The 69,562-nt window shown below is 49.4% G+C and overlaps 2 protein-coding genes across 6 annotated transcripts; both read left to right on the top strand.

Annotated features, from left to right (window-relative positions):
• The first annotated feature begins 567 nt into the window (after positions 1–567).
• On the top strand, positions 568–16,085 carry ABHD6 (abhydrolase domain containing 6, acylglycerol lipase). Of its 3 annotated transcripts, XM_074836143.1 has the most exons (10): positions 568–659; positions 4,339–4,408; positions 6,104–6,247; positions 9,603–9,759; positions 10,155–10,268; positions 10,494–10,626; positions 11,877–12,034; positions 12,855–12,909; positions 13,319–13,419; positions 14,158–16,085. In XM_074836143.1, exons 3-10 carry the CDS (start codon positions 6,129–6,131, stop codon positions 14,332–14,334), a joined length of 1,014 nt encoding a protein of 337 aa, XP_074692244.1. In that variant the 5' UTR covers positions 568–659; positions 4,339–4,408; positions 6,104–6,128; the 3' UTR covers positions 14,335–16,085. The 3 variants fall into 3 exon arrangements, with proteins under 3 accessions (XP_074692244.1, XP_074692245.1, XP_074692243.1); XM_074836144.1 differs by lacking the exon at positions 568–659 and having other exon boundaries at positions 4,211–4,408; XM_074836142.1 differs by lacking the exons at positions 568–659; positions 4,339–4,408 and adding an exon at positions 5,777–5,862.
• Positions 16,086–45,633: 29,548 nt separating this feature from the next.
• On the top strand, positions 45,634–68,854 carry IP6K2 (inositol hexakisphosphate kinase 2). Of its 3 annotated transcripts, XM_074836139.1 has the most exons (6): positions 45,634–45,707; positions 61,451–61,748; positions 63,902–64,124; positions 64,998–65,173; positions 66,482–66,657; positions 68,070–68,854. In XM_074836139.1, the coding sequence occupies exons 2-6, from the start codon at positions 61,547–61,549 to the stop codon at positions 68,565–68,567; spliced, it is 1,275 nt and encodes a 424-aa protein (XP_074692240.1). In that variant the 5' UTR covers positions 45,634–45,707; positions 61,451–61,546; the 3' UTR covers positions 68,568–68,854. The 3 variants fall into 3 exon arrangements, with proteins under 3 accessions (XP_074692240.1, XP_074692242.1, XP_074692241.1); XM_074836141.1 differs by lacking the exon at positions 61,451–61,748 and having other exon boundaries at positions 45,669–45,707; XM_074836140.1 differs by lacking the exon at positions 45,634–45,707 and having other exon boundaries at positions 61,244–61,748.
• The last annotated feature ends 708 nt before the right edge of the window (positions 68,855–69,562 follow it).

Genomic DNA, 69,562 nt, shown 5'->3' with positions numbered 1-69,562 from the left:
AGCCTTCCTCCCCTCTTGTATCCCCCTTGTACCCCCATGGAAGCCCCATTGTGGCCTCCATTGAAGTCCCATTACATCTTCCCATTGTAGCTGCCTTGCAGCCCCTTTGCACTGTATCCCCCCCCTTGCACCACCCCCCCCTTTCCACCCCTCTTGTACTCTCATGGAAGCCCCATTATGTCCCCCCCAGCACCCCTGTTATATCACATTTGACCCCCCCCTTGCACCCCCACTGAATTCCTGTCACATCTCCGGTTACAGCTCCACACGTTCCCCCATTGCAGCCCCCACTTCCACCCCTGTTGTACCCTCCTTGTACCCTCAGGGAAGCCCATTGTGTTCCCCCTTGCACCCCCACTGCAGCCCTCCATGCACCCCATCTCACCCCCCCTTGTCCCCCCACCCCACCCCTATTGCATCCCCCTTTCACCCCCCTTTTAACCCAGCTGTACCCTTCTGCACCCTCCCTTTCACCCCCCGCCCTGCACCGCGCACAGCCGCCCCCATCCCCGCCGCGCCGCCGCGCTCCGCTGCGCCCCCGCGGAGCCGCACCGGCACCGGCACCGCCACGGAGGGAGGGCGCAGCGGAGCCGCCGCGTTCCGCCGCTCAGCGCTGCCATTGCGGCCCGGCGCGGCTCGGCTCGGCTCGGCTCGGCACGGTGAGAGGCGGGGATGGGGGATGCGGGGCTGACGGTAGCAACGCTGGGACCGGGGGGGACCGGGGAGGCTGGGGGGGGGGGGGGGGGGCAGTTCCCTCCGGTCCCAACCCTGGCATCGCTGGGGGTGGAGAGGGAGGGTGGGCGGGAGAGCTGGAGAAAAGCCAAAATGCAAGAAATAATTTTTAAAAAATATATTTTATTAAATTTTAATTAATTTTCCTTAAAGTCCCGCCCCCCATAATCAGAAGATGGGGCACAAAGGGGAGGAGAGCAGCGTTGCATCTCAGCTGCTGCTGTTTGGACGATGCCATCGTTTTGCTGGAGGAGGATGCTTTGGGGAGGGGGAGGCCGTGTGCTGGGACAGGGGACCTAGAGGTGGCCCCCGGTACCCCTACCCCATCCCTCTCCACCTCCTTCCTACCCCCCCCCCCCCTCCGTCAAGAGAGGGCTGAGTCCGCGCGCACTCGTGACATCAGATGTGCTGTGCGCCCCCCCGCTGGGTGCGTGTGCGGCAGGACGGGGATGGCGACGGGGTCCGGAAGGAGGACGGGCACGTTATGAATTTCTAAACCAGCGGCTGGCTGGCAGCACAGCCGGCTCCGGTCGTGATTTTCAGCCTCCTTGTCCCCAGGCCGGCTGGCGGTGACACTGACGGCTCACCCCTGCGTGTTCCCAGCCCGGGGTGCAGCAGTGGGGCTGGGGCCAGCCCAGACTCTCTGGCTCATGTTTACGAGCCGTGTTGCACAGATACAAATGGGTCAGAGATGCACATTTTGTGAGACGACGCTGCAGAAATAATGATCTCATTTCTGCCTTCTATAAATAAATGAAGGTGAAAGGGCACATTTCCTACTCCCAGCCCTCTGGAGGCTGGATTAAGACCAAGAGCTGGCTGGCTAATGGACAGAGATCTTTCAAATATTAATAGATCCTAAATTATGACTTCACTGTGACTGGCATCTAAAAGATCATGTTGCAAAATATACCACTGAGGAATCATAATATTAGTTATGTTGTCATCTATGGTCAGTATTATTTTTCTGGCTGTTGAGGATGCCAAGGGGGAGGCGGTTGCCAAGGGAAATGGCTTACTTGCATGTTTTTGGTTTTTCTTCTTACACGGTTACCGGTGTGAGTCAGGGTTTCTGGGGGCCCCCTCTCAGCCGCTGAGGCCCATCAAAGCCCCCTGTTTATGCAGTGGGATCCTAAAATTGGTTAATGTTTCTTCTTCTTCAGTTCTTCAAAAAAAATTAAAGTATGCCTCAATGTTCTGCTTAGCTTTCAGCTATTCAGAGTTTCAAAATCTATTGTTGGTCAGCCATGGGCAGCTCTGGGTGCAGGGAGCAGTAAGTGACACGCTGAGTGCAGGCAGCAGCCCTGGTTTTGCAGCCCAGTCCCGATGGGCACAGCCCGATACAACCTTTGAGCTTGAATTTTGGCACATCTGGTCAGTGAGCGCACACGTGTGATTCCTGCATTGTGAAAACCCTCCCTGCCTTTGCACAGGGCTGCTCAGGGTTGGCTGTCGCTCACCCCTTCCCAACCAAGCCCCTCCACCTTGTGAAGGCTTTTGTGCCACAGCCCCCCACCGTGCTCCCCCCTCCAGCTCTCGCCCGGTCAGAGAGCTTGGCTCTGCGGGAGATGCTGATCCTGGTGAAGAGCCTTCTGTCTCCCTGGGTAACAATCCCAGCTGCTTTCACATTTCTGGGATTGCTTTCTTTTTTTTTGAGCTAAATGCAGTTTTTTTGATCCCACATATTGGAGTGTGCTGCTGCTGCTGTATCTTATGTGGGGCTTAGAAAAAATCGCTATAGACACCTGAGTTGCACCGTTGGGTCTTCTCGAGCCTCCCTAGTGTGACTCACTGAGCTTGAAAGGGAAAAAATAACAATGCAGATTCAAACCTCGCTCACAGTAATTTGTTGTCCCTTTGGCCAGTGGCCTTAGGGACTGTCATCAACATGCTGTCCTCTGTAGCAACCTGCAGTCCCCTCTCACCCCTTGGCCCCTGTTTGCAGGTGATGAGGGCCCTGCTTGAATTTGGCACAGGGGAGGAAGTAGGAGACAAGTGGAGACATGGAGCCTCCCCTTAGTGTCTGTCCGGGGTTCATCCCGTTACCTGGGGTGCCTTGTTTTGGGGGGGTCCTCCTAGGTAGGATGCAGGGGCCGTGGTGGTTAGTGCCTGCAGCTCGGCTGCCGACATGGGAACCGGTGCTCCCGGTTTGGCATCCCGTGCCCTGCCAGGTGTGCAGCCCACTTGGCCTTATTGCTGCCGTGATCACATGGTATTTATCAGACTTGCCTAATTGATGTTTGTGAGTTAATTTATGAGGTACTTGGAGATCCTTCCAAGAAGCAGTAGCAATGCTTGGGGCCATTTGCTGTGACTCTTGGTCACAGGGCACCTCAAAATGATGGATGAGCTGTGGTCTGAAGACTTACAGCTGTTACAAAGGGGCTCACTTTTATTTTAAAACCCACAATATCTCTCTAGCTGGTAGCAAAGGACTGTGCTGGAGCCCAGGGTGATGCTGCCGGCTCCTGTCCCTGGTACTGGTGGAGCCGGGAGGATGATCATCCCCTGGACATCCCCACCATCGCAGGAGGTTGGCACCACAGGTGCTCCTGCGTGGCTTTGGGGAGCTGGTGTCCCCGCAGCACAGCTGGCTGGAGGGGTGGCTTTATGGGGCTGGGGGTGCTGGGGCAGGGTGATCGTGGCTGCCCCTGACCGTGGAGCTGGATCTGCTGGCATTTTCCTTCCTGCCACCTCCCTCAGTGGAAGCCATGGAAATCGGTGGTGATGCTCTGCCCACGCAGAAAAAGGCTTGGCTGCACTGCAGGGCTCCTCAAGCATCCTCCCCCGGCGGCACCCATGGCCAGCGGGGGCCCCGAGCGGGGCTTGCTGGGTGCACATGGCCAGCATTGGGCACTTGGCTTCACATGGTGAGCGGTGGCTGCCATGGTCCTGCTAAAACACTCCTGCACGATGGGCACGGGAGCCCGCCGGGTCACCCCCAGCCCTGCAGGCATGGCAGGGGGGATCTCTTGGGGATTTTCTGGCTCGAGGCAGCCCCCAGTGCTCATGTCGGGGGGCTCCAGTGCTCCCGCAGCACCTCAAGTATGAATTTCCACGGCCAAAAGCTGCCGGCGAGTTCAGGCTGGTGTTTTCCTGCCTCTCAGTAATTTCCTGCAGCTGTGCTACACTTCAACCGACTCGCACAGGGAAGACTTGTGGGGGGCACTCAGAGCACTTGGAAAATTACATTTAAGATGAAGAGGAAGCAGCTCCTCTGGCAGGTAGCAGCTTAGCTGGCTTTGTTCTAATAGCTGCAATCACCCGAAGCGCAGCCATAGCCCTGTTTCATGGGTGCCGTGCAGCCCTGCCACGGCAGGGGCTGCTGGCATCGGCTCTCCCCACTGCGCCAGCTTTTGCTTCATCTCCGATGGCAGCTTGCACTTTGTTCCTGCTTGGAAGAAGTGCCCTCATTTGACTTTATTGTACAAAAGACCATATTTACATAAACAGGGGAAAGGTTGGTCAGAAGGTGAAGATGAGGCGTCTTGAAGGGAAGCTGGTGACTTAAATAGTCCAAACTCGCAGTCTCGCCCAGCTACTGAGCCTGAAGGGAGGAGAAAAAGCAGGACTGTGATTTTAACTTTTTTTTTCCTCTTCCGACAGTGTTTTCAGACACTGCTGCTACCCACAGCTAGCGGGACCTGTGCCGAGAGGAGGAGGGGATCTCTGCAAAGTAAGCTGGGTTTTTTAAGGGCTTTCTCCTTCTTGTTTTGCTTTCCAAGAGCGGTGGAGGCAGTGGAGGCAGTGACCCCACGCCGGGGAGCACAAGGGCTCCCACCACCCCACACTTTTCCTGTGCTTTCTCCTAGCTGCAACCTTCTCTTGTTATGGGTCATTGATGGGAATGATGGCAATTTTCTGTGCTTAATTTTTTCCCTGTTCTAGTGACATAGCAAAAGGCAGCAAGTGCTCTCGGGTGGGCTCTGTGCAGCCCTGCTCTCACGTACAAGGTTTATCTGTTGCACAAAGTGTTTATCTATGAACGAGCCGTGCAGAGATCAAAGATCTTTCTGCGAAATGTTAATTAAACGAATAACGGTGTGTTGTTGAGGCTTGAAGAAGGAAATGAGGTTTAGCTTTGTTAAGGAGGTGCCTGGTGGAAATATTTACAGTATTCCTCAAATTTCAGTTATTCCTATTTTCCCTGGGGGAAGCGGGCAAACCTGGCTGTTGCATCAGAGCTTCTGTAAACTGTTTTTCTTGGTTGTGTGAAATGTGGGGGTTTGATGTGATCCAGTGTGATGGCGTCGGAGGGGAAGAGGATGTGACTGCAGCAATTCTGTTCCTGTTTCATGGCATAACATACAACATACCACATACTGCTGTCGGTCTTGCAGGAAGCAGAAATAAATCTGCCTGTCCTGGCACGGAAAAATCTGGTGGTGGTGATGGGGGGGATGGCTGGTGGGAGAGGGAGAGCAGGCATTGAGGATGTTTCATTTTATAAATGTGTGACAAAAGAGCTAGTGCTGAGGAAAGGGTGAGACATAAATTGGTTAGCAGGGGGAATTAGAGCAGATGTGTATGTGACAGGGTTTAATCTCTTAATGAGAAAAATATATCCCAGCTGCCTGTGGTGGGGTGAGTTCAGGGATGAGCGCAGCATTGCGTGAGAGCTTGCCCTTCTGCCCTGTGTCCTCTGCCTGCTGCCCCTGAGATTTGTCCAAAGGATGCTTGGGAGCCAGGATGGGGACCTGTGATCGACAGCAAGTGCAAAATGCCCTGTAGGGCAAGAGCGAGGATGTGGGGGAGGGTATAAATTTGTCTGAGATAAGGGCTGGTTGCCAAAGAGTGCCCTGCCAGGTTGTTTCCTTCGGTTCCTGAGCCCATTAATAGCCTCTGCTCCCTCGATTAGTTGATGCCTGTGAGGAGCAGTAATGAGAGCCAGGCTCAAGCCATCATCAATTCTAGGTCAGTGGTTGTGTGCTGGGGATTTGGGATCGGGCAGGGGGAGGGGAGCTGGAGCTGGACGCCTGCCTCCAAAAAGCAATGTGGAGCCTGCGTTAAAGCAGCCCTGCCTGCACCCATGGTGGGGAAAGTCTGCCTGCACGCAGCGGAGAAGGGCTGTGCTTCCCCCGTCAGCAAAGTGCCCCAAGGGCCACGTCGCACCCTGTTGTCACAGACGTGGTATGTGCTTGTTTATGATGTGCTCTCATGAGAGGATAACATTGCAATAATTAGATCCATTAAGAAGTCAGAAGAAATAATCGAGTTTTAAAACTGAAAGAGGCTTTGCTGTGCTCCTGAGTGGTATCCTTTTCTCTCACAGAGCTTCTTTCCTCTCTCCCTAGCAGCAGAAATCTCGTTTAGCGTTGACTTGTCATTGTTTCTGGTGTTTAACTTGTGATTCTTCCCTAAATGTGGTCAGGCGAGACGGGGTGGTGAAGAGCAGCATGGACCTGGATGTGCTGAACATGTTTGTCATCGCTGGCGGCACCCTGGCCATCCCCATCCTGGCCTTTGTGGCCTCCTTCCTTCTCTGGCCCTCAGCGCTCATACGCATCTACTACTGGTGAGTTCATTCTCATTTTAGCACAGGGGTGGAATTACTGCTGGTCTCCATCAGGTCCCTGTGCCCTGGCACACACAGAGGTGCACAAAGAGCCCACAGGCAGCAAGGTGGTGGACAGAGGTGAATGTCCCTGCCAGTGATGGTGATAGGAGCAGGTGAGGTGGGGTTTTCCACAGGCATACTGGCTGTGTGTAGCTTTAAGCATCTCTGGGAGAAGAAAATGGCATTTTCTTATTGCTTTTTTGCTGCTGAGGCTTATGTCTGTCAGGGCAGAGTCAGCTGGGCTGTGGGATGTCTCTGAATGTTTCTGGGTTGTTTCCCCCAAGAACAGGACTGCAGCTGCGAAAAGCATTGCCATTGCTTCCCGTCCCCCAGCCTGGCAGCCCTGGCAGGCTGGTGACTTCCCGACTCGTCAATTCATCCATCAGCGTGGGTGTCCTCAGCTCTGCCACAGCTGCCTGGGCTCACACTCTCCCTCCTGGTTAACAGCCTGCTCGGCTGGCAGGGACTTTTCTCTTCCTAGTAGTTACAGAAAAGGCTTTTCTCATTCTCCCTCTCTCTTCTGGGCTGGAACATCAGAGAAGATGGAATGATACTTTCCCTTATGCCTTGCATCTCATCCTTTCTGATGCTGGGAGGCAGGGACTACATCCTTCAGTCCTCATCCGTCTCTGGAAATCAGCAATAAGCACGTTGGCAGCTTTCCTGTCTGAGTTTGTTGCAGGGGAAAGCTGGAATAACCAACGCTCCCTTCAGAAGCCGGTGCAGTGTCTCATTGGCCGGCGCAGGCAGCAGCAGGCAGCGTGGCAGGCTGCCCTCACGTGCTCCTGGCAGATGGTGGCTCCCGCAGTTTTGCTCACATCAAAGTGACCTCCTGTAAGAGGAGGACATCGGCCCACCCCAGCACTCAGATGCAGCAGCGTGATGAAGCCTGTTTCTAATGGCGCATTTATTAGCAATCTTTTCATCACAGCATCTGGGGGCTGAAAGAGGAGGGAGGATGGGATGAAAACCCCAGCAACTGGATCAGCTTGGGGAGAATTTCTTCCCACTGTGCATTGCGTGGGGACCTGTGAGGCCAGACATCGCTCTGCAAAGGAGAGCGGACAGTGTGACAGCCTCCTGCCCCGGGGGCGTCCAGGCTGCTGCCCGGGGCAGGTCCAGACAGTAATGGGTTTGTTAATCAAAGGGGTTTTTTTGCCTTTGGACATATGAGCGGCCAGTGGAAGCCAGGGAGGACCCTAACAGGCTCAGGTTCAGAGGAGGATCGCCAGAGAAACGCTGCTGCACCAGAGCAGAGCGAGTGTGGTCAGAGCGAAGCCTTCAGAGAGCCACAGGCAAGGGTGGCAGGACAGGGCAAGGGAGGCACAGAGGGCTGGTGCCGGGAGCTTTGGGGAGCTGGGTTGAGAAAGACGTAGAGCAGACCCTGCTGCCTTGTCCTTCAGGGTTGCAAATTAGAGACTGAGTGAATATGCACCGTCGGTAGGTCAGTCTGCAATCGGCTGAGGGAGGGAGTGTGTGAACAGAGATCAGCAGGGCTGTTCTCTTTTGAAGGGTAAGTGCCCCCATCTCTCTCTCTCTTCCCGTGTTTCTGGCAGCATTGGAATCTTGCGATGCTCTGTGTTTCATGGGCACCTCATTTCATAGGGACAGTGAGTGAGAAGAGTGGGTTTGACCTTTACTCTTCCTTTCCCATTTGCTTCTTTCTGAGACAGCTTTTTTGGGATGAAATTATTGTGTTTCCCCATCGGCAGAGGCAGGAGAGGGGGCAGGCAGCATGTCCCCCCCTTTCAGCCCTGTGCGGCTCCAGCTTTGCAGCACTGCTCCTGGGAGGTCCCCAGGAGATCCCTGGGGATGATTCTGACTTCCCCACTACTTGCTGCCCTCTTCCTCTTCTTCACTGCTGGTCTGCTGGTGCGGCCAAGGGTCACGCCAGGCCCCCATTGCCGATGGCCTCTGCCTGCTCTGCCACCAAGGGTTAATCAGTTTAGCCACTGCTGCTAAGCGTGTTAACACCTTGCAAGCGATCAGTTCAGCTTTGCACAGATTATTTTGCCTTCTGCTGAATTGATCCATCAGGATCAGTTGCTAAAAATGTTATCATCTTGCCCATCAGTAGTTTACACTGGTGCCTTTGAGGCGAGGACTCTTAAGACACTTATTCAAGGAGAAATTCACCTCTCCTTGTAGGACCAGCACAGAGCCGAGATGCTGCTTAAATCCCACTAACTCCCTCTAAAAAGGGATTATTCTAAAAGAGGATTGCACTGTGCATAAGCTTTGAGTGGGCAGAGAGCTAGGACAGCCCAGCAGTGTTGGTGACCTTGCTCTTGTGTCTGAAATAAATTCTGATACAGCATATAAAAGTATTTGCTGGTATCTTGGCCATCAGGAGTAGCCTGGTAGTTGTACTGGCAAGGGTTACGTCTGAGCATAGGGGAAATGCAGAGAAAGCGTGCCTGCTCCTCTGTCCTGGACTGCACATACACATCGTGTCCACAGTGTCACTGATAATCTCTGCCCAGGTCCCCTCTGGCCTGCAGTTTCTCTGTATCTCCTTGAGCAGGCTCCAAGCGTGGGCTGGCAGGAGCTGTCTGCCTCTGTTTTCAGAGGAATAACCCAGGTTTCCCTGGGGTTAGCCTGGTATCTTCTGGGGTGTTTGACCCTGTATAAGGATGGCCCCCTCTGGTCCTTTGAGTGTGTATAAATAAATTTTTAAAGATCATCTAGTTTGTATGTGGTTAATGGGTTCCTGTGGTGCTCGTGGGTGACACAGTTGTTTTGTCTGGTATCCAATGTGCTTGTCCATGGTGTGATGTTGTCTGATGACTGCAGGGATGTGCCCAAATAAACCTGTGACAGATCCACCTTACCTTCCTGGAACAAGTGCCTCCCTTGGCCTGCCTGCCCTGCATGCTGCCTTGCCATGTGTGCTGCCTTCCTCCCTTGAGCCTCTCTCCTCATACCAACCTTCAAGTGTTTCCAGTTTCAGAATTGTTATTTTGGCCCATTTCCATTGTCTTGAGGGAATTGTGCAAATTAGTTATTTCGGGTATTTTTTTAAGTTTTTAACAAACAGGGCATCTCCACCAGCCATCTGCAGTGCAGTCATGAATAGCCAGCAGCCTGTACTACACCTGTAAGGGATCACACGTAAGCACAGGGTCTGGTCCAGGGACCAGATGTTCAGAATTAGTCCCAGTTAGAGCCACGATAGCATTGATGTGAGCCCAACCTGACTGGCCTTAGCAAACTAGCAAATCTGCAGCTGAGTTTGGACTTGTTACCTGGCTTATATTGTTGCTGGGCCCTGGTCTTGCCTCACTCACTGGTGGTGTTTTCTCCTTGTTTCCAGGTACTGGCGCCGAGCCTTGGGTATGCAGGTTAGATATGCAAACTACGATGACTATCAGTTTTGTTATTCCTATAGAGGGAGACCTGGATACCGACCGTCCATCCTGATGTTACATGGGTTCTCAGCCCACAAAGACATGTGGCTGTCTATAGTCAAGGTGGGACTCCATTTCTATCATGTTGCTACTTAGTGGGAGTCAATGGTCCTGGGCTTGAGGGCAGTGTGGGGACCCAACAGTTGCATGCATGGGATGTGATGATCACTGTAACATGCTAGAAACACCCTCCTTAGCTCTGTGCTTGTTGGATCCCTTTCATCCCGTGAAATGCAGAGCTGCAGGGGAAGAGCATCCCCTCCATGGGAAGCAAGTCTTGCCCGTGGTTTCTCATCATGTCATCCTTGGTACGTGAGCTGACTTATTCTGGTGCATGAGTAACCAGGGGCTACTAGGAGGAGAGCAACCCCCCTGCTCCCACCAAAGGTCACTAGTTTCCATCTCTGGGCTCTGCAGTGGTTCCCCTGTGCTGTAACCACCCCGGTTTGTTTCTGCAGTTCCTGCCCAAGAACCTGCACTTGGTGTGCGTTGACATGCCCGGGCATGAGGGCACGACCCGCTCAGCCTTGGACGATTACTCCATTAGTGGACAAGCTAAGCGAATACACCAGGTAATGCCCCAGCGTCGCATCATCTTTGCAGAGGTATGCAAGGATGTGAGGGATGTGGGTACATGAGGGATGCTAAGCCCCATGAGCCCTGCCTCATACAGCCCCGCTCCCTCCCCTCCCAGGCAGCCACAGCCACTGACCTCAAGCTTTTGAGTTGAATTTTTCTAATGACCCCATGTCATTGCTTCCTCTCCCCTAACAACGCTCTTTCTGCTCCCCTGCCAGTTCGTGGAATGCATCAAGCTGAACAGAAGGCCCTTTCATCTGGTTGGCACTTCCATGGGAGGAAACGTTGCCGGCGTCTATGCTGCTCAGTACCCAGAAGACATTTGCAGCCTGACCCTCATCTGTCCTGCAGGTGGGCAAGGCAGGGGAAGTGAGACGGGGAGAGGGCAAGCAGGAGACAGTGCAAAAGCCCAGAGCAGCACTGGAGGCAAAATAGGCTTTTAGTGCAAAGCTTTTTGAAATAATTTGTATGTACAGTCTGAAAATCTCTGGCAGGGCACACTTCCAGGGCACGGGAGGAAATCACAGCCTTGTCCTGACAGGGGTTTGGAGTCTGCCCTGCTGTGCCGTGGTTAGAGCTGAGACTAGGGCAAATGGGACAAGTCCTGCTCTGGAGGAAAGTGTGTTTCTCCTTGGGGTGGCAGCTGTTTTACATGGCATGCCCATAGCCTCTCGGTCTGGAGAGAGAACCCAGGCAGCAATGGGGAAAGTCTGCCCAGTCTGGCTGCTTGAGACCCCCGGAGAGCTGGGGCTCTGGCAGCGGTGAGCTCGCTCCTCCCACGTTTGGGTGTTCCAAGCAGGAAGAGTGCTTTGGGGCCCGGCACAGGTCAGTGGGGTGTCCCTGTGCCATGCAGCACCCCTCCATCCCCACCGTCCCCTTGGCCAGGGGGCTCGGGGGAGCCTGGGCATGACATGCTGCAGGAGCCAGGGAGGGTTTGGCAGGGAGCTTCTCTGCCGGGGAGGGCTTTGCTGCATCCCGGTTGTTACAGCAGCTCCTTCCCCCTCCCACGTGAGCAAAGTGCCTCCCAGATAAGTGATGAAGTAAAGCACAAGGTTACCTAGCTACCAGGCTCTGGGGGCGGCAAGGTTCCCCCTCCTCCCTGGGAGAGGTGTCAGCCAACTCTCTGGGTGTTTCTGAATATGACATCTCTGTGTGGGGCTGCAGAGGGGTTGGGGTTAAGCTGCTGGGGGCTTCTTCCCCACAGTGGTGCATGCGGATGGGGCTTCTGAAATATTCAGTGTGACCCTTTCCTGTAGCAGGCTGGGCACAGCCATTAGTATTTGCATCCACTGTCCACATAAAAATAAGCACTACACTTTTTACCAAAGTATTCATGCCTGTGATGTGTTGTGTCAGCTTGTGGGGCTCAGTGGTGTCAAGCCCTGGAGCAGGAGGGAGGCTGGGGTACCTCTGGGTACATATTAAGGTTGCTGTATGTACAGATTTTATTCTTCCCGTCTATTTTAATTTTCTTTTTAATGGCTGAGAAAGTGGAAGGGTGGAGTCAGGGATGATGGAGGTCAGTACAGAGATGCCCTGTTTCTGCGGCTCTTGGGGTCTCATCCAGGTTTTAGCTGTGCCCCCCTTCTCATTCGACCCAGGCCTGCCGAGTACCACTGACAGCAAGTTCATTAAGCAGCTCCGGGAGCTGCAAGAGTCCGAACGCATCGACAGGATCCCTTTAATTCCCTCAACTCCTGAGGAGATGGCGGATATGCTGAAGCTTTGCTCCTATGTTCGCTTCAAGGTGCCGCAGCAGGTGAGGAGCCTGGACTGGCTGTGGTGGCTGGCAAAGGGGGGCTCAAGGTGGGGGGCAGGTTTACTTCTCCCCGAGCCTGCATGGCAGCAGCCAAGGTGATGCTGGGAGCAAAGCCGGTGCTGCCATCCCCCCATCACCCAGGCGGGACACCCCCAGCCCTGCTCCCAGTACCTTTCCAGCACTTTCCCTTTAAATTCACTTTTCCCACCACCCTCCATCAGCGCCTGCTGAAATTCCTCCTCCAGCGAGGTCTTTGGCAATGGGCTGGGATGTCAAAGGGCTTTTTAGTAAATATGACTGGCAGGAAGCATTAAATAACTAAGGCGGCTGTTGTCCGGCCTGGAGGGGGCTTGTTTGCTGCTTTTTAAGCAAAAGCCATGGAAATGTTAATCACCTCATTGTCAGGCAAGAGGAACTTGGCAAGGGGCTGGCCATTAAGCTGGTTTTCCTTAGGAAGTCTGGGATGACTAGATAGGAGAGTAAGAAAAAAATGTAAGGTAATGCCAAGACCTTTTTTTTTTTTGGCAAAAGAATAAAAGAAGGAAGAAAAGCACAGTCATGGCTGAGGCAGCCTGCTGGCTGTGGATAGCTGGCCTGTGGGAGAAATTTGGGTTTGCATCATAAAAGACAAAAATAGTTGTTGCTGAAATACATGTTACTTAAGCGTGGTTGTGACAGCCAGATGTGCTTAGGAAGAAGCTGGCGCCGGGGCCAGGCTGCAGTCCCAGCCTCCTGCCGCACTCCTGGGCACTCCTGGGCATCCTCAGCCCTGTGTGGGGCGCGGGTTCCCCCCAGCAACTCTCCTCTGCTCTCCCCGCAGATTCTCCAGGGCCTCGTCGATGTTCGCATCCCACACAATGATTTTTACCGAAAACGTAAGTGTGCGGCGGCAGCCCCTCTCACCAGGCTTTCCAGCCAGACCCCTGGGAGTGTGGGGACAGGCTGTCCCCAGTCACCATCTCATCTTCCCATTTGGGGATGCACCTTGGTCTCTGGTAGCAACACACTGCCACTCCCACGGGCGATGGGATGGCTGCTTCACCCTCACCCTCCTAGCTGGGTTAATTAGTACCAGTAGCTACGAGGAGATGGGCTTGGAGGAGGGTCTCTGCAGCAGCAGGGCTTGGTGGCAGTGCCAGGACAGCCCTCTGGGGCTCTGCCCATCAGCCCTGCCTGGGTTTCCCAGCGAGCAGACACTGGCAAGGCTGGCCTGCAGGGACCCCTGTGAAAAGGGAAGGCAAAGCACCCCCCTTGTAGGACTGACTCTCCTCTTGCCCCCACTAGTGTTTTTAGAAATCGTGGATGAAAAGTCCAGGCACTCTCTCCATGAGAACATGAGCAAGATCAAAGCACCAACACAGGTCATCTGGGGAAAGCAGGACCAGGTATGTGGCCCCTTCCACCTCCCCCACAGGACCACGTCTCCATCTCCAGCCACTGGGGCACGGCAGGGGCTGTGCTCCCAAGCTGTGTGCTGCTCTGCAGCAAGCTGGCACATGTGTGTCCCCAGCCCCAGTGCATTTGGACATGGGGCCTCGGCAGGGTGATGGGCAGAAAGCTGACAGCCAGTGTGGGGCTGGAGGGAGGAGAGGGCAGAGCTGGGGCTGGGGAGGGCGAGGGGGCAGGCGGGGGGCAGGTGCCAGCACCGCAGCAGGTGTGGGCTGGGAAGAGGAATAAAGTGCCAGCAAAGAGAGTTGTCCTGGCAACTGGGGAGAAATGTGCCGTTCGTGGGCAGGCAGCAAGGCAAAGGCATTGGGCTTCGCAGGGCTGGTTACGGAGGGAGAAAGTGGGAGGGAGAAGGAGGTAAGCTGCAGGCATGCAAAGGGCTCTTTAAATGCAAAGGTGCAAGCGTTTGCTTGCAATGAACCCTTTGCACTGAGTCAGCAGCCAAAAAGCATCCAAGAGAGCTCCCTGCCGCGTGCCAAGACCTGCACTGTGCAGCCTCCCTGTCCCGTCCCCAGGCGTGGGCACTGTGGGATGGGGCTGGCATCTCAAGGTCTGTGTCCACATCCCTGCTCAGCATCTCACTTGGACTTGCAAAGGCAGCTCCAATGGGGTTTCTACAGTGTCCATCAAAACCTATCTCTGCCAACGGGAATGACTATTTTCCCCCTGCCATCCAGGTCCTAGATGTCTCTGGTGCCAGTGTTTTAGCGAGCGCTATCCCGGACTGCCACGTGTACATCCTGGAGAACTGCGGGCACTCAGTGGTGGTGGAGCGGCCCCGCAAGACGGCCAACCTCATCCTGGAGTTCCTGGCACTGCTGCACAGCATGGACAACAACAAGAAGCAGGCGTGAGCTTGGCAGGGAGCCGAGTGCCCATGCTGGATGTTTTAAATCGTAAAGTACTGCAGCTTTGATAAGTTCTCAGGGATCTTGTACGAATCGGGGTGAATGTGCCAAAGTCCCTGAGGAAGGCAGAATCACTGATACCTAAACCTATAGCACTGTCGGCACAGCGACCTAGGGGTCATTGAGCAACCTCCATAGATACAGGAACGGAAGCAGAATCTCTCCCTTTTCTACTTAGAGATAAAGTAGAAACGAGCTGAAATCACCAAGCGCTAGCCATGCCGTGTGCTGAAGCTCCTTACACAGCCACCCATCTTACCCGAGTTACCAGCACGTAGTTGTTAATGGCATTTACCTAAACTATATAAGAAGCGTAGGAAGGAGGAAGCTTCCTGGACTGAGACTTACAATATTTCTACTACTTAGAGTCCGTTGCGTTGCATGCTGCTGTGCTGTAAGAGAACCCCAGTGCTCCAGGCGTCTGCTCGAGTGCTCTTTGTGTAGCTCCTTAACTCGTGATTTATGCAGAAAACAACAGAAAACTCCACGTGTGGAAGTCCGATGACTGTATGTGCAAAAATGTTTACACTTTGAGTGGGTTTTTTCAAATCCCCAAACAGCTCCTGCATATATGTAATGCCTTAACATTGCCCAGGGTAGGGCGTCGGCGCACAGCCCGCCTTGCCCAGGGGATGGTTCCCCCTGAGGGTGAACATAGCGAGTGAGAACTTGGGGTGCTGACAGCAGCTTCACCACCGTTGTGTGAACCGGAGGGATGGAAACCACCTGAGGCAATTTGGTCCCCGAGCCTGAGTCAGCAATAAGCCCGGGGACAGGAACAGGGACAGTCAGCAAACTTAGGCAAACTCTTGTCTCACCTCTTCTACTATGTACGCTGCTGAACACGTTGATGTAAATAACGATTTCCTTAATGAATTCCGTGAATTCTGTGAATGTCAATGTCACCAAAACCAGGCGTGAGGGGTAGGAGTGGGCTCTGTCTTCAAATAGGACAGGGGTGCAGGCTCCTGGGCTCGCTGGGTGCTGAGGAGGGGGACAACTTGCCTGTGAAGCACTGGGTGGTGATGTGGAAAGGTACAGTGTGCTCGTGTGTCCTCTCGATGGTTTATAACTCCTGGACAAGTGAAATTATAGATAGAAACAGGCAATGCAGACAAGCTACACTTTGCAGCCTGCAAGGTGATGTACAGGGACGGATCCTGCACCTCCCCAGGTGTGATCCCTCGCCATGTGCCCCAGGGGGAGAGGGCTGGTCTTGGTCTCTCTTGGGCAGGACCCACGGCTGCTGGAGGGCAAGGCGGTGCGTGGTCCTCTCAAAGGCAAAGCAGCAGGCAGCCGTCACCCCTCCATCACCCCCAGCTCTCCTCAGGGGTTGACACCGGGTGCTGCTAGACCCCCCCTCGCAGACTGGGTACACATGCTTGCGGTGCTGACAGCCCTCTTCTCACCGTCTTTCTGAAGTACCCCGATCTGTACATATATCTGAAATTCCCCATCAGCTTCTCTACTCTTTTTAAGAGAAGAAACATTGTTCTTTTAGAAAATTAGAAATTTGCTGTTAATTGCTTGATTATTGTTTCTACTACAGGAGTTGATTTTAAAAAAAAAAAATTGCTGATAGTTTTATGTGGTAAAAGCCAGAAAAAGTTGTTGGGTATCTGTATGGTTTCTCATATGCCACAGATTGCTGTATGCAAAGGATTTATATGGCTATTAAAATCTAGTGATTTAAGGAGTCCACCATGCAATGATTATTTTTTCCTCTGAGGAAGAAGGGGGCTGTGGTGTGGGATGATGCATGGCACAGGGGACTTGCTCTGCTTCTTCTTTCCTCCCCAGATTTCTGGGAGATGCAGGTTTTGCCTCGAGGAATATTTGATAATGTCAAGAGAGATGAAGTCTGGGAAGGCTCAAGTCTCATCTCTTCAAAGACAATATGAATTTTGCTTTTTTGATTTTATTAAGAGGAGATGGCCCTAAACACTCAAGAAGCAAAATAAAAGCCCAGGAGGCAGGGGAGTTAGGTTTTAAGTGCCAAGATTCATCTTAAAACTCTTGAAAGTGTGTTAAAAACCAATTTCAGCTGTAATTACAAGTCTTACTGAATTCATACAGTGTGCTAGAAATAGTGTTACATCAATATCCAGGCAAAAGAATTTGCATTTCTCCTTTCCCCAGGAGGCTGTTGAGGCCTGGCAGCTGCTTTGTGTAACAGAGGAGCTGCAGGGAGGGCTGGGGACCATCCTCCTGTCACCTTGTCCCCAGGCCCTGGCATGGCACCCTGGCCCCACTGCTACAGCGATGCACAGGTCAGGGTGACAGTGACTGCAGGAAACCTATTAATTATTGCAGCGCAGGGGGCTGGGAGGGGGCTGCTTGCGTGCAGGCAGGGGCTGGGGCGGCTCAGGGCATCTGCATCACGTGTTGCAACCTCTTATAGCTCAGTAATAAAAATCTCAAGGTCTATTTGGGAGGAGGGGTCTCCAGCTGCACGGCCAAGGGTGGCTGCTGCTCATTTCAGCTGTGCCCATGCCCAGGCTGGTGAGTAGCAGCAGCTGAGCCCACTGACAAGAGGCAGGGAGGGGAACTGCCTGCACCTGGAAACACACGTGAAAGCACACCCAGTAATACGGGTCACCATTCCCACTACCCCTCATTTCCTGCTGGAAGCCAGAAAAGCCCCATGCTATGCAGAGGCTGCTCCTGTGCTTTCACCTGCTGCCCCCTTGGCACTGAGCCCTCAGTGAGCCCTGGCCACCACCCAGGTAAGGCTCCATTCATGGGCTGCATGTGGGGTCAGGAAGGGGCAGAGGCTCCTGCCTCTCCTGATGGGTTTGGGTGTCCTGTGGGCAGAGCTGGGGGAACCACAAGGAAGCCAGTGGATCCCAGTCACAGTGAGCCTGGGCACTGAGAATCTGAACATAATCTGAGCATCCTGGCGTGACAGGAGGGAGGAGTTTGCCTTTTGGTCTGTTGCCCATTGTTTAAGTGTTGTTTTCCTTGTAATTATGTGCATAAACCAGGTCTGGGCTGGGTGGCAAGGCTTATGGAGGTAGAGGCTCCTATAAAAACTAAGTAAGGAGTTGACCCTTGGTTGTTATGGGTCTTGCTAGGGTTGATTCACTGCATCCTGGAAAGGGCTTGCAAAAGACAAGACTGGCTTGCTAATAAACATAATGATGCCTCTGAGCAAGCTGTTCTGCTGCTGAGCATCCAGGTCTGTGGCGGTACCAGTTGTCCCACTCCAGGGGTGTTGGTGGGAGCTGGAAGGATGGACCTGGGGGCAGCTGCTCCTGGACACTCAGTATGTGCCCGGCTGCTGCTGAAGGGGAAAATGTGGTGTCCTCAAAACATGGGCACCTGGGAAACCTGGGCTGGGTCCTGCTCTGCACAGCTGCAGCCAGATGTTTGTCTGCAGCAGAGAAGCATCTTTCTCCTTTTTTTCCAGCAAAGGAGAGTAACAGCATCTGTTGCCTTGTGGGGGGGTTTTGCCAGCGTGGCCCTGTGCAGAGCATCCTCTGACAGGTGGAGCGATGCTCGGGGTGTCTGGCACTATGGTTTGGGAGCTGCCATGGGCGTCCCGCACCCCAGGAGCCCATCACCCAGCTGAACCTTCCCCTGACTCAATGTGTTTCACAATCTTCTTGGATACAAACTGTGTTTTTTCCCATGGAAGCCTGGATGGGAGCACCCTGAGACACGGTCCCTCTCACCCACTGTGGGAGGGGGCACTGCAGTTCCCCCACCCGTGTCCCTGCAGGCCGGGGCGCAGCGGAGGCACGCGATCCCCGTTATGCCTGTGGTGTGATGAGGCTCCCCTGCCTGGACCCTCCAGCTGAGACTTATAGCGAATGCAAGGAAAACATACAGGATCTAGTGGGGGTTTTGTTTGTTTTCTCTTCTGGGAGGCCCTTTTCTGAACACCGGCCTCTTGGGGGCGGTTGGGGATTATTCACTGAATACTTGCAGGGCCACCAGCACTCGGTGGCTTCTCCCTGCCATTCCCTGCCCGACAGCGCTGCCTGCCTGCTGCCTCCTGCCCGCAGCTTGAGATGTGGGGAGGGAGTCCTGATTTTTCTGTCGTACAGAAAAACTTTGTCTTCAGCCATCTCAACAGGGTCACTGCCTTATTTTATTTTATTTTTTTTAAATGCCCAGCAAATAGCTGTTAACAGGGTGCTCTGACAAGGGCTTTGGCTGTTGCCTGGAGCCGGGTGCCCAGCAGAGACAGTGGCATCGCACTGCTTTCTGAACCTCACCCTTTCCCAGAAAATTCCATTTTGCTCCAGAGGGCAGGACCCACACATAGCCCTGGTGTGCCGCTCTATTGATTTTATTTGTTTTCTTGTGTTCTGGGAAAAGGTGGATGGGAGAGCATTGAGTGAGCCAGCAAGTTTCCGATAAAAGCATGGGGATTTGTGCTCCACAGGTTTGCAGGACACTTCCTTGGCCTGGGCTCTGGACTGACTCAGTGCAGGTGACCTGCATTCCTTGGGTGGATAACACAAAGTCCTTGCAAGGCAAATACAGATGCAGGGGAGGTTTCATGCAGGTTTGCCTTGGCCTCTGCCTTTGCCACCCAAGCACTGGGGAAGCCCAGGAGAGCTCAGGCATCAGGTCAGAGCCTGCCTGTGCCCTGAAGGAACAGCCTGTGTTTCTCCACAGCCGTTTCGTGGGATAGTGGTGATGTAGGGCTGTGAGAAACCCTGAGAGATCATCCAGGCCACCCCTAGATTGACTCCTGCATCAGCCCTGAATGACCCCACTGGTCTTGGACATTCCACCACAGCTCCCCAGGAGCTGCCGGGCGCACAGGGTGTCCTAATGAGTAGCTTGAATCTCTGATGAAATTTAAGCTTATTACTTCTCCTAACCCCATCGGATGTTGGGAGTGTGTTCATAACTCCCTGCAGCACACTCATGTGTTTGCAGACTTGGTGTGTCCAGAATAAAGTCCTGCAGGCTCTGGCAGCTGCTCCTCCTGTACCTGGAGGGGTAATGCAGGCAGCTGTGCACAAACTCTGGGCTCAGACTTCGCTGGCTTCAAACAGCGGGTCTCTTGCTTCATGAGTGTGTTAAGAGCAAACATCCCAGTCAGCTTGATTTTAAAATAAATAAATAGTAACAATAACATCCCCCCCAACCCCCCTGAATGATGTCGCTCAGCCTGTGAGTCACCCTTTCCTGCAATCTTGCTCTCTAGCCTGCCTTTGCACACTGATTATTCATACCTGAGAGCAGAACTCTGCACTGGTCTTTCCAGAATTACATCCTCCTTTCTCTCCATCCCCCCTTTTTTTTGTCTATTTGCCAAGATCATCTGTATCCTACCCCAGCACTCCAGCATACCCCCTTGGGGCCATCTCAGCTGTGTATTCATTAAGAACCCTGTCCTCCAGCTCAATTAGTGAGCTACTGATGGAGCTGTGAAAAACAGTGTGTTTCCTTCCACTTCCACAGGGAACCACCAGTAACAAGTGAGAATAATTTTGCTGCATGTTTTGCAGCTACCTTGCCGGTTGAGTTAATCTTGAGTTTCATTATTTTTCCAGTGGAAGGGAACACAGTCTTGCTTGACAAAAACCGTACTAAAGAAGTAGTCACTACTGTTCTCTCTTGGCCTTGGGGCCCTGTTACCGTATTGCAAAACAAAATTGATTTGGAGTAACATGAATAATTCTTGTTATCTACCACCCTGCCAGTTTCTAGGTGCTTTGCCTCCCTGTTCCCAAGCTGTTCTGGGACACCATGGGGGCCACCTCCAGATCCAGTGCCTGGAACAACCTGCCTTAGGGGAAATAACCCTTGGTGGTGTCCAGGAGGTTGGGAAATATTTGGAGTCCTGGCTTTGACCCCGTAGGCAGGAGAGAAGTCACTGGCCTGTTTGGAGAACCGGGTAAAGGTTGTCCTTTGGAGGACAAGTGGGGCTGCTTGGGGCTACGGGTGTTGACGCATCCCTACTTTCAGCACCCCAGGTCCCCAGCACTTGTGGCGAGGTGGCACCAGGTGGCAGCAAGTGACCAGCATGGGGAGATGATGCAGCACCCTGAGGGGGCAGAAGGGAGCCCTGATGCTGCACCCCCCAACCCAACCTGACCCCGCACAGCCCAGCACCCCCCTGCGGTCCTGCTCCTTGATTTGGGCTGATGTCCCAGCAGGGTCTGGCAGCTTTCTCTGTGAGAGCTGGGTGCTCCGTTCATCCCTAACCTGTGTGTCACCCATCCAGGGGCAAAGCCCAGCATTCCTGTCTTGTGTTGGGAGCTGGGTGCTCTCAGGGTCAAATTCTCTCCTTCCATAAGATGTCCAAACTTTGAAGTTTAAGGGCAAGTCACCCCTAAAAGGAGTTAAATCATTAACTTGTTTTGCAAGAGCCTTGATTTGGCCTGCAAGCAAACCCCTCTGTGTTCCTGGGAATGCTGTCACCAGCTCACAAAGGCTGTTTCTGGGCTCTGGCTCAGAGAGGGGGGTATGGTGTGAGGGATGCAAAAGGAGAAAACTGAGGGGTGCTGGGCCAGAGCACTGCTGCCAGGAGTGGTGCCAGTGTGTGCACCCCATTCCCCAGGGGGGCTGGATGAGATGGGGGTGATGCATGTGGGATCTAAGCCCCCTGTACACCTAGAGAAGCGATGCCAGGCCTCCCATCCCACACAGCTCGGGAGAGCCTGTGCAGCATCCTCCTCTCCTCTCTGCATCTCTCTTCAGCACCCACTCCCCTGCCAGCATTTCCCATCCATGCAGCCTGAGGGCCATGGCCAGGAGGGCTCCTGGAAATCTCCCTGCAGTACTTGGGAGCTACTGAGCTGGATTTGGTTAGTGGGAGATGCATCTGGCCACAAGCTACCCGGAAACATTACCTGTCTCACTGACCGACTTTGGGTTTAGCTGTGTTTGAAGCCCAAGCAGGCGGCTCCCGGTGGAGGCTAGCACAGTGTCAGCACAGAGCAAATAGGATCAACAGCCTCTTCCTGTTGTGCAACTGCCACACAGTCTATGTAGAGAATTTCTGGGAGATTTGTCAGGGCTTTTGTGTTTCCAGATAATATTTTGTTTGCTTTGGGTCTTGCTTTCACAAGTGACAGGCTGAGAGGGAGCACGAACCTTGCCTAGTCTTCCCTCAAGTGCCATATCCTGCCCTAGGGGCTCCCCATGCCCATCCCAGAAGCCCTCACCTGCCCAGCCCCAGCTTTCCCCAGTCCTGCTGGCTCTGGAGCTGGGATTCTGGCACAAACACTATTTACGGTTTCGCCAGGCAGCCTGCACGTGTTCCTGCTCTTATGTAATAGTTCAGCCCGGGGTACGAGCCCACTCATCCATCCCCTGCCTGGGCTTTGGGTACCAATGCCTCTGCCCCAGACCTTGTGCTGGGGGCAAGGGACAGTTGAGTTCATCCCACTTGTGTGCAGGGCCTCAGGTCAGCTCTGCCCACGGGCCTTCTGCCTCCTGGCAGGGCTGAGATGTGAGCTCCTCTCGGCTCCAAAACCTGCCACTTTCCTGCTCCCCAGTTCCAGCTTGGTCCTCTCCTGGTTGATCCTGGGATATGCTGGGGCCAACAGTAAGGCACAGAGCTGTGTACTCAAACCAGCAATTTCTAGCAACACCCATATTTACTTGATTTCAGGTGTCTGGGCTGTGCATACCCCTGACCTTGCTGTGTTTCTGCTTGTGGTTCCTGGATCAGGCACAGAGATGCAGGGTGGCTGGGCTGCGAGCAGCATGCCCCTGGGCACCAGTGGGGGGCAGGAGCGCTGGCTGCCCTGGGCATTGGGCTTCCTGGGCCAAAGCCGCCCATGATGTGTGGGGGGAAAGGCATGGAAAAGTTGCAAAAACCAAGGTGGGGGCCAGGGCATGAGGTGTGCAGCTGACACACAACATCCATGGTTCAGGGGACATCAGGGCATGGGCAGCATTTAGAAAAACAAACCCTGGAGAGGGTACTGATGCTGGCGGGAGCCTGGTGTCCTGGCCCCTGTGGAAAGAAGCACGGCTGCTCATGGTGCTGTTGGCATGTGTACTGTCCCTGGGCTGGGGTGTTCTCTCAGCAGTGGGGTGCAGGGCAGCCCTCTTCCCATCTCTGTGTGCCAGGCACTGAGAGCTGTTGGCATAAACACCAGCCACGGAGAGCATCCCGTGGGGGGCTGTGGGATGGGGCAGGTGGTCCTCTCGGCCTCTCACTTTTGGGTGGGTGCTGTGGCGAAGGAGTGCTCCCCTCCCACCGCTTCCAGCCCCCCGCCATGCCAGTGGTCCACCAGTGAAAGGCAGTCAGCTCATGAGAGGTGTCCAGGGTTGGGGTGGGAGTGGTGGGCCGGAGGAGGCAGGGAGTGACCGCCTGCAAAATATCCCTCTGCTTTTTCAGGCTGTTGTTTTAGCTCATCCCCATGGCCCCCAGGAGCTGGGTGACCGTGCCCTTGTGCTGGGCACACTAGAAACCAAACACTTGTCACTTGACTTCACTGCAGCCCTGGGATGCTGCTCTTGGTGGGTTTGCCTTTAATCGAGTGAGTGAGGTGCCTGCCAAAAGAGCAGTTTGGGGTCAGCTCCAGTTTTCCTGGGTGAGATCCCATGCCAGGCACGGGAGGAGGGAGGCCAACATCTCACCCTGCTGACTGAGGGAAGATGGCATGTGAAAGGCCACCGAGGACTGGCAGGCAGCGTGCCCAGGCAGCACCCTCCTGCCCGCTCTGAGCTGCATTTAAAACTGCATGTGTCAGCATCAGGGTTGTGGGTCACTCCTGTAACTGGGAAGGTTGTTGGCTGTTCTGGTGGGTTCAGCTGGAGTCGTTCATGTTGCTCCAAGAAACTGAGGGATCCCCAGGAAAGGGGGCAAAGCCACCACAGTGGCATTGGCCAACCCCTGGGATGGGAGCATCACCCCGCTCCGGGGAGGGCAAGCCCTTAGGGAGACAAGCGTGAGGATATGGGTGTCATTGGGAAGCGCCAGCCTCTCACCAGCGGTGCTGGGAGGGACTGGAAGAGCAGCAGAAACCTTTGTATGGTCCCAGCTGCTTTTCCCCATTATAAAGAACACAGAAAGCTTTCTTGATAAGAGCTGCTGTAAATCAAAAGCTGAACCACAACCGGGAGCTCTCCTGGGATGTGCCCTCATGTCTCAGACAGCAGGGATGGGACGTAACACTGGCACTCCTCCACAGCATGGTTGTGGCCAAAGCTGGCTCCCATTATACTCACACCTCTTCCCGTGCCGGGACCACAGCTAGCGTCCTGGTCTTGAATGCCTGGAGGGACAAAGGTTGCTGGGTGGTGGGATCATGGAGCCCTTGTTCCAGATACCAGAAGCAATGAGGTTCTTGTAGTTCCTTTGGGGAAATTGGGAGTGATTTGTCTAAGATTTAGTCGTCGGGGGTGGGGGTCACTCTCCCAGGATCATTACTGCAGCTGGAGTGATCCCCCCCACTTTGTCTCCAGCAGGAGCTGGTTCCTCATTTTCAGGCTCCATGACACCGCCTGTCCTTAACAATCCCAGTGTCCTTCAGTAATCTGCCCCAAGGTAATTACAGGCCCTGTGTCAGCCCACCCATGGCTGTGGGCGTGTCAGAGTTCAGAGCACCCAAGAGCTGGTGCTGGACCCCTGCCCCGCTGCAGCCCTGCCAGCGTCTCCTTCAGTGCAGCCAAATTTTGGCCATTAAAATCTGAGTGCTTGCGAAGTAATCTGGCTGTTGTAGGCTAGGCTGACCAGCACCACTTAGTGTTAAAATTGCTCAGGAATTCCCTTTTTGAAACTTTATTCACAACTGCTTGCTTCTTTACCCCATCTTGGCTGTGGGGCTGGTGCTGTACGGGACAAATCACCCACCTGAGGCGGCTGTTGCTGAAATAGTTTTAGATGTGGCTAAACCCAGTCACATCATCATCTCTGCATAATCAGAAAGGAAATATAAAATCTGAAAGGAAATATAAGATATTATGTCATTACAGGCATTAGGCCCCTGTGGGATGGGTCCAGGCACACCTGACCTGACCTAGGGCATCCTCACACCTTTCCTGGACCCTGTCACACTGGGATCCCGCCCCCCTGGGTTCATGTAGGGAACTGAAACAAAGGGGAAATGCAGCCATGAGGAAGCTGTCTCCCCTCCCTCTAAAGACATGGTTTCACTGGAGTGTTTTGGAGGAGCACATGGTGGCTCCGTGAGCTTTCCCGATGGGAAAAGCCTCCTGGCGCCACTGGTTTGGTTTCTGTGGTGGCTCCCTCTGCTAAATGTTTCATTACAGGGTGAGTTAGAGATTTTGATATTTTTAGATGCTGCTCAGCACAGAAAACACAAGCACTTGGGACTTTATAATTAAAGCAACTGTTTTGGCAGTTGGAGCTCTTAGTTTGAACCCTCCTTCCCACAGAAGGATGCACAATGCCAGCATCCCATCCTGGTGAGGGCATGGCCATGCTGGGAGGGACAGGGTCCCCATGGGTACCTGCCTGCCCTGCCAGGAGGGATGGAAGGGCTCAGGGGGCACAGCCAGGCTGGGCTCTGTTTTTTTGAGACCTGTGAATCTGGAGCTGTGGGCTCCCCATGCCACTGCTCCCCCAACAAGGGTAGCAGGAGCAGGCCCACCAGGCAGGCAGGTTGGCATGATGGGGACCAGCACGCTGGGGCTTGTCCTAACTGCATCTGCTGTGCCCTTGGTGCATCTGAGGTGCACCCCTTCTTCATCCTCACCGTGGGAGTCATTTGTCCCAGTGCCCAGCCGTGCCCTGACAAGTTGGGCAGAGCCTGCCTGAGCCAGCAAAGCCTATTTCCCTTCACAGGTTGAGAGATAAACCTAAGAATAACGTTGTTATCTTCCACTTGATCCAAATCAACATCAGCCCCAGCTATAAATAGCCTTGTGTGTGTCTAGGTGGATCAATGTGGGGAGAAGGGCTATCCGCAGAGGCTGCGAGGGCGGGTTGCAGGGGATGGGGGTTTGATGGGGTCCTGAGGGGGTCTGTCCCCACTGCAGGGGGGCTCTGCACCAGACTGCAGAGTTGCTGCTTTGCCCCTGCCACAATTCCAAGGCCCTCGCCATGCTGGGAAGGGCTGTGTCCCCGAAGTAACCGCATGCCGATGGGTGAGGAGGTTCTGTCCAGTTGCAAAACAGGTCCCAAAAATAGTCTGAGATGAGCGCTAAATAAATACTGCCCCATGTACCCTCGCTGACATGGGCCCTTGCGCAACTCGTTACCTGAAAAGTCCCCCGGCACCGTTACAGCTGCAGGACTCTGCCCCGAGGGGCCACTGTGGGGGTCCTACCCAGTCTCATCCTGCCCACGGTTTCACCCGGTGCTGGCATGCCATGCCGTGCCAGGCTGTGCCACCCAGGGCTTGCTGCAGCCCCTGCGGTGCCCCATGATGGCCAAGGGTAGGCTGCTGGCACCCCCTAATTTAATACCTGCACCCCAGGTTTGGCTGTGCCCCTCTGCCAGCCCCCCCACCCCAGGTGTGCCTCCTTCCAGCTGCAAACATAGAGGAAGCTTTGGAATGCAGGCAGGAAAAGAAACTGTTCTTTGGAGGGGAGAGCAGTGGGGCCGGGTGGGTCAGTGAAGAGGAATGAGCAACCGGCTGGGAAGTGGGAACCCAAGCTGCTTCCCACAGGTTAAAGAGGAATTACTGCACCAGTTAATCCCTTGGCTCAGCCACTGGGAACAGCCAAACTGGGACAAATCCCTGCTTTCGCAACTGTGTGTGCGTGCTGGGAATGGGCTGCTGTTGACTCACAGCATGGCCACCCGTCCTCTTCCCCATCACTGGGGAGCGAAATCAGGCCGGCACATTTCACACCAGTCTCAAAGCGTGGTTTTCTCTGGCCCGGCTGCAGGATGCCCGGTGGCAGTGACAGGCATATGCCTGCCCACCTGTGGCTCTCCCCAGCTGCTCTGAACTGGGAAACCCCCGCGGTGGTATGTTGGGTGGGGAAAATGATACAGAGATCTGCAGCGTGCCAGTGGGGAGCCTGGCTCTTGTCCTGGCATCAGCAGGCACAGGCGGCAGGAGGGACGGAGCAGCCTGGCATCGCACCAGTCACTGTGCCACCTGCTAGGGGGTTTGGAAACTGGTGCTCTAGGTGCTGCTGTCAGGGTGACATCCTAGCGTGGGGCTGTTTTGGGGCTCGGGGGCACAAGTAGCCCTTTGCAGCAGGGCTGGGCCTGTGCTGGCTTTGCAGCAGTGGCAGGAAGGGCAGAGACCCCACAGTGTTCCCGGTGCTGGGCCCCGGCCAGAACCCTTGCGCTCACTTCTCTGAGCACTGAAATTAGCCACTGACATCAAAGAGGTGTGGGAAAAAAAAAAGAGAGGTAGAGGCTTTGTTTACTTGAATCAAAAATAATTTGTGGCAACGCATCATCTTCCAAAGCAAACAGAGCACGAGCCTGTCCACGCTAATTTGGGAAGCTGAAAGGGAGTTAAATAAAAACGTGAACCTCTGACAGGGAAACAACTGGTGTCTCGTGCTAAAATAGAGCCGCGGACGCTGGTTAGCTTGAGCTGGCGGAGCTGGGGGAGGGCAGGGAAGGTGGGGTGAAGTCCAGGGCGGTGGGAGGGAAGTGCACCTGCTGCACTCCAGTGTCAGGCAATAAACGACAAAGTCACCCTGTGCTGAGCCCTGTGCCAGCAGCCAAGGCCAGCCTGGGTCCCCGGGTGGGCAGGGCAGCGCTGGGGTGCTTGTATGGGTGGGGTCTGCTTGTGTTTGTATACAAGGGGTTTATATGTGTGTATATGTGTGTGTGTATGTCTGTCTGCCCACTCTGCTTTGGACTTAGGCTGGGGACCCAAACAGGCTGTTGTATGAGGCACAAAAACCCCAGGAGCTTATGTGTGTGGCTAGGATTGTAGGAGGTGAAGTATCACCTCCTATCACCCTGTCTTTCATGAGACCCCTAAACGGCTGTTGGGGTCCCCAGCATGGATGCTGGCACTGGCAACATATGTCACCACCCTTAGTAGCGGGGACTCGGAGGTCGGTGCACACTGGAGAGCCCCTTGCAAAGGCTGTGGGGTGGTGGCACCCCTGGCCTGGCAGCAGACATGCTGTGGGGAGGGGTCCAGGCACTGCTGCTGTGGGATGTCCCCTTCAGCTGTGTTTCTGCTGTGGCTCTGGGCATGCCCCGGGCAGCTGGGGGAATCCCTGAGCCAGGAAATGCCACTGTGTGATGTAGAGCGGGCAGCTGAGCTGAAGCAGAGGTGGCTCCAGCTTCCCATGCTGCTGGGCGAGGTGGCAGAAATCGTCACCTCTGAGTGATGCTGAGCGTCACCACATGGCTACTGAAAGGCCTCCGGTGCGTCACCGCACCGCTGGCACCTGCCGCATGCAGAGGTGTGACCATAGGGAGCCGGATAAGAAAACCAGCTGCTTTTATGAGTGTGGTGATGTGTGTGTTTGGGCAGCAGGGAGGAGTGGGGGTGTGTGTGACATTCATACCTGCTGTGGGAATGGCACGGGCTGCAAAGACAACCCATTCTGGCGGGTTTCTGTACGCTCCGGGGGGGACCTGGGAAACACCCCCAGTATCAACTCCACTGGGAGCTGAGGGACTCCCCAGTGCTGCAAAACACCAAAGGAAGCCCTCGCAGTGTGTCCGAGGGGTTGGGACCCCACCGAGTTTGCTGGGGCAGGATGGGGCACCAGCCATGCAGCTGCAGGAACTTCTCCATTAGGAAGGGCACTGGGCTTGGCCTCGCTCAGCTCTGGCCCCATGCAGATTTCCTGTGGCCAAAAGCAATTAAAAAGTTGCCCATGGGGTCAGGCACTTAATAACAGCCTCTGACCTCTCCTCCACACCCTCATGGGAAATGGGCATAGTCCTGCCCACACTGCTGGCTGTCGGCAGGACTAAATGACCTGCAATGGTGGGGAACGGAGCGCTAGGGGCCTCGGAAACCCCGTGTCAGCAGCACTAGAAATTGGTTTTATCCTGAGTTTTCTGAATTAATGGTGGAGCTGAGCCTTGGCTGTGCAGGGATAGGAGTTCAGCTGGTGAAAGGGTTTGAGCTACAGAGGATGTGTGTCCCCAGGAAGGTGTGAACTTCAGCCCTGTGTTTTCAGTCAGAAACGTGCTGCCTCGCCGGCTGCCTTCTCACTCACTTAGGGTTTTGTAACTTGGTGTGGTTTGGCTTCACCTCCCCACTTGCTCTCTATGGAGTGGGAGAAGTCCCATCTTGCAGAAAGGGATTAATTGCTTGTCAGTAATTTTAGCCAGCAAAGCCTGAAATTACCTGAAAATGGAGCAAGGGGAAATGTGGTGCCGAGGAAGTCAGAACTGCAGGGGTAGCTGGCTGAGCTCGGCTCCTGGGTAAGCTCCCAGCTGGAGCTGCAGCAGCAAATACCAAGGAAAACAAGTGCATGTGCAAAATCCAAAGCAAACAAAGCCACCACACCCCTGAAATCTGCACCTTTGCTAATGACGGGGCTGGCTGGTTCCAGCAGCTGGCGCAGGTGGGTGCTCCAAAGAAAGCCCATGTCCATCTGTCCATGGCAGCTTCTTAAAATAACTGGAGTGCAAGTGTGTTTAGTGCAAGGAGATTAAACCAAAGGCAGCTTCTCTTTGGTGTGATCCTGAAGGGGAGGGCTCCAGGAGAGCCGTGCAGGCGTGCTGCCCGAGCTGCAGCATCACCTCACCCACCTCACCATGGACCAAGACATCTTGCAAGGCTGAAGCACACACACCGCTCCAAGGGCTGCCCGTGCCACCCCAGCTTTCTCACCTGGGGCAAATGTAGGCTGATGTCATCATTAATGATATGACACATGGGTTTTTACCCCTAAGGGTATTTCTTTAATTTAAAAATTGGGCTGGGGAGAGACCTTCCACCAAGTACAGCTGTTGTCCCACAAGTAGGGTCGTTTACCTGGTGTGCAATACAACAGTATACACACAGAGCAGAGGTATTTTATTTATTTCAGGTTTGCACAAAGATGGGTGCTAGGTGGCAAGTCCACAAAGCTAGCACACTGCACAAAAGAACTTCAGTGTATTTATATACTTCAGATTACACGAATACACATTTACTGTAGTGACCATTGGGTAGTTTCTTATCACTTTGTCCCTCACTGGTTAACAACATGCCTCTGCTCCCTTTACAGTTATAGTGTCTTTTAATTATTCTGCGCAAACACAAAGGGTGAGGGGGGGGGCAAGTCTTTTTTGTTTTAAATTGAATCAGTGGTCACAGTCTCCCTGCTGCCTTTACCTTTCCCCCAGTTACCATAGATTTTTGCTGACTTTCTGCTTCTTTGGTAATTACTCAACTTTCAGCACCTTCCCTTTTTATCAGTCTTTTAGTTTCTCTTCAAGTCGCTACTAAGGCCTGCATTGTTTGTACACACAATGAAGCCTTGATTCCCTGTCCTTAGAGGAGTTAAATACAGTATATCTAATTCTAACTTGAATAGTGTCACTATAACCTAGGCACTTATTCAAACATACTGTTTTACACAGGTAACACAGTTAATTGCTAACAGAAGCAGGGAGTTTCGGGGTGCCAGCCCTGATGCCAGGAGGGAGGGAGCCAAGGTAATTCATTATTCCTTTCCCATCCAGGTAAATTGACAACACTATTTAAAAAAAAAAAAAAAAAAAAAAAAAAAAAAAAAAAAAAGGAGGATGCTGGCTATGCTCTTGGAGAGGCTCTTGAAAGCTGTATTGTGGCCTGAGTAGGGAAATGTTGCAGCTGGAGGTAGGTACCAGGGAAGGGGTAGTGGACATGGCAGAGGGGGCTGCTGGGCTGTCAGGGTGGCCAGGGGGCTGCTGACCCCACAAAATGCTGCTCTGGCCTCCAAGCAGGACTCTTCCCTGCAGCAAGCACTGGCTGCCCTCTCCTCCCTGCCCTACCAGCAGCCGGGCTGAGCCGGACGAGCCTACAGCCACCCCTGGGGACCCTATCAGCACTTCAGTGCCAACCCCCGGCTGAGTCCCAGCCCTGGGAGCAGCTCCCTATCTGAGCAGGGCACTCCCTCTGATTGTTCTCATGTCCCCATTTACTTCTGGCCAGTAACTGCCCCTCAGTCAGGAACACTGACAATATTTAACTGTGGGGCACATTCCCCACCTGATGTCACCAGCACTGTCCCCAGGCCCTTTCCACCGACAAGCCCTATCTAAATCACCAAATCCGCATCCCTCCTATGGCAGTGACGCAGGACCTTGCATGGGGACCTGCCCACTGCCCCTGCCCAGCGTGCCAGGCTGCCGGCGAGCAAGGGGGACCCACAGCAGCCACAGCCATGCTGGGTGCTCAGCTGTAGGCAGCGGTTTTGAGCCCAGCCGCTACCTGCTGGGTGCACAGCACCCAGGACCCCCTGGGATGCAGGGGGGACCCGATCTTGGTGCAGCCCCTCTCTGTGCCAGGCAGCCTAAGTAGTATGTCTGCCTCTCCCAGGCATGTCCTTGGCAAGTTCTGTCACATGTGAGTGTCACTTGGCAGAGAGGGGGACAGCACAGACCCCCGGGGGGATGGCAAAGCTGCGGGCATCCTGGGGAGGACACACTGCAGTGCTTGTGCAGGGCAGTTACTGCAGTCAACCATGCCTGGGCTTGTACCAGCTGACACAGGTCCATGGCTGGCAGAGAGCTGATGGCAGCAGTTGGAGCAATGATCACTCCTATAGACCCTGAGAGGAAACTCCCAGCAGTGAAGGGCATGAGGGAGCACACCCAGGACCAGGGCTGCCTGGCAGGCCTGAAGGATGGCAATGCATCCTGCAGGATGCTCTGGGGCTGCCACTGGAGCGGGAGCTGGTGTAACCCAGAGCTGCTGCCAGGGTGGTGTGGCTCAGCCCTACCCAGCTGCCCAGGACAGAGGGTACCCTGAGGCAGGTGAGTCTCCTAGGGAAGCCACCAGCTGGCTCCAGCATCAGATGGCTGCAGAGAGGGAGCATCAGTGCAGGGCCTTTTCCTGGAAATCCATTACATGTCTGACTCGCGTCATTCCCCGAGGGAAACAAGCGCAGCCTGGTCCCGCTGAGGCTGAGCTGCACAGCAGGGAGGTGATGGCACATCTGTCAGGGTCACACACACCCCCACCCGCGTGCCGGACACCGCTGCCTCGCGCAGCATCAGCACAGGGGGACGCCTCGCAAACCACGATTAAATGGTCCCTGCAGCCTGCTCAGCTCCCAGCAGGCAGGACTCCACGCTGGGAGGAGTTGTGAGTGTGCCCAGCCAGAAGGAAGAGGCTTTGGTCTTCGCTCTGTGCGTCACCAGCCTGGGGGTGACTTCTCTGTGGCTTCTCCCCAGCACACTGGCAGATGATGGCCAATTTTGCCTGTTCTCTACTGCTGTGCCCTGGGTGTTGCAAGGGCAGTGGTGGCCGCCGTGGGAGCCCAGGCAGGGGAGAAGGGCTGCCCCATGCCCTGCTCCTCTCTGGATTTCTCCCTGGGCGGTTTCTGCAGAGGGATGCAGGCTTTGAATGGCTGAAACTAGAACAGCCAAACCCAGAACTTGCTCCTGCCCAGCTGGGCTGCATGCACAAGTGAATACTAGTGTGGGGGCATGGGCAGTTACCTCCTCCCCCCTCCAAGAGCCCTTGCCACTGGGCTGGGAAAGGTTCATTTTCCCAGGTATATTATAATCTATTAATTAGGTAACAGATACCATTGGTCAAGGTTTGGGTTTCATCCACCATGATGTCAAATGGAGGTCAGGTTCTTGGCTTGTCCCCTGCCCTGCCTGTCCTCATTTAAAGTCTGTGCTCCCCGCAGCCACAACGGGGGCAGTGGGGGCATCTCTGCTGCCTGCCCCGTGCTTGGCATGGGCATGCCTTGGTATGGTTGATTGTGGTGCAGAAGCTTCTCCTTGGGATCTTGGATATGGGGAAGGAGCACAGAGGGTCTCCAGGACTTGCCCCAGCATTCCGGTTCAGGGCATGGGGGACCACACGGAGGCTGGGGTGACCTTAGCATCACCCCATGCTCAGGCTGTTCCCAGTTTTCCCAGGCGAAGGAGGGAGCACGTGCTGCCAACTGGCACGGCAGTGGGATGGCAGGACTGGCAGCAGCCCATCCCCATTCCTAGCACACCCACAGCTATTTTTACAGCCCAGAAACATTGCACTCCCAATGCCATGGGTTAGCAAAGGTACTGGGATGGATCAGATCAATGAGAGCAGCTTCCTCATGACCTGGAAAGGTGCAGGGAGCCAAGAGCTGGTGCTGGGGGGCTCTGAGGACCCTGGTGGAAAGTATCCCATCTTCATTAGCTGTTGGGGACCCAGAGCCCGTATCTGGAGCAGAGGTGACATGCAGCCAGGCTTTCCCTGGGATGCAACCCAGTGAAATCCTGGCATAGGTGGCTGGGGAAGGCCCACCCCACCCCAGATGGAGGAGAGCCAGCTGCCCTGTGAGGGCTTATTGCGTCATTGCCAGTGCATCCGCTTGCTGCTGCAGCTCTCCCCTCTTATCTTAATTTGCTTTTCTCATTTGCCGCATTGTTATTTTGTTCTGAAGGAGCTTTAGGAGGTCGTTTTGCATCCGACCTGCTGGGAGGAAGCAGGGCCACCCCTCTGGTCTCCCTGCTGCCCAGTGTAAGGAGGCCTTTCTTTTCCTCCTTTATTTTAGCACTTTGATGTCCTTATAATTTATTTTTGCAGCAGAGTTGTTTTCATGAAAAAATGGAAATGTTTCCCGTGGGTGGCTTTAAAATGAAAGGCTGAGTGAGGAGGCTAAAAATAGCCCCGTGTAAGCCGCTGGCTGCATGAGCCGCTGGGCTGGGCAGGAGCTGTCTGCTCACTGAGCTGGGGAGGGGACCTGGTGGTGCTGGGGCTGTGATCATGGGGACCCTTGCCAATGGTTAACCCTCCCTGCACTGGAGCATGTGGGCTGGTTCACGGGCCAAGCTCTGGATTGCTTTTCTTTGGAGCTAAGCTTGGTTATGCTGCGTTTGAGGCAGAGACATCCCCTCTCCTGGTGTGAGCCCTTGTTGGCTGGGTGGGGACATGGAGAATCCCCACAGAACCATTGCTTATGGCATGGAGTGCACAAGGCAGCCGGGGTAGTGTCAGCGAGGGTGTGCTGAAGCCCCCAGCCTCTCCCCACCACCAGGAAGGAAAAAGTCTGTACCTGATGAGCAGGATGAATCTAAAATGCCATAACTCTGTAGCTGGGTCTGCCCAGCCCCTGTCTGGCTACCAGCCCCAGCATCTCTCCCCAGGTGTGCACCAAGGGCTGCCTCCATGGGAGCTGGATGTGTCCTGGATAGGACGTGGCTGTCAGCCCTTATCCACTGGAAGTGATGCTGCTGGGGAGAGCTCTCCTGGTAACGTCTCTCTTTACATGAACCAACTGCTCCGCTAACGGGAAAGTTCAGCCCCACTTACTCTGTTGACTCATCTTCTTCCCTTTCATCTTCTCTCAGAAGTAGCTTATTATATGGGGCTATAAATAGGCTCTGCTCCTGATTACATGTGCCCAGCAATTACCATTTCTTGCCTAGGCATGACGTGAGCAGATAGCCTCCTGGCAGGGATGCGTAATGCTTCGTTATGGCTGTGGGAATGGGAGTGGGTGGGTGGGCTTGTCTGGGGCTACCTCTTTTTATTTTTGATGGCAATAGCTCTGCGGGTGCCTCTGACTGAATCTCACCGCAGCATCCCTTTCTGCTACTCACCCACATCTCTTCTGTCCTCCAAGTGCTGACCCCAAAATCCTGCTGCCATGTGCCAGGGTCCTGCTGACTATCTCCCAGCCCTGGGGCTGCAGAGCAGAACCATCCGGGCTGTGACCTTGCTCTGCAGTTGCTGTGGGTGACTGGGCAGCATGGCAGGTCCCTGTCCCTGGGGACAAGGTTGATGCAGTCACTTGGCATCCCACGCTTCAGTTGCATCTCAGCAGGATCCAACTTCTTTCCTGAGTATGACTTCAGAGTCCTGTAAGTGTGCCGGGGATGGCAGTGAGACCATTACAGAAGCTTTATTCCCTGCGTAGGTGCTCTCAGTCTGTGATTGAGTCACCCTGCAGCCATCTCTGACGATGAGGTGCTGGGCAGGCTGGCCCAGCACAGTAACTCTCCCGGGAGTTTGTGGCACATCACTCAAAGGCATTTGATATAAATAGACAGGAGGCTGAAACCGAAAGCTGTAATCGTGTGCGTGCCAGCACGAGACAGGAGTGGGTAAACACAGGTGGCTGCTGTGTCCGCCAAAAGGGTCCTTCCTGAAATGCAGCTCAGTGACATGACTGGCATCTCGCAAGCATGGCCCAATGACAGAAATATCCCCAGCATGGTTGTGAGAAGGATGAAGGTGCTGGCAGAGCCTCCAGCCCCACTGGGATGGCAGTCAGAGTCAACAGGTCTGATGCGGACCTTCAGCCTCCTCCATTGAGATCCACCCCTGGGGAGTCATGGACATTGAAAATCCTGGCAGGGATTGGGCTAACCCCAACTGCAAGCCCTGCGGTGCCAGGGATGTTTGCTGGGGCAGCAGTCTCTGCAGAGTTTGGGATTTGGGGGCTGGTGATGCAGCTCACATCCCCTTAGGCACAGTGAAGTCAGCCATTTACTTGGAAATTACTCTCAGCTGAAGGCAGGGGAGGTTAAATTGCAAATGAAAGTCAAATATTTACAGCATTCAAATTAGCACTGTGATCTGCAGGGCTGGAAACCTTTTGCACCAATTCCTATGTTGCACAGAAATGTTTGCAAGTTGGCGGCTTTGTCCTGCTCTAGTCCTGCCACAGAGAGGGTGAACCCTGCTGGCCTCACTTCCCAGTGCTGCCCTTGAGGGATACCAGTTCCCTGCATGTTTTCAGTGCCAGTCCGCAGCGGGTGAAGGTGCTGGGGTGCGCTGCCAGGTTTACAAGGCCAGGAAGAACAATGATCTCCATTTAGTGGATCTGCTCCATAATAGGGACTATTGTGACTCTCACATTCCTCAGTCACCATTTGGGTGGTTAATTACCCTTGCTCTTAAGTAAACAGATAATTGTGCCTTATTGAAGGGTGGATGTTGAAGAGACAAAAGATGGGGTATGGGCTCTGCTTCCTTCATTTGCAGCAGCTCCTCCTGGCCCTGCCATGCAGGATGAGGATGAATGGCTGGTGCCAAGTCTCTTGCATGGGGCTGCATCTACAGACCATGAACCACTGCTGCAGCTCTGCCCTCAGCCTCCTCTGACACTTTGAGGAGCCTGTCTCCATGGATCCAGGGTGATTTTTGATGAATTTGTGTGACTTGGTGAATAGGGAATTGATCACTTGCCAGCAGGGCTGACGTCACCGACCAGCGTGAGGGAAATGTGATGGGAACAACTAGTATTTATTAAGCAGCTGGCACTTGAAGAGAAGCACCCTAGTGAGAGCCCTGGGGAAGTGGCTGAGACCGGAGAGGCTGGGTTTCCCGGCAGATTTAGGCAGCAGGATCTGGACAGCCTCAAGCTGGTGGAAGCAGAAAACCTTAGTGCCCTGATTACTGCTGTGCCGTGGTTTCTAGTTTTCCTTTGCATTGATGGCCAGAGACTTAATGGTTTTAACATCAGAGCTGAGATGCTGGAAACGGCTCTAGTGATAAGGAGCCTGTCAGAGCAGGGATGTGGGAGCTCATACTGTGATGCCCCCAGTTCTCCATTTCCAAAGCCCTCAGCAAGGCAGGAAAATGAAAGAACCACAAGCCCACACTTTGAAGACCTTCTTTGTTCACCTAAAAAGGGAAAAGATCCTGAGCATGTGTCCATCTTCCCCAGGAGAGCCCACAGCAGTGAGGCCACCTTGAAGCTGCCCAAGTAGAGATGCAGGATTTGGGACTCTGCAGGCAGCTGAAGAAAACTCCTGGATGGGTACCCACACATCACACAGGTGCAGTCTGGCTCTGCCTGTGATGCCCATCAGCTGCGTCTCTCCCATCTGGCACTGGCCGCGGCAGGGTGGCACAAGCTCTGCCCCGAAAGCCCCGGATGGGGCAAGCAGGGCTGGAGCTGCTCTGAGGGGGTTGCAGCCCTTGCTGAGCAGCACAAAGTGTGACCCCACAGGGTGACAGTGGTAACAAATGACAATCATCCCTGCCAGCTGTCAGCAGAGGTGCTCCGCGGGCTTCACAAGCGAGCATGAAGTGACCCTCTTGTCGCCTTTGCGAGGACGGGAAACCAGCGCGAGCCCTGGTTGGCTCCCTGTGGCTCACGGCACATGTGCACGCCTCCAGCCTCGTGCCTCCCTGCCGGCACAGAGCCAAGCCGCCAGTGATGAGGGAACCAAAGCGCTGTGGCCAGGAGGATTTTGCAGGCTCTTTCATTAACCTTGGCCCAGATACAGTTTGGTTTAATAATCCCTACACAGATTGCCCAGATCAGGGCAGCATTTGCCTCACCTCTAAAATGAGAGAGAGAAAATAGTCAAGAATATTTTTTCAGATAACTTCACTAGCTCTGTGACCCCACTGACAGATTTGGCCAAGGAAGATGGGTAGCAGCCTTTGCTCCGTGCCAGACACAGCTCACGTTCTTCCCATCTCTAGTGTGGCTGCTGCGCCTGCTCTGCTTGCGAGCCTGCCCTACTTTGGATCAGCCCACAACATCTTTGATTTTGAGGTCGGTGACAGCTGCTGGCAGGCCTGGCCTTACGCTGTGTTTACTTTTTAAGCAGCTCAATGCAAATATAAAATGAACAGCTTCCTTGGGTTGCTTTAACTGTTTCATTATTCCGCTGAGGAACTGAGGATGAATTAGTATGGGGCTCACAGCCTCCACGCAGCTGTGGCTGTTTGCACTGGATGAGGCTTTGGTCCTTCTACTTAATCCTGGGTTTGGTTATTGAGCCCTCACTAATAACTGCTTTATGCTGGGCTCATGTATAATCTGCAGTGTAACTCTGTTACTCCTTTTCCCTTGGGGGATGGAGGGGATCTTTGCAGCTCTCTGGTGACCTGCATCCTCTTCCCTCCAGGGGATGCTGGGCTTTTCTGGCGAGGCGTTTGCCCTGTGCTGCTGGCAGTGCACCCCCTGCCATCCCATTTGCCCTGTGGTGCTGGCAGTGCACCCCCTGCCATCCCTTCCCCAGGCAGAGGCACCACGAATACGCCCTCCAGTCCTCCATCCACCAAACCCTCCCGCCGCCTTGCTGGGAGAGCCTTGGTCCCGCAGTGACAAGCAGCCAAGGAGCGGCAGGAGGCCAGCAAGACGTCATCTCTGTGCTGGGAGCACATGCTGTTCCCTTCTGCAAATGACTTGGGAGGAAGGAATTTAACTCAGAATTTCCTCGTTAAGAGCTCCAGCCCTTGTTCTGGTCAGAGTCTTCTGGGAGGGGGATTTTGGCCAGCTGGGGTGCAATGGGAGGGCAGAGGGTGGCTGTGGGGGACCAGGATGCTGCTTGGGGAAGGGTGCTCAGCCAGATAGGATCTCCCTATTTCCTCATTTTTGGTAATGGCTCCTGCACAGGTTTCTGTAGCCCTGGCTACCAGGGAGGCTCAGAGATGGAGAGGTAGAGAGGAGAGAGGTTAAAACTCGCCATGGCTCAGGCAGCCCCCGCGGGGCCCCAGAGGTGCTGGTACATGCAGTGATGGTGTCGGTGTGCCTAGGGAGGCATGTGAAGCATTTGCAGCCTTGCAGGCATGCCAAGAGCTCACAGTGGAGATCCCCTGCCTCTCCTTGCTGCCCCAGGGCTGCATCACTTGCCCTGGGCTAGTTGCCTGCAAGTCTCCTACCCAGGGGCTGTTGGGACTCCCATGCCCAATGCACAGCATCTTTGCAGAGGTGCAAGGCGAACTTTCCACTTTGCACGTGGCTGCTCGTGCCATCTCACAGCCTGAGCCACCTTTCCACGTGGCTGGTCAGCATGTGAGTTGTTCTTGCCCAAAAGCAAGAGCCAGGCTGGATATTGTGACCTCCCCGCAGGAGCAGCTTTCTCTGTTACTTGCTCCAGAGCCGTGATGTTCTGCTTTTGCTTGCTGCTGTTTTGGCTCCACAGTGGTCTGGGTACTGGGAACAGCCAGCATAATCAGCGCTTTTGGTGTCACTTGCTCGTCATGGACATTGAAGCCCTTTGCACATTTCTCTGTAGGAAGTAGGTCAGCATAAACTCTCTCTTCGGAAAGAGGAGAAGCACAGAGGATTAATTAACTTGCTTGGTATTGCAAGGCAAGGCAATGGCAGTGCTGCTGGAAAGCATCCCCTGGTCCCGGGGAAAATGGGGGTTCTCACGGCAGGACCCTCCTCCTCCCCATCAAGCATCAGCACAGTCACGATGCTCCTTGTTTGCTCCCCCAAACCAGGCTCCATCCGTCAGCTCACAAGTGCAGCTTGATTGTCTGCTGGCTGAGTGATAAAGTTGCCATCCTTACAGCCCTGTGGCTCGTGGTCACTGATGCCTGGATGTTTGCAGACGGTGCCTGTTTCAAAGCAGCAGAAGCTGGCAATGATGTAACCCAGCACTAAAAATAGCCCGAGGAAGAGTCCCTGAAGCAGCAGGAGAAACTGCAGGGAAGGGATAGATGGGAGGGCTGAATTCGCAAGAAACGGTATTCCCAATTGACGCTGATTCAGTCTGTCCTCTTGGCATTGACTGGGGTGCTAGTGCTCCAGGAGCGCTGGCTGCTGCCAGCTCCCTGGGCCCTGGCGACCTGATGGAGCATGGTCATCCCAGCTGGGAGTGAGCACCACTCGTCCCCATCCTTCCCAACTCTTCTATTGGTCTTCTGGTTTGCACCCTTAGCCATGGAGAGCTGGTGGGGAAAACTATAGCTGGGTGGCGGGCTGGCAGGAAGGTGCAGGTCCCAGCCACGGCATGTTACAGCATTTTTTGGCAGAAGACAAGTCTGTTATTGAGCGGAGCAATCCGATACAGAAGTCTTCCATGAAATAACTATGAAATCTGCAATAGCTGAGCCCGTTCCTCCATAGCACCTATGACATGAGGCTGAGCTTCCCTGCATGGCCATGGCCCTGAGGGGGCTTGTAGCCCTGGAGCTCGCAGCTGCTGCCAGCCTGTCCCACAGCACCGTGGGCTCTGCCATGAGCACTGTCGTCTCCTCAGTGGGAGCAACTCCATCGAGGGGAAGAATTTTGCTCTTCCATGAATAAAGAGGATCTGTTCTGAGGCAAGCTGGACCTTGTTTAGGAGAACCTGGTAGAGTTTTTTCCCTTCAAAGTGAAATGAAAAGGCTCACCTGCAAAGCTGAAAGATACATGGGGGTATGTTCTGACTTCTGCAGCATCACCTCCTCCCTGATGGCTGGAGTAAGGGGCAGACTGGTAGGTGGCTACTCAGAGAAAAGCTACCAGGAGGAGCAGGCAAGGGGAAGGAACAGGAGGAAAAACACATCCAAGCTCCCCCACAGGAGATATAATGAGAGACCAACAGGGGGCTGCCTCCAGGGACAGACCAGAGGATGAAAAGGAAAGGAAGGGAGGCTTTGGTTCCTGCGGCAGTGGGTTAATGTCAGAGCATCTGCAGCACGAGCCTGTGGCTATTCGATTGCTGCAGGCTTGTCAGGCAGGGAATGGAGCTGCTGGTGACTCTGTGCTGTCACAAGCCAGAGCCACGCTTGATTTCTGCAAGAAAGCAGGTATCAGTGCCTGGCCCATCTGCAGTGAGATGGACGGCGGTGAGTGAGGCGTCACAAGCCCTTTCCTTCCTGCACAAAAGGCGCCCTGTGATGTGTGAAATACAGAGAGTCCCCTCCCAATCACTATTTTTGCCAGCATTTATTTCTCCCATTTGACTTACTGGTGCAAAATCTTGCAAGCATTAAATTTGTTGAATGGGGACGAGAAGTTTTCTGTAACCGGTTCTTCACCCAGGGGGACTCGATGCGGGATGCCTGTAGCTGCTGAGCCAAAGCTTCTGACCTTCTCTTGCCTGCAAATGCCTCCCAAAGGGTCTGCTGGGACTGGCCCTGATCCCACAGAAATACAGTGGGAGCAGGATTTGTGGTGCATCTCTGGGCAAAACCAGGCTGTGCAAAGCAGCCGCAGAAGTGAAAATGGAAATTGAAGGCTGGGGGTGGCAAGTTTAAAGCAGCTGAAGGACAAGCTGACTTATTTTGGTTGATATTTATATCTGAACTGGCTTTTCCCTGCCCTAAATAGTCTGCACAGTTGAGCTGAGCAGTACCAGTGACATTTCAGCAGTGCCAGGCAGGTAGGTGTGGCGGGGCGTGCGACCGCGGGATGCCAGCCAAACCCCAGTATCACCCAGCTTGGGAAGTTCCCAAACTGTTCCCTGGAGGAGTATCAGCTCTGAGTCGTGCTCCTCTTTGCGTGCTGGGGAGGTGAGGCTGTTTCAGTGAGGGCAAAGCCATGAAATTGTGACCATATAGAGGGCAGAGAGCAGCGCCTTGGAGCAAGCACATGATCTGCTTCGTGGTGAGGTCTGGGTGTGTCAACAAAGACTCAGGGTCTCTGGGCAAAGCCTGGTGCAGAAAGCACAATCCCAGACATGGGAGTCTGGCCCTAAGCACTGCCATGATAAATATAATTATTCCACAAATAATATCACAAATAGAGACAATTATTCCAGTCTGTTGGAATGGCCCTGGTGCTGCTGCCTGGCCCTGTGGGATGGGTAAAGGAGTGGGGGGATTTATTCACCAAGGAGCGCCTGAGGGAGGCTCAGAAAAAGGAAAATCGGATAGCAAAGCTGCAGGAGGGCAGGCGCCAGGGGACAGAGCTGCTGCAAGCCTATGAGCACGAGAGGAAACCAAAACTGTCGGCTCTTTCCGGCTTCAGCTGTGGCTGAGATGGTCGCCCACGAAGCACAGCAGCACTGACACAGAAGGCAGGAGCAAGGGGGTGACCTAAACCTGTGTATTTGGGTTTCCACTCTGGCTGCAGGTTCTACAGCAGGGCTGTGAGTTGCTCCAAACGCACACCCCACCAGCCTCAGATTCCCAGCACACTCTCCCAGAAGAGCTGGAAGACCACGTGTGGGTGATGCCACCATATGGGAGAGGCCATGACTGCATCCCACCAGTGTTGTCAGTGCACGCCAGGAGGTGGGGTCCCACTGGAAGCTCTGCCTGTGCATTTAAAGGCTCTGGCTTACCCTGCAGGAAAACTTAGAAAAGACTGCATGGAAAAAACCCTCTGGCCTCTCCTAACCTTTGGGCACTTGCTATCTATGTATTGTTCTTGTTCTTTTCATGTGTTTTTTGGCAAGTGATTGTTTTATCCTACAATAACACTTGAATTCTGCTGTGGCAGCAGTTCACTAGGTAAGAGTCCTGCTGGAGAGTTACAGCCTCAGCAGACAGGACTGACGAAGGGACACAGCACTAACGGGCGTTTTGTTATCAGGAGCCCAAGCCAGGTCTCCATTAGCAGCCCACAGACACCATCTCCAGCACTCAGTATGGCTGAGTGGGCAAGGCAGGCTTTCTGGGGGTGGGGCGCTCATCCAGGATCCCCAGGTGTGGGTCTGGCAAGAGTTCTTGCTTTGTGAAGAGGCTGAAGATCTCCCTGGGACAGACCAGGGAGTGGTTTGCATGCATTGCTGGCTCAGAGGCAGCTCTTTGTTGCTGCCCTCTTTTCTGATTGTTCTCCTGCATCTTCTCTGGGCAGCGGAGCAGGCTGCAGCAGGATGCGGGCACACGCAGTCAGTCCAGGCCTTCTGCAGAAACCCAACAAGCACAGGCGGGCTGGGCTGTGGCATTCAGCCCTTTCCTGGCAGGTAAGCAGCCTGCCTGGCTGGGCACTGCTGCCGTCCCCATTTTCAGCACACTGTGGATCATGTGTGCTCCCTGCTTGCCTGAAGCTTAGCCAACCAATTAAACCTTAAACCATAACTTACAGATATTTTTGCCTGTGGTTCCTGGGTCTGGTCAGATCAGTTAAAAGGAACTTGGGGTGGAGAAAAACCTTTCCATTAATCACAGCCTTTTGCAGAAAAGCACAGATCCTTCACCTGTGATCCCTCACGCCCTGGCTTGTCGAGCAGCAGCTATCAGTTCTCCATCTCTGCAGCTCTTGAGAAATCCCAGAGCTGAGCTTCCATCCCAGTAAACAAAGTCCAGTTGTGTTTTTCTTCTGTGACTCATCCATCAATTTGTAGTTGCACAGGAGTAATAGAAAGTGCCTGGCAAGGGACAGGCCTGCCCGGCAGGTGACTTAACTGCTGGGGCTCAGGCAGCTGGCTTTACTGCTGCTCTGTGTGAAAAAATCCCATCATTATCCTTATTCTTCCAGCTTCATTCTCATAATTATTATTTTTGACCCTGAGAGGACTGAGGATAGAGCATGGAATCTATTTCCGTGCAAGACATCTTTAAAGCATGACATTTCCCTGCTATTTCATTAAATTAAGTGCTGTCCTCCTTCAGTGGCCTGGCTTTTTGAGTCCTGAATCAGACACATTGTCTGATGAAATGTTTTGCAAGTAAATAATAACTAGAACCACGTGCATTAATTTGAACTACCACAGGCATGGTAAAAATGGCACAGACCACACCATGCAGACAGAGCACAGGTTTAAGATTGTGGATGAGGACTATGCAGTTAGAAAACTGCATTGGGTTGGAACTGGGCTGATTTGGTGATAAGTGGCTGAATCTCAGGGGGTTTACATTTTTTGATTCAGGGTCACAGTTTTCATAGAAATGAAATTTTGCAACCCTCATCACAGCAAGAATAATATTGAACTAGGGAACTTCATAACAGTCCTCTGATCCCTGTAAAAGGAATAATTCCCAGATCCTTAGCAGGGGAGACAAAAAAATGAATATACATGAACTTTATGCTCAAGGGTGTTTCCTCTGGATCATGGATTTGACACAGCCCAAGAGGGAGAAGTTTGCTCTGCTACTTCCTATATTGTACCAGTTCTGTCAATAACGGGAAGTGCTTGTTCCTTTAAACTGTCAGTCTGGCACTTTTCACCAGCTCTTTAAAAATGTATATATATATATATATATGTATGCACACACAGTGCACACAAGGGAGAGGAAGGTGTTTGTGGAAGTGAGATGTTTATTGCCTGTTTATTTTGTGAATGATTTTGGCAGTGGGAGAAACTGGCGCCTTTCCAACTGCCTGCGTGAGCAGATCCTCACCGGATTAAATGCTGCATCTCCTTTGTCTTGGAGAGGAGGAGGCAGCTTGAGGAGTGTTGGTAATTGCAAGCTCCTATCCTAGAGCTAAGCGTCTTATATTCAACAGCCTCACACCATTGCTCAGGGTGAAATGTTCTCAAGAAGTGGTACGGGGTTACCCGGCGTGCCAGGCGGCCAAAGGATCAGCCTTGCCTGCATGTCTGGGCGCATGGCTAGCTGGAGGATCACCCTAGAGCTGATGGGATGGGGGGCTGGAAGTTTAGGAAGTGACCACAAGCCATGTGCAGGCAAGGGCAGTGAGGGAGAGAAAGGCTTGCCAAGCTGAGCTCGATGCTGACGTCTTATTACAGGCATGAACTGTATCAGGGAAGCTGATCGCGGGGGAGGTAGGAGATGGCTGAGTGACTTGCATAGCCTGGAATTGCTCCCCCGCTAATTAAAAGGAATGGAAAGAAGCGCAGTGAGGAGCAAGGCTTGAGGAAACCTAATGCCGTCGTGAGCATGTGGGAATATTCCCAGCCTCTGGAGGGATTGTGCAGCCATCCACCGGTGAGGGATCCCATGGGGTGGCACCTCAGCTCCCCTTTCCCTGTGGCTGGGGAACATAAATCAGACATGAGCCCTTGGCCAGATCTGGGCTTGCAAACGAAGATTAGAACTAGTAGCATGTGTCAATAATCTCCAGCCATAACTGCCAGTCTCTTGAGTGAATTACAGACCTGCTCTCTCATGACCAGCTTCAGCCCAAAGAGGCATGGATTTAAAACAAAATCTTTATATACCCAAGGAAAGTCACCAGTTTTAAATGGTGAGAGACACATACAAAAACAGATTTTGAAATTAAGATAATCATGAGGGTGCCAGATAAATGAGGAGACTCCAACAGGCAGCCTTGCTTGGCTTTGACTGTCAGCCCGATGGACAAGAGGCATATTTTAAACAGTGAGAATCAAAGGGTGTAATTGTTTCTTACACAAAACTGTACGTGTGCTTGTGCTTTAGAACAAGGGAGAAATCAGAGATCTCTCACCCTTTGGATTTCTTTGGCAAATCCAATGCTCACCTCTCCAAACCAAGGAGCCGTTCCCGAGCCTGACAGGCCCTGGGCCCACGCAGGGGCCAGCAGTTGGGGAGCGGAGGTGGGAGGTTTGAGTGAGATGTTCTGTGTGCGCAGCACTGCCTTGGCAGCCCATGGACAGAAAGACTGGGTCCCTACTGGAAACAAAGGATGCCTTTTGCTGGGTGTGTTGTACAGCAGAATTGTGGTGGTTTGTGTGGCTTTTAGCTCTCTGACCTTTATTTAAATGAAATGCAGAGTAATTTGTATTTAAGTGGAGTTGTTCTGTCTCATTAGCGTGATTAAATAGATGGCAGAGCGTTACTAAGTTCATTGTCAGAGAGACTGTTGCTTAGTAATTTAAACTGCAATAATCTCATTATTCAGACTTTTTTCCTTACAACGGTGGTGGCTCTGTTGTTACAGGCACATTCACAGGCTTGCGTGCAAAGCCCAACAACTGCAATGGCATTTAAAACATTCGGTCACAGGCTCTGAGAAGTCATTCAGGGTAAACCTGAGTAGGGGGAGCATGCGGGACTTTTGGTCACGTACGCCTGAATGAGATTTTTGGTGGTATAGAAACAGAAACACAGAACTAACGGGTGAGCTCAGCCATACAGCCCTATGAGCCTCCCCTGCTCAGGGACTTGACAGATGCTCTTCCTCTGCCTCCCCAGTGACGCGAGCGGCCAAAGTGCCCCTGCGGCCAGGCCCCAGTTATGTCCCAAATAACGGCACATGTTGCACACAGAGATAAACCGTTTTCAGGCAGGCACTGAGGCAAAGTTAACGAGAGCCCTATCGATGGCTGCTGCAGCAAGTCAAGGAGATGTTACTCTTGGTTAAGGGCACAGAAAGAAGAAACCCAACCCACCCCGCACAGGGCCGGCACCAGGCTGAGGGTGCCCGGGTGGAGGCTCGAAGCCTGGGGACAAGGCGGGGGGCGGCTGAGGCGTTTGCCTTGCAAAGGTGGAGGCCACATCCTGTGTTTGCCTCGCAAAGCTGAGGCAGGGAGCCACGGAGGGGCTGCTTCTCCCCGCAGTCTTGCTCCCCAAGCCCTGTGGCTTCCGTGGACAGGCTGCGGAGCGGGTACAGCGAGGCCCTGCGGGACCAAGCACTGCCGGAGCCGGCGGCGCCCCTGCCCCGCGCCCGGCGCCCCTAGCAACAGCGGCGCTGGCGGCCGCCCAATCAGCGCGCGGCGGTGCGGGCCGAGCCAATAGGGAGGCGGGCGGGAGGGCGGGGCGTGTTGGGGGGGTGGGGGGGGACCGGCGCCGCGCCGCCATTTTGACGTCTGAGGAACAAAAGAGGCGAAGCCGCCGCCGGCGCTGGCCTAACAGCAGGTAACGGGCGCGTTCCGCCGCTCCCCTGGGCCCGCCGGCTGGCCCGCCCAGTGCCGCGGGTTCTTGGCGAACCTGCTGACGGCCTCCCCTTCCCCTGGGGCAGTCGGCTCTGAGGGGGTGGCCGGGGGCTGCCGCTGGCTTGTGAGGCGCGGCGGGGCCCTGCCTCTGCAGGCCCCAGCCCCGCCCGCCGCGGGAGGTCGGTGCTTGGCCCGACGGAGGCGGGGGGTGGGCGGCTGCCCGGCTTCCCGCTGGGGATGCTCGGCGGCAGCCTCGGGCGTGTGGCAGGGGAAGAGGCGTTGCCCGGGCTCAGCGGGAAGGGAGGGGGCACTGCCCTGGTTTCCCCCCCGGCGGAGAGGGAACAGGGCTCTGGCCTGGCATCACCCCGGGAGATGCGGGTTTGTTCCGGGGTCGGGGAGGGTGGGGAGACGACGACAACGGCGTTCACGGAGCATCCCCGTTGGCACACCGCATCGCGCTCCCTGCCGAGCCGTGCCCTCCCCCGCGGGGCGGCGGTGGGGGTTACCGGGGCGGGAGGCTTTCCGCAGCGCCGGCCCGGGCTCAGCCCGGGGGGGCCGCAGTTATGTGGGCTTACGTGGCTGGGTGACCCCGGAGCTGGTTGTCGCCCCTTGCTGTTACTCAGCAGTTCTCATCTGTCTGAATCATAAGACGTTGGTTTTCCGTTTTGTCTGAGTGATGGATGTGCTGCCGGTTTGACGACTGTTTCATACATTCGGTAATATTACAAAATGAAAAAAGGGTGCTTCGGGATGTGTTGCATAATTGGATGTGCTGCTCACGAATACCCTTTTTCTGTGTAAAACGGAAATCCTTGGTGATGTCTTGTTACCAGCTGGTTTGAGCATCACAGATTTGTGGCTTGGGGCCCTCGGGCTCTTAAACAAAAACACAGTTGAGGCTTTAGAAATCGGCATTCTGCTTAAGAAAATAAATGTTATCGTTGTTGATAGAATAACAGCCTGTTGGTAGTTACACCCTGATATGTCCTTGGCCTTAATTCCACTGTGAAAAGTATGCGTGTTTAACACCGATATCTTTCCTGATATACGCTGGAATTTAATTGCCCTCTACTTCTAGCCTGTCTTTTTATTTTTTTGACACAGTGCCTTATGTGTCCCATATACTCCGGTGTTCTGGCAATGCATCCAGTGCCCATATGCTTTTTTAGACTCATGAATATATAAGGGAGCAGTTCTGTGTCAAATACTGTAATTAGAATTTCGTTGTAATGTTTAGTTCTGGAACATTAAAGCTAATGTGAGTTTGTTTTAACTTTTCAGTCAGATGATGTGTTATTGGTCATTACTTAACATGCAGCAGTGAAACGAGAGCAGAACAGCTCAGATATGACACTTGAGAATAACAAGGTCAGGGTTATTTTGGCTTTTAAACGTGTAAGAATTGTCATTTTTCCTCATAGCTTTTGCCTTATATAAGCAAAGTTATTTGTAAAATGTAAAATTGTCTTTAAGTTGAAATTAACTTGCCTATTTTCAGGATTTATGATAACATTAAGGAATGGAAACTGGGTTTATCTACACATGCATCCACACACAAATATGTGTATTTTTAAAATTTGTTTACCTTTGGCCTGTTTAGCATCTTCCAGCTTATTATAATTTTTTCTTGATTATGTTACTAAATGAGGAAGAACTTAATGATTAGCTGCCAGAATTCAGGAAAATTTCTTCAAAAAAGAATAATCTTAAGTGCTCAGAAGTGTCTCCTGGGATTTTGGGGAAGGATTACAGGCATTCATATGTACTGGTTTGTAAAAATTTCAAACCTTAAACTTGGCCAGGTAGCTTTTCATAAATTTATATTAACTCATTTAATTGAAAAGCTGTTTTCCTACCTTTTCTGTCCTTGCTGTTTATATCTTTCTGAAGTAATAATCTGTTATCTTGTCTGTGGTACTTTGATCATACAAGTAATGTAAGCTTTATGTTGCTGTTTCTTCTTGAGGAAAGGTAAATTGGAGCCATTGTAGTAACCATGTGATATAGTAACTTCAGAAGGAACTGGAAAGCTGGGTAGTGGTCAGTCATATGAATGCTGGGTTTTGTGCTCTCAGAAATTCTTTCCCTACCAGTTGCTTGCAAGAAAGACTTTGAATTTGTCAGTCATGCAGTTTTGGAAAAACAGGATGAGAAAAGATGTTAAAGAAAGAAACTTATTGCTGCCTGTCAGTGGATGGGCTTCCAGCCAGGTCAGTGGTATGGTGGTACTTTAATTGTTCTCTGAACAGCTGGGGAGTGGATGTTTTTTCTTTCAAAGGATAAGGAAAGTATGAAAACCTTGAGCCACTAAGGGTGTCTCAGTCTGTCAGCTGTGGTGTTAGGGGCACAAATTTCTCCCCTTTTGGTTTAGGAATAGGTGGAGGTGGGGAAGTGCATGCTGTCAGGTTGATGGTGGAAGACCTACTTCATTAGCAACATAAATTCCACAAGGATGTTGTATCTAAAGGGATAAATTAAATAGAAGCCACTCTTAAAAATCTTTAATTCTTTACTATCTGAATACTTACAGTGAATTGAATTAGATAAGGTCTGGGGAAATTCTGGAGTAACTGGTATTAAATGTCAGTTACTTTCGACGATTCTCATCTGATGGTGTTTGGAAATCCGGAGACAGCTGAGGTGTTTCTCTGGAAGGTCAAGAGCACTGCTCCCACAGCCAAGTCGGTGCCTGCCCGAGGTTGGGAGCAGATCCAGAATAGGCAAAACAAGTGTTTCCTTGGTAACGCTTCTGATGCTGTCCTGCCTGGGGAGCTGCACTTCAGATGGGAACGGCTAGGGGCAAAGGCAGGGTTTTGAAGTGAAACATGATTTGATGTGGTTTTTAATACTAAGCTGAGGTGTAACTTCTTCCTTTTTGATGTAGTTCATTGGTTTCCTTAATATTTCTGCACCAGTGCTTCAACACAGAACTTGTTTAATGGGTAGGAACATATTCCAAAAGTTCAGATACTGCATCAAAAGACTGAAAGCACAGAAATTAAGCTGTGACTAAAAATTTTGAATTGAATGGGCTCTTCTGCTCTAGCTGTACCTAGAAGTGTGGGAGGTAAGAGCTAAGCGCAGTGGAGTTTGAAGCTTTATTAGGCTGACATTTTACATTCATAATAATTCTTGTGTATCTAGTGAGCATGGGCTAGAATCATTATCTGAAAGCTATCAGGTTTTTACACTGGTGTGTGGAAAAAACTTGCTGCCTCTCATTCAGTTCATCCACTTATCAGTTGTTGAATTTGCTGATGCTTAGCTCGTCCCTGTTGGCAAGAAGCTGCGGTTGGTCTCCAGGCAACGCAGGTCCGGCTGAGCATCTCTTTGCCTTGCTTGAAGAGATGAAAATTTTCCATTGCGGGGAGAGGATTTTTCCTCTCGCCAGTTCTTTCATCTGGCTTTCTCTTTTGCCCAAGGTTATTGTATCTTTGAAACAATATAGAGATAGTTTTCAAATATTAAGAGGCAACATTTTAGGGTTTTAAGGATATATCTGCAGATGTTCATTTCCATAGCTTTTGTTAGACATATCTCATTAGAATGTAATTTTTGGGCCTTTCATAATAACTATATTGTTTCAAAATAATTCTTTCTTCCTGCCTTTTGCAGAAAAGCTGTATGACACAATATGATGTGCAGTAAGTAGCTAGAAATTTCTCCTCCTGCAAAGTCTGAAATAGTGGAAGACATAATGCAAGCAAAATTGTTTCTTCAAGTGAAGGTCTAACATTGGTTGTGTTCAATCAGATGTTTAGGAGCTTGAAATCATCACTGAAATCTTTTGCATCTTCTTGACCTGTGTAGCACTAAGTCTTTGGAGTCCTGACTGTGTCTCAGAAAGGTGGGCAGTGTTAATGTAAGGTAGTGGTAATCTTTGCAATAGGTACAGAAAGTACTCGTTCACTCTACTGGTTATCAGATACTTAACTTGCCATCTTTGATGACCCTGCATCTGGATTGCTGGTGTGTATATATGGAGGATTGTCTATTGGAGATAGTTGGAACCAATTAGTGCCCAGTTTTGCGTTGTTTTACTGGAAAAGGAAAGGCTTGTGCATAAAATGGCTTTGTCCACTGAGTGTCTTGCTTTATGAAGACAAACTGTGCACGTGCCATGATGAATGTTTGGGCAAGAGACAGGACAGGTGGTGGCTGGTTTGGAGCTGTGTACATGCTCATCAGCCAGTTAATAGCCAAACAGAGCAGGTTAGTACTGAATTCACGCAGTAGCCTTTTAGTTGTACTGCCTTGCTTGGTCCCTGTCTTCTGTGCTGGTGTGTTGACATCCAAAAAGTTGAAAGGAACAGAAAAAAAAAAAAAATTGAATGACTTGCTGAAACTGGTTAATGATGACCCAGGTTGTTGAGATTTATAGTGAACAAGCTCAAGACAGAAGATACAATTATTTAGGCTATTATTCCCTAGAAAATCACACTTAGAAGTTTCAGGAGTTTATGACAGAATCTGTGTTAGAATGAGCACAGCAAAAATGTTGAATTTATTTTCTTGACACACAGAGGGCTTTGAGCATACCCAAATAGCTGTGCAGTGCTGTGATGCAGAAATTTTTCTGCAGTGCCTGAAACCTTACCAGGAATTGTGGGTGCTGCCTAATTTCATGCTTATTGAAGATGACCTCTTTCTTTTAACATTTGCTCTTTTCCTTTTTCATATATTTTTCCAGAAGAACAGTAATTTATTTGCCTTGTGTTTTGGATATATGGGGATAATGTGATGGCAACTGATTTTTTTTTTTTTATGGTGACGTCAATTAGATTAATGTAGTTCTTTGTTACAAAGATGGGAAGTGAAACTGCTGATAGGCATCATCTTGATGTCTCTGAGGTGTTAGCTATTTCAGAAGGTTGATTCAATTTAACTAGAGTTACATTGATGGGTTCATATGGCTATAACTAGCACTGTAACTGGGAATCTGAGCTAATTTAGGAAAAAAAATCTGAATCTGGTTTAATAGATCCAGTCAGTTTTCTGAAGAGACAACTATGAATATTGAAGTTGAGGGTATAGTTCTAGATGGGGACGGAACAAAATGGTTTGGAGAATCATTTCAGAATTCATGGAAATAAGTAGTCTTAAGGATGAGGGGTAAATGAAGTAAATGCTGATTGAGCTGCAGAGAGTTGTGTGGTAAAAGGAGGACTGTCTTCCAGTTGTTGTGTTGAAACAAAACCTTTTCATTTATTTAAACATAAATGCTGAATGGTTATTTCTTGTTTTAAAGTGCAAATAATGATTTAACTTCACACAGTTTGCTTCCAAAAACTAAAATGCTCTTTCATAAGCTTGACTATTTGAAATATTTTTTTTTTCCTGACACTATGCTGTTTTTTAGAAATACAGAATTGGGACATGAGCACAGTGTGAATGGTGGTGCTGTATTGCAGGTTTTTGAAGAGAAAATAGGTTTTTGGCAATCATCCTGTCTGAGTCTTCCCTTTTTGGTTAGTTGTGCAAACTACACTTGCTTGTGCTGTAGAGTCACTGACTGCTATAAAAATTGCCTGTAAATCAACAGATGTATTTAAGGGAATAAACTTCTTAGTTTACGAACTTACTATAGTTGTGTCCCATGATCAGGGTGAATAAAACTAGCTAGTTCTTTTGCATCATTAAATGTATTTCAGCCTGTGGGGGGTGAGAGCAATACAGCCAAGCTCCTGCGAAAGCTTCCTTTTATAGATTGCTGAAATTGATAAGATTTTTTTCAAGTGGTTTCTACTGCTGTTTGAATATGTAAACTGTATGAGATTAAAATGGATTAGTTCTTTGACAGTGATTATTATGGTGAGCTTGTAATTGGCCCCAGATGGTGTACTATGAGATCACTGAAAGATAAAATATGAAATATATAAATAATAATTTTTTAAAAAGGCATTTTGAAGTACCCTGCAGGTGTGCTTGTACAAAATGTCCCTTTTACTAGGGAGAAACTGTGCTTGTAATGAGTTACATTTACCAGGGGAAGCATTCACAACCTTCCGTTTGGTTTTGTTGTGTCACATCAGAGTCTGTCTTGTAAGACTCCTCTTCTGTTCTTACTTGCTCAAGTCCAGTCTGCTGCAGTTTAGCAAGAAGCATGGTGAAATTATGCTTTCATATTTTGGGGGTTTAAACTTCTATAGTTGCTCAGTCATCCTGGAAGGAGCTGTACGTTCAAGGTCTTACGAAAATAACTGGGTCCTAACTCTTTTTAGGGAAAGAGCATGTAGAGGTCACTGAATCATACAAACTCTTCCCTTTAAGATGCGAGTCTGTGTTGTGTTACCTGATTTAAGATGTGTTTTCAGTAGTTTGAAATGTTTTGAAACATAAATACAATTTTAGAAGATATGTTAAATGCATCTCATGAACTTGAGCTGTCCTGGAGCAAAAACTCCATCTATCATGATCATCAGAAGTAAAGTCTCGGAACCTACACTTGAAGAATTAGTTAAAAATGTGGATGGGCATGTCAACTCTGACTATTTCCTTCTGGGCTACTTTTTAACTATTTTCTACAAAAAGGGAGTAAATGTCTTCATTTGAGCTATGTTGATGGTATAGATAGAATATACACATAATAGGGATGCACGAAATACATAACTGCATTTTGGGCACCATTCTTCGTGTAATAGTTTATTTATAGATGATCTTTGCTTTGTGCTCCTCGGGAAATTTTTGCTCAAGGAGTTAGACTGGATTGTAGGATTTTGCCATCTAAGCTTAAATTTAACAATCTTGTCCTGTGGGCCGCTAGTGCTTATGGTTTAAAAAGTATTAGGGATTGGGATTTCTGAAGGGAATAGATAGAGAAGAGATTTGTGTAGTTAAGTGAATGTGATCTTTGAACAAGACTTGACAGTTGTCCTCTTGAGCAACTTCTCATATATGGCAAATTGGTCACAACTCAAGGGCCAGTCACAAAGATACCATGTTCTTTTACTGAGTGGCTAGAAATATCGTTCCCAGACTGCTAAATTCACGGTAATGAGAAAGGCATGGCCTTGGATTTATTTTGATCTTAATGTTGGAATTTCTGGGGGTTTTGGTATCTTGAATAACACTTTCATGTGTGTAATCCACACAGTTTAGCTCTTGCTGTCATATTTTCAGAAGATTAAAAGCTGAGTGCTATTTTGGTTTCTCAATGACAAAGGGCAGTATTGTCTTTTTGTAGCAACTGGTCTTTTTAGCTGCTGGTGCCAGATACTGTTTTAAGATGGATCAGTTTCTAAATAGGAAGTTTAAGTAGCTTAGTTTTGGTGGTTCAGGTTTCTTAAGTTTCCATGGCATTTTTACTTGGAAAAGAGGCTAGTTCTTAAATTACACAATCCCTGGAAAAACTGCATGGGACAGAATTGCATGCTCTTTTCTGGCTGAATATGCTTAGTAACCTGTAACTTGGCTTTATTTTAGTTCTAGGCAGATAAAATAGCTTTACTTGAGAAGTAAAACGCTGGCATTTCTCCAGCGCTTTGTGTAGGTGGCTCTTAAATTTACAGATTACAAATAGTGTAAGGAAAGCTGAAAGCTGTTGGTCTTTGGGATCTTGAAATATTAGTTGTACTGAGCACATAACCTCCTCACTGAGGTTTAAGAAATTGCAACCGAGGGTCTGCTCTGCATGCTTCTGTTAAGAGAAAGCTAGAAGCTCTTGGAGACTGCCTTGGTTACTTGCCTGGCTTTCCCAGACAGAAGGATTAGGGAACTGGGTTTCTCCTGGTAATGTAGAGCTGGTTTAAGGAAGATAGGGGTAATGACTGTGCATGAAGAACAATAACAGAACATAATGCAACTTCAGATTTTTTTGTTTATAGTTTGCTCCCTTGATATGTTGTGCTTAATGTTCTGTATTTCTCAGTTTAATCTGTAAAACTTGTTTTCAAAAGTCTCTTTGGTATTTGCTACAAGAGGTGGCTCTTCAGCTGTAGTGTTAAATTTACAGGTGTAAATAAATGTCTTAACCTGTATGACTGTTTATTTCTCATAGTAACTACTGCTCTGTTTGGGTTATATTTAAAGGAAGACAAAACTAGAACTCCATGTTTAGCAAGTAAAAGGAGATAGCATAAACATGTTGCTAGTTTAAAAAAAAGTTTTGTGCTGAAAGAGTGCATCTTTCTATACATTTTTGAGCATCTTGGTGCATAATCTTTTCATTTCTATATTACAGACAAAATTCTTCGTAGATAGAAAAGGCCTGATGCTCTTTTTACAAAGAAAAGGATCTCTAAGGGTGCTGGCTTACACTCTTAAGAAGTTCATAGCGGAATAGGATCTTAAATGTAGCACTTGGGAGCCCTTTGCCATTGTAACCAGTGTTGGGCTGTCCTTACTCTCCTTCAGTGGAGGGGGAAAAGGTCTGGAGGAGTAGTACCTTTAGGTGTGACATACGTGACCTGAGGTCCTCAGAAGAACCTAGGGCATTTCAGAATGTTTTTCTGTAGTTTTAAACTGCCTAGAATTTTTTAAAAATTTAGTGGTTTTGAACAGATGTTAAATGTTTACCAAAACGTTGGGAACATTTTTTAAAAAAACTAAATACTATTTCAGCTCTGTTTGGCTTGTCATGTGCCAGTGATAAATGAGCTCTGGCACAGAGCATAGAATTTTCTTAAAATCTAATGCCAGTGGATGTTATTCAATTCTATTGTCAAATTCCTCCAATAATACAGCAGGAAAAATGTATACAACTGGATACAGGGAGTTCCGGTAATTGGTGTGGAGGAGGGTAAGGGCTGTTGCTTTAATTTATTGAACTGATGAATAGATACTTTCCACCCAATAATAAGCATGTGTTCTTTCTTGGTGGGAATCTTTTGTTCGCAGCCTAATGTTAAAAATAGGATTAGCATTCTACCTTGATGGGCCAAGGCTGCTATCCAGTTAGCTCTGTCACATTCCCAAAGAGTTTTGCAAACATGTTTTGTAGAAACTTTGTGCATGAGTTCATGTGTTATTCAGGGTTCCTAGATTCAGTCTGTTTTGTGTGATTAAGTAAATTCATTCAAGGAATTTTTTTTTTCCTTCTTATCTGGAGAAGTTACATGGTGCTGCAGTTACCAGCCATTTAATAAGGACAGAGAGAATATCAGCACTTTTAACAATCACAGGCGGTTTCTTTTATTGGTCTAGCCCAGGCACCCTACATTCACCAAGAAGAATGTGCTCTTTTTAGGCTTGTTGTATCTGTAGGTGGTTATGATAGACTCATCACTACAGTGCCTGACTCCCATCACCCTCATGATTTACCAGTGAAGGCTATAGCAAAAGTATTTGTGCTTGGAAAAGAAATGCACGTGTAGTCTCAATATGTAGGTGTGGAGGAGTTGGTATTTTACTCTTGGATTTGCAAGTGTTCCTGCTTGGTATTTTACAAAACCTCATGCTTACTCATCTCTGAGTACAAGTCATGTGGAGATAACTTAATAATGATCATTACATTGATTTGCTGTAGAAGAGCTTAAATAACCTTGACTTATGTAGAAACCTACAGCTCAGCATCTTTTTTTTTTTTTCTTTCACAACCACTTAGTTTAAAGTTATACTTAATGAAAAAGAAGGGTTTTCTTCCCACTCTAGTCTTTTCGAGTATGTTCAATACTTTATGGGTCTGGGTATTTCCAGACACCAGCCAAATTTGTTAGCGAATGTTGCAAAGAGCTACAGCATGTTGCTACCTTGTGTCATGTTTTGTTCTTACATTTAGGGAAAACCGAAGATCAGACAACTAAAAAGCAATGTGCTTACCTGTGTGATGTCTTTCCCCCACTTGATGCTGTGGAACTGCCCCTCTTCTCCCCATGATGTTGGAAGCTATTAAGTCTGCTGTATTAAATATGCATTACTTACTGTTTAGGGGACTGTTTTAAGCTGAAGATCGACAATGTCAATGCACTCTTGTACTGAAGATAAACTTTTTCTTTAAAATTAGATATCAGAATAATATAAGTGTTTGCTGCTTGTAATCATGGAAAATTTCAGGCTGTTCTTAAGGCTTTTTCCAAAACCGTAGGATTCATGTGAGCACATTATTACATGGGTTCTGCATTTCTACCTTAACAAGAGAAAAAGTTAGAAACTGTAGCTTTTATTGCTTAAATTTAGTTAAGTTGTTACTACTGAAGATATAGAAGGCTTCAGAAGCATCCTGGTGTGGGACTTGCATTATATTTAGATGTATAATACATCCTCCAAGTAAGGAATCTGTTAAAACAGTTGTGATAAATGAATGCAGTGGTCTTTTGTCCATTAAGAATGAAAAACATCCATTGTACAGGGTTTGCTCCCTAATCTATATGCAGTTCATCTTTAAAAATGTAATTATATATTTCTGATACTCTTTGAAGGCAGCTGACTGGACACTAGAGGATTTGAGTATCTCCATTCTAGTCTTGAGGACTTCTGGAGCAGAGCACACCAGAGTAACTTCAGTTCATCAGCCAAGCTGCAGCTGAAGTGAGCGTTAGAAACAGTTGGTTTCCGATGTTAGACTGGGCAAATTTGCTAATAAAATAGTGTTATGTGTAGAGGAATGACATTGGTTTTCATCAAAATGCATTACAAGTTGTGTAAGAACTTTGGGCCTGGACATGTTTAACATATCTAATGTTTTTAATATTCTGATGTTGCATCCTCTGCTTTGTAGCTTGTGTTCTTTGATTCAAGGAATGTAACTTGCTATTTGTAAAGTAACAGAAAACTTGTAACAGAACATGTAGTTTGGTCATGTAAGGACGTATAAAATTCCCGTAACTATTCCAGTTTGATAGGTGTACTGTAGGTTCTTAGAGTGTGTTTATACTGCTGCAGTTGTGAAGGGTTGTTCTCTTTGAGCATTGTAATGACTTACCAACTCAGACCTGATGTACCTTTTCAATTTGTGCATGAAACACATGGTGGGCTCTCACAATCATGCCACTTTCCATGTTGATATTAGTCCTTTCTCAGCTGGTATTCATTTCTTCCTACTTTTTGTGTTGAAGCAGCTTTCTTTTTGACTTCTCCAGTGGGTCACTGATACTCTTTTTTTTTTTTTTTTTTTTTCTCCTGTTGGCTGACTGTGCCATTCCTCTGTTTCCTTGGAACCTTGGGAAGGGGCTTAGTTTTGATTCAGCGGGGTTATAGAGTTCTGGAGCAGGTCTGCAGGTAGCTATCCCACCCATCAGCTTCCTCTTCGCACTACCCAGTGAACTGAGAAAAGGACAGGCAGAAAGCTTTTCTGCCTTGCTATTTCTGTCACTGTAAATCTGATTTATGGCTATTTGGAGCTACAGTTATTGACCACCCAAAGTAAAAGCCTACACTTGACAGAACCCAGTTTTAACAGATTGGTTAGTAGGGCAGCTCTGCATCAGTAATTCTACTATTACAGAGTTTTGGAAAGATGTGTTATTTTTGAGATTGTTATGAAGGAATGAGCTGCTGATTAATTGAGAGCTGTGATCTCCAGAGGATGTGTTCGTTAATGCAATTATGTGTGGGACTAAGTTGAAAATCGGTAATGACATGAAATGCCTTCCAAAGAATGCTGTCACCTGAGATTAATATTAAAAGTCTGAATACAGGAGTGCATTGCAATATTCTTTTGATGGTCACTGTCACACGTGAATGACAATAAAATATCTGTAAGTGCCACTTCTCTTTTACAGATTTGAGTTTTAAACATCTTCTGCTGTTTACTGTAAGAATGACATTGCTTAAGCTATTGTTATTATGTCTAGACAAGTTTTTATTTGCTTCCAAGTTATGTCAGATTTTTCTTTTAAAATGCTTGACACGTGAAGGAATAGTACATCTGCTTTTTTTGGCTGATGTGTCCTTTGTAAAAAGATCTTGGCCAAAGGCACTTAAAAGCACGTAGGAGGAAAAGGGCAGGGTACACTGAGCCTGTGTTTGGTATCTGGGAAAACTGCCTAAAAACAGCTGTTTTGTGCTTTTTCTTGCTCAAGAACATTGAAAACAAACCGGGTGTAGGATCAGAGGAAAGGCAGTGAAGAACTGCATTGTGCTTATGCTGGTCAACAACAGTGCCACTTGAAGCTGTTGGTCTTAGGTCAAAGTTTTTATTTCTGAGAAAGTGCAACCATACTTATGAGGTTGTTTATGGACGTAAGGTATTTATAAATGAAACAGTGCAAAGCATTTCTGATGGGCAGTGCAGTTGTGCTCTGGGTCCTGTTGTTAATCTAAGTGGCAAGATTCGCAATATTAAGTAGAGCCAAAATGACAAACAAATCCTGATTGTTTGTAGTGGTAATGTTAAAGCATGCAGCAAAAAAACCCTTAAGATCTTACTCAGGTTTTTTTTTTTTTTGCGAGTGAGAACAACTCCATTGGATGAAAGCAAACAATATATTAGGTAAACAAGTGCTGTTTATCTTGAAAGGCTAAAATACATTAATTGTTCAAAGTGCAAACTAAAACCTGGATTCATTAAAATGTAAATTACTGACAAGATTGTGTGGGCTTGCTGCTGCCTTCTTGAGTGCTGTTCCTCTGTTCAAATCATATATGCATTATAGGTTTATAAGAATGCAGTAAATTGCTTTGCACAATTAAGGAGCTTGGTTAAAGGCTTTATAGCAAGGAACTCCTTGCTGACACCGTTCAGCAGTCCTCTTGCACACAGCTCTACACTGCATAGCTGTATTAATACAGCCTTTTCAGCAGGACCACATACTACAGAAATCTCATAGTAGGAACAGAACATGTGGGAGTTGCGCTGTGGTTTTGGAACATAAAAACAGAAGGAGAGCTTAGTAACGCAGGCACACTAAACTCGATCTTCACTTGTGTGAGTTTCCCCCTTTATCTCTGGCAGATTCACATTTGCCTTGTGGTCATGCAGACTGGATACACTGTGTTCGACTAGTTATAGATGTTTCTAATGTTTCTCTCTTTAAAAAACCCTCACAACTCTACCTAAATATTTCATAACTGATACTTTTATAATATCAGAGCTATAAAAACCTTGCTTTGTTATCCCTCCAATGGGAAATTACACTGTGTGATGTACTGCCAGATCTTACTTTTCCAGGAAACAGTAGTGTGAGTAGTGTTGTCCAATTGTGCTTGGCAATTCCATTGCTGAGTGAATGTGGTGCACCACATGCAAGTATTGTCCAGACCACTTGGGTATATATGAAAGCAAACAAGTTGAGCTGCTACTAATGAGCTCCTTGGAGATGTGTTGGGTAAACAAGGTGTTGGGCACTGTCTGTGGTGGAGGTTCTTTTTGCTAGTCATTTCTATAGCGTAAACATTTGTGGGCTTAACTCCTGATGCAACTGATGCAGTAGGACTAGGACTAACTAGGTGTTTGAGGTTAAGGGATGTTGCAAGGTGCTTTCTCAGTTTCAAATGCTGCAGCTGCCAATCAGTGTCTCTGCATCAGGGTAATTAGGAAGGCGGCCACGGGATGGTAACACTGTCTTGGAAAGGGTGACTCCTGTAATGCTGATGTACTGTGGTGCTGTGCCAGTGCAAAGCTTTGTCACCACAGGATTGTGTACCTATGTAACTGTGCCTCTCAGTGAAAGCCAGCACTCTTCTGGCTTCTCCTGGGAAATTCTAGAAGACTGGAAGCATTGTTGGCTCTAGGAAATCCGGATGAAAACTCTTGAGACTTGTAAAATTACTGGTGCGTTATACAAACACAGACTTACAATTTCTCTAATAGGAAATGGAAGCAACTGTCAGGCAGAGCTTACCCGGGAGCTGATGTGGCTTGCTAGGTGTGCGTTTGGGGAAAGGTGGAGGTATGTTACATACCTGCTGGTAAGTTGCCTTACAGTCGAGCCTTACGTGAGGAGTAGCATGGCTCTGCATGGAGTGGGTGGTACTGTGGGGAGCCGTCGAGTAGATCCATGACTAAAGCACTAACAGTGCCACCTTCTGCCGGCGACGGCTGCGGGACGGGTTGTGCCGCCCGGTGCTCCAGTCAGGCCCGGGTACGCGGTTTCCACGCTGGCTGGGCGCACTGCAGCGTGGCTCTGCTTGGTCTTTTGGAAATGGCTTGTGTCCTGCGTGGAACTGAGAGCGGTTTACCTGTGTGTCTCCACGTTGTCAAGCTGTTGATGTTGAGGTCGATGAGAAACTTCTCTGGGGATACAGTAGCAGCATTGTGAAAAATACTAGGAAAGTAGTGAAAATACAGATGGAAAGTTTACTGGGTTTGCTCTAATCTTAAAATATAAATAGAATATCAGAAGAGAGTATTGTTTCTGGGAAATATTATTCCAGATTCAATTTTACATATTCTTGCAGAGAGGGCCTGAGTATTGTTTTCTGTATTAAATAATTCACTTCTAAAAAAAAAAAAAAAAGCTGGTAACTTTTTGTCATCTAAGGCTCTGGAAAGAAAAGAGAGCGGAAAAAAGCTAACTGGTGTGTAGTGAGTAAAACTCTATCGATCTATTATCCTTAGGTGCAGGTAAACATTCCGGGAGCTGGAGTTCAGTTGATCGATATGTTGTTTCTTTAAACAGTTTAGTTTAATTCAATCAATGCCCTTACGTACAGGGCATGCTGTAGGTGTCTGTAGTTCTGTTTGTGCCACTGCTTTAAGCCCATGGGTCTCTGCTTTTCCAGTTAATGTAAAGCTGTTAAATATCTAAGGAGGACAAATAAAAATAGACCTGTGACCTAGAACACTTTGTAGTCTCTTTGAATTAAGTGCATTATTGTTCGTGTAATGATCTTGAGCCAAAATAAGTATGAGGTTGTTTTTGGCTGCAAGAAGTTAATCATTAAAGCTCAGGTCTAAAATTAGAGCAACTCAACTTAAAAATTTACCGGAAGGTAGAGACCAAGACAGTCATGTTTTGTGTTTTAGCTTTGCTCCTTTAATTGTATATTCAAGTGCAAGTTGCATGAAACTGGAGCCTGGCCAGAACTGAGCAGCGTGTAGTCACAGGGGTACGGCAGCAGATCCTCTGGATGCAGATGGCACAAAACACTTGGCCTTCTGCTGCGTTTATGCAAAAGTAAGTTCTTGGAAAATGACTTATTAGCACTGTTTTTCATCTGAAAAGTTAGCATCTGTGTAGTATTTTAAATATCTGACACGTTGTGGTGAGTAAACCAGTGAAATACGTGTTCAGCCTGGACCTCGGCAGGTTTCTGTGATTGCTGTCCTTGACTGGAAGGGGGGAATTGTAAACTTGGTTTTAATTAGGAATTTCTCTGGTCGGCCTGAGCTGTGTGCTGGTAACCTTCAGCGTGGGGGCGGGAGGGATCGCTGGGAACGCTGGCGGGCGTTAGGCGTAACTTGCGGTAGGACTCGCTAGGACTTACCATCAATATTTTTTAATTTAAAAAGAAAGTCAGGAGTTCTAGCAGCAGCTCGCCTTCTGCCCAGCGCCGCCCTGCGCTTGCGCGGGCGGGGCGGGCGGAGCGAGCGCCCTGCGGGGCTGTCCGTCCCGCCCCGCGGAGGCTCCTATTGGTTGCGATGCGCCGGGGGGCGTGTCCACGGCGTACCTGCCTGGCTGCGCCCCGCGCGGGTCCGCAGTCGGCCGCTTCCGTGAAGCGAGCGGCGCCTGCTCCGCTCCCCTCCGCTCCGCTCCCCGCGGCTCCCCCCGGCTCGGCTCCCCGCGGCGGAGCCTTCGCGGCCGGCTGTGTTAGCGACACCGCGCGGCAGCGGCTCTCGGCCTTGCTCACCCAGGCCTCAGCGTGCGGGGGCACTGACGGCCCGGCGCTCTCTTGTGTTTGTTTTAACAGACTTTTGAATCGAATAAACAGCTTCGGGACTCAGAGGCTTCTGGCTCTAAACTGCCTGCACTACTGTCGCCGCCTTCTGTCTAATGTGCTACAAGGATGAGCCCAGCATTTGGAGCTATGGAAGTGGAGCACTATTCCAAGGGAGTCCTGCTCGAGCCTTTTGTCCACCAGGTTGGAGGACACTCCTGTGTCCTCCGGTTTAATGACAAGACCATTTGTAAACCCCTTATTCAGAGGGAACACCAGTTCTATGAGACTCTCCCAACAGAAATGCGTAAATTCACTCCGCAATATGAGGGTAAGTTACCAAACCTTAGGATGGGGTTGGGCTTTTTCTTTCTGTAAATACAAGTGTGCTGTGCTCTCTGTTATCTCTGAAATCTCTTCTGTGTGGAAGAGATTTTAGGGTTTTCTTTTCATGTATTTTGATGTTGTCTGAGGCAGGCTGTGGAGATGCAGGGTGGAAATGCTTGCCAAGTTGGTGTTTGGGCTGACTAACAGCATTAGAGTAGAGCAGCCCTGCTGGTGATAGCCCATGTATCTCCCTTAGGCACAGGTAAGTAGCTAATAGCTTATGAATGTTTTCAGTAATTCTCTGCTGCTTTTTTTTGTGGATTTCTACTTTTTTTTTGGCCACTTGTTTAATGTTTGTTTATAGGGATTTGTTAAGATTGGTTGACAGTGTTTTGTGTAAGCTTAGTTGTGGTTGCTCTTGTTTTTGGATTTCTCCTCTGACTCTCATTTTGATCACAATAAATACATGCCAGTAAGGTGTCTTGTTGAATATTTGCAGTGTTGTTTTTGCCATTAAGGAAATGAAAATTCATGGCATTTAGGTAGGCAAGGATCAAGTAACCGTGATGAGGCTGAGTCAGATGTTATGTAGGAGTGGAAATTCCAGTTCTCCTAAGAATTGCACTAGTTAACAGAAACACTTTTCTTTCTCTTCGCTATTCCATCAACTGCTGACTGGTGATTAATAAATATGTCTGAAGCACTTTTTAAAATGGAGTTGCTTTTTAAAGCACGTTGATTTTAACAACTATAAGGGTGATGAAGTTTTGCATACTGTTTGTGAAACTGGCAGAAGACTTCAGAGGAGATGTTTCAAAGTTAATACTCCCTGCACCCTTACAGAGACTTTTTGACACGTCTAACTACAAGTTCTGTTGGACTGGAAGAAAATGTCATCTTCGAATGATACTTCTCAAAATGTAATAGAACAATTGTACTAGTGTATGTGGCTTTTTGGGGAGTGTGGGGAGGGATTTAGGGGTAAGGGGCCTCACTTGGTCCATCTCTGTTATTTTTTTCCAGGATAAAGCCAAAGGCCACTTGCTAGCTGGCTCCCCCCTTTTTTCCTGTTGTCCTTTCCTTTGTGGCAGCAGGACTGTCAGGCAGAGCTGCTGCGCTCCCTGCCCCAGCTACTGTAGGTCTCGGAGCCGCCTGCCCAGCTCAGAAGTGCTAATCTCTCGCCGAGACCTCTCCCCTCTGGCCTAGTGATGAGCTGCAAGAACTGTGCAGACTGATTGATTTGAGAATAAAGAGAGAGGACTGAAAAATAAAATTAAAAACAATTCAGACAATTGTTACAACTTCTTCATTAAACACTGAAACTTGCTAATGTAGCACTGAGTGCGTCTCTGTCAGAGCGCTCCACTAAGACTCTTAACATGCAATGCAGTGCTCTAGAGATTCTTGAGGGGAGGATGAGAAAAAAAAATGCTTTCAAGGTTCACCATGTTTCTGTACCACAAACAGATTTGTTTTGTATTGCATTTTTGTTATTTCACAAGATTGCTGCATAACCAATATCAATAAAATATATTCCAGAAAGGAGAAGAAAATGTATAATTAAACGTGGTGATTCTAAGTGGAAGCTTTTGGACTAGTTTCTGTTGTAATGTGACATTTTCCTTGTTTTGCTCTACTGGCAAATCTTTCCTTTCCCGTGGGGATCTATTAACCAAGTCTTGTTTGGATAAGTGCTTTTTGCTTTGCTGTCATGCAAAACTTAAAGCTTTTGGTGTGAGGGTTTTTTTTTTTTTGTGCAGGTCACTTTTCACTGCAAGATGTTAACAAATGTTTTACATCTCACTTAGGGTCAGACCAGTCAGGTTTTTTAAAATTAATAAAAACTTTTATTAATTGAAATTGTCTCCTGTTATTATTTGATTCTTACTTGACTGCATCAGAGAGAGAAAAAAACCTTTTGTATTGTTGTTTTGTCAATATGATAAATTGTCTTTTGTGAGGTGTCATTTTTGTCTAGGTCTTTTGATATTTGTTAGGTTGGCAGATGAGGTTTGGCCTGTGGCAAGATAGAAACTAAGGACCAGGGTAAGAGAAAAAACCAAAAGTTGCTATATTCTTAGTGTAAAATCATGCATTCTAAAAGGCTTGCTTGTCACTTCAGCAATTCATAACTGTCTGCATCCTCTCTCTCTTCAGGTGTGGTGTCGGTGAGCTTTGAAGAGGATGAAGATGGAAACTTATGTCTAATAGCATATCCATTAAATGGGGACCATGATAACCTAGAAAACTTAGATAATTCTGACTGTGAACCCAAAAGTAAGCTGTTGCGATGGACTAACAAAAAGACAATGTTGTTAGAAAATGAGAAGATATCTAAGGAATGGGTCCGACAGCATAGAAAAGAGGAAAAAATGAAAAGGTAAGTTTAATAGGGGGAACTGGAATGTGGAGTGTTGAAGCATAACATTTTTTGCTGTCAAATTAGGATCTCCAGAATTCCAGAGAATTCTCTAGAACTCTTAACTTTCATTTTCTTTTCTTCTCTCGTTTCTTTTGTTTTTCCTGACCTCTGCAGTGCAGACAGGTTCAGTAGTGAAACTAGTATGTCCTCAGCCCAGTAACATGTGGAGTCTTTTCTTTTTTTTTTTCTTTTTTTTTTTTTGCTCTGGTCAATTGAAAAATGTTTCCCAATGTTATTTTTGAAGCCTCTGGGAAAAAAAACCAAACAACAAAACAACCCAAACAAACCAACCTAAACCCCACCTGCAAAAGCACAATAGTTGGAAAAAAAAAACCAAAACACCACCAAAAAAAAAAAAACCAAACAAAAAAACCTCCCAAAAACCAACAAACAAAACCAAAAAATTATTTCAGTGTTACTATGCATGGCATACTTCTGTAGGAATCCTGCTTTATCCTTTTTAGTGACATTTTTCCCCTCATTCATGTTAATTGTACCCACTGTAAACTGTGAGCTGTGATGTATTGTGCTAAAAACAGTGACCTTAGCAAAGGATAAATCTTAAAGCATATCGCTGCTTCTTGCATTATTTCTGTGGAAGTAACCTATTTGGTTATATGCTAATTTATATTAATATGGAAGTAGCTTTTTAAAGGTTGAAATATTACTGATGGGCAACTTGTCCATTTGTACAGAAAGCAAAATAAAGCTTATGCTAGCTGTTAGTGAAGGTCAGCAAAATAATTCGTAAAGTTAAATCCACTGACAACCCCTTTAAAGCGCTTATTTTTCTACTTGACCTCTAATTTGCTGCTTTGTTCTGTTTACTAGTCACAAATTGGAGGAAGAATTTGAGTGGCTGAAGAAATCTGAAGTCTTGTATTATACTGTAGAGAAAAAAGGAAATGTCAGTTCACAGTTTAAACACCATAATCCTTGGAGCATGAAATGTCACCAGCAGCAGTTACAGCGGATGAAGGAAAACGCAAAACACCGGAATCAATATAGTATCCTTTCCTGAAAATACCTCATAACAATGACCTCATAACAATGGAATGAGTAGGGCTCTGCTTTTTATTTCTTGAACATGCCAGATAAAAGTACAGAACAGGCTTAACTGCAATTCAGAGAGACTCTCTGAAGCCATGATTTATTTGGTGACTTTGAAGGGATTGCCAGCACTTTCCAGAACATGGGCTTTTCCAGCATGTCATAAAGTCGTTAGGCTAGGAAATTCAGATAACTTAATTCCAATCTACAAATTGTAGATTAGTTAGTGGACAGGTTTTACAGCATATGGGATCCACCACAAAAAAACGTTTACTAAGGAAAGCTTTCAAAGGAGAAGTGTTCTGTCACTTTTTGTTACTGTTTTTGATATTGGTGATCTTAAAAACTAGTGTAATCTTTGCTTCTTCAGCAACTTCCTAAATATAGAGGATCTTCCACTGCCTGGAGTTGTCTGCTTCTAGTAGTCTCTTTGTAGAGAACCTTTTTGATAAAGAAAAGCTGAATAGAAACTGTTGTGTAGGATTGGAGCATGAGAAACGCAAAAAGTGACCGAATCCATGAAAGCTGCAGCACGCTGCTTTTGGGCTATGGAACTGTAGGCAAACATCTCCACCCTGGGCATTTTGTGGAAAAAATCTTACTGTATGCAGGCTTGGATGCAACCGATCCATCCTGCAAAAATATTAAGATCTGTATACTTAGGTAGACAAATTCCTCATGTGTGAGGAGTTCCGGTGAATGGATTACTGGAATATCTCTGACTAATAAGCTGTTTAAAACAATAGAAAGCATTTCACAGCTGGTATCCTCACCATTTCACTGTAGATTATAATTAAATTACCTAAGTAAAAGTGTGTGATATCTCTGAAACAATATTACTACAGATGTTCTGAAGTGCTTTTTAACTTCTGTGTTACAGAGGTGGTGTGAAAATGCTTCACTGTTTTTGAATGGTAACTGAAGCACACAAAATTTCATTTCCTGAAAAAAAAAGCCTCTTGCTAGGCAGGAAATACTTCATAATTCCAAGTCAACTGCCAGTTTATATTTCTATATGACCCTGGTTGTTTTTTTTTTCTACTTAATGAGGAAATTCACCTGTCTTGTCTAGAGACCAGTGAAACTAGAACTAGATATCCACTCTGCTTTATGCTGAGTTTATGTAACTGTAATTTTTGATAGGCTGCTATATACTGGGCATGTTTTGGATATGCTTAAAGTTAAGACTCTGGCACTATAAAATCTGTGATAATGGTTTTAAAACCTGTATTCCTCATGGTGAGGCTTGTTCCTTAACTAACCAGAATTCATTTTACTGGAAAACCTAACCTCTCGGTACGAAGTACCATGTGTGTTGGACCTTAAGATGGGAACCCGACAGCATGGAGATGATGCGTCAGAAGAGAAGAAGGCTAATCAGATTCGCAAGTGTCAACAGAGTACATCAGCTGTTATTGGAGTCCGAGTTTGTGGCATGCAGGTGAGAGGAGAACTAATTCTGTGTAGGGCACCAGACTTGCACCCATTTCTGTTAGTGGGGTTTTTGGCTTACGTAGTCATCCCATGTGCTGCTGCCCTTGAGATGCGGTGCTACATTTCCTTCAGTAAGGGGAATGAGGCTTTTGGGTATCACTGGTTGAAGGTGGCAGCATCTGCAGGAACAACCTGCAGCACGTGTTCTGCATCAGTGAATGCATTCTCTGAGCACAAAAACAGGCTTCTGCACAATAGCAGCAATTCAAAACTGTGTAGTAGAAATACTGATTTGATTAACATTTCAGGATACTGTAGGAAACTATTGAAAGGAGGGTCTGCCAGTACATGCTCTTTGAATAAAGCGTGTGGAAATTTGCCAGAATATTAAGAAGCAATCAGTTCTGTCTTACAGACTTTGAAAAGCCACAAATCTGCTGCTTAAAGGAGACTTGTTGCAAAGTGCAGACAAGAAGTGGCTTGGTAAATGTGATAAGACTCATGGTCAAATAAGGAGATAGAGTTGTGTGGACTTTCACCTGAATTTTTTGTTTACTTGTTTCTGTATTCCTAGAGTAACAAATGAGAAACAACTTGTTTGTATTTGAGTCTTTTCCGAAGCCTCTCTCCTCCCATCCAGTAGATTCCAGGAATGCCAGCAGTGTTTGCTAGGACTTGTTCCACAACATGACTATTGGCATGTTTGGTGTTCAGCTCACTGTTTAACTTCGGAGAAAAGCACAAGGCAGAAATGGAAGTGTGGGAGCTGCATTTCTAACCAGAGTGTGCTGGGATTTGAGCAGGGCCTGCTTATTGTTCACCTTCCAGTAGAGACCTGTGCTGGAAAACCAGGGGGAACTTTGGAGGCACCTGCAGTCCTTACTTGACCCAGATGTTTAGGCATTATCAAGCTGTGTGGTGTATAGGCTCCTTTCCTATAGGAAGGAACCTTCCTGCAGGAGCACCTCTGACTTTTTTAAGTACAGAGGATTATGGGGCACACCTTAGTTTTATATAGGAGTGTTTGCTGTCAGAGCATTCTGGGAATCAACTGGTACGCCGGTGAGCAGAGGCAGGTAATGAGCTGAATGAGTGGCTGTGGTACAAGTTGTAGCTTGACTTTTGAGGCTGCAGCTTTCCTAATCTCACTTAAACTCCTCATTCTTACATTCCCGGTGGGAAAGCTCAAATCTAAACTGAAGGAATTTGCCATTTCCTCTGTGCCGCCGAGTTCCACAGACACTGCTGGATCTGTTGTTCGCAGTTTCTGTAACTCTGCAAGAGCAATTTTAAGAGAGTAGTATGTCATCTTGTAAAAGCTTTCTGTAGCACATCTTTTTTTGTTGTTCTTCAAGGCTTTGAGTCAGTAGTATCAGCAATTTTAACTATTCCTTTTGTCTTGTGTGTTTGTATATGCAGGTCTACCAGGCAGGCACTGGCCAGCTGATGTTCATGAATAAATACCATGGAAGAAAACTCTCGGTTCAAGGATTTAAAGAAGCACTTTACCAGTTCTTTCACAATGGCAAATACCTGCGCAGGGAACTCTTTGAATCTGTTATTAAAAAACTGACTGAACTCAAGTCTGTCCTAGAGAAACAGGAGTCTTACCGCTTCTATTCAAGCTCCTTGCTGATCATTTATGATGGAAAGGAAAGGCAGGAAGTTGCTGTCGACTCAGACCCAGAGGACTTAGAGGACCTTTCAGAGGAGTCTTCTGATGAGTCAGCAGGAGCATATGCCTACAAACCAACTGCTAGTACTGTGGATGTCCGTATGATAGACTTTGCCCACACAACCTGCAAGTACTATGGAGAAGATAGTGTGGTGCATGAGGGCCAAGACACGGGTTACGTTTTTGGACTTCAGAATTTAATAGATATTATTAAAGAAATAAGAGACGAAAGTAGTGAATAAACAGTGTGAATGCACATCAGTAGAAGGCACTATTGTGACTCTTTGTATTCCAAAATTATTGGCCACTTTCTGGTGGTAGGAATCTTTACAGGCTCTGCAGGGATGGTCCCGTCAGAGTCAGACTTGTTCAGAGGGCATTTACTTATATTGGTGCTGGACCTAGCACTGGCAAAACTTGGTATCCTTATTTATTTTAACTTTCTTAAACATTCCATATTTGATTACTCAGATACCTCTGTTATCCCTGTGTGTATACGTTCCAATAAAATTCTTTTTGTTCATTGTAAGTGATGCTCCTGTTGTTGCTGGTGATGAGGAAGAGCTGAAGCTCTTGGTGTAGTGCAGAAGCAGTGTATGAACAGCAGCAAGGCTCACCTGCCTCGTGAGTCCGCCAGTGGAACAGCACTTCTGTGCTGGGCCTCCAGTAAGAGCGACGAGCGAGTCCAGCAGAGCCCCCAGCACCTGCCCTTTGAGGAGAGGCTGAGGCAAAGGGGCTCACGTAGGCGGGGGAAAAGATGGCACAGAGGGACCAAACGGCAGAAAGTTGGATGAGACACCTGTGGAGGTCTCTTCCAGCCAGAATGATGTGACTTTCATAAGGGAGAACTTGTCTCTCAAAATCTCCCAACAACCTATTTCCTCTTTCAGGATCTTGTAAACTAGATCTCTTGCTGTGTAACCCATTTGTAGAGAGCTACTGACGTTTTTTAATCTAAGCTGAGCCAAAACATGCGTAAGAAACCCCTACAGGATTAGCTGCAGTGGCAGCAACTCAGGGAGAGCTGCAGAGTCTGAAAAGGTATCCTAAGAGGCTTAAAATCTTACTTGGGACAAAGACAAGAAGGAAGTGTCAGAAGGTGAGAGGACAGTGAATAACTGAAATAAAGATAACAGAGTAACTCTAAACCACAATTTCTTCTTTTGAAAGGAACCTTTCTTTGTCGAACCATTTTTAGATAAATGATTTCTGCTCTTGTGAAGCTTGTAAGTCATCA

Source organism: Strix aluco, chromosome 11 (genome assembly GCF_031877795.1).
Source record: "Strix aluco isolate bStrAlu1 chromosome 11, bStrAlu1.hap1, whole genome shotgun sequence".
NCBI lineage: Eukaryota > Metazoa > Chordata > Aves > Strigiformes > Strigidae > Strix > Strix aluco.
This window is presented reverse-complemented; position numbering and strand designations above follow the sequence as displayed.

Coding starts and splice junctions, on each gene's coding strand:
- ABHD6 (XM_074836143.1), top strand. CDS start 6,129: ATGGACCTGGATGTGCTGAACATGTTTGTCATCGCTGGCGGCACCCTG. Junction 6,248..9,602: donor CTCATACGCATCTACTACTG/GTGAGTTCATTC, acceptor CCTTGTTTCCAG/GTACTGGCGCCGAGCCTTGG. Junction 9,760..10,154: donor TGTGGCTGTCTATAGTCAAG/GTGGGACTCCAT, acceptor TTGTTTCTGCAG/TTCCTGCCCAAGAACCTGCA.
- IP6K2 (XM_074836139.1), top strand. CDS start 61,547: ATGAGCCCAGCATTTGGAGCTATGGAAGTGGAGCACTATTCCAAGGGA. Junction 61,749..63,901: donor ATTCACTCCGCAATATGAGG/GTAAGTTACCAA, acceptor CTCTCTCTTCAG/GTGTGGTGTCGGTGAGCTTT. Junction 66,658..68,069: donor TCCGAGTTTGTGGCATGCAG/GTGAGAGGAGAA, acceptor TTGTATATGCAG/GTCTACCAGGCAGGCACTGG.